This window comes from Ylistrum balloti, unplaced genomic scaffold (genome assembly GCF_031769215.1).
Source record: "Ylistrum balloti isolate Yb309-2 unplaced genomic scaffold, AGI_CSIRO_Ybal_v1 Utg369758, whole genome shotgun sequence".
NCBI lineage: Eukaryota > Metazoa > Mollusca > Bivalvia > Pectinida > Pectinidae > Ylistrum > Ylistrum balloti.
In genome coordinates this window covers 312,699-373,646 of record NW_026781958.1, presented here as the reverse complement: position 1 = coordinate 373,646, position 60,948 = coordinate 312,699, and the positions used below count along the sequence as shown (strand labels likewise).

The following is a 60,948-nucleotide window of genomic DNA, read 5'->3' as shown; positions in this document are numbered from 1 at the left end:
CAGTTCACCAAACATCCAAGGATTCTAACCGTGATCCAATGTGACAATGAAAATAATAGGTCACCTGTCCGATATTGCAAGTGAAATATATACACGTAGAGAAATAAGATTTTCAGTGGATGATATATCAGATGCTGTATATGGGATCAAAATCTAGGCTGCACGTATTATTATATATCATCAGTTGAGTGAGTGATTTGAGTTGAACAATGTACTCTTAGGTCATTACCCAGGTTTACATCGATCTTTATCATTCAGATAACAACACATATATTGAGTTCTACCGCCCTGTTGGACAGTATCACCGAATCAGTACTGCCGGACATTATTTCTAGAACAGAATGGCTGGAACCTACTTTCCTGCCATGATTCGCTCTGCAGGTTTTCTGGTTATCGTGTGTTTTACTATTGCAAGTAAGTCTACAACATGCCAAACAAATCATTAGCGTGTCATAGCGTGTCATAAATCGGTTCTATATTAAGTACCACTTTCATTCTTTGAAACATTTCTTGTTTCTAAGTCATTACCTTTCTAGTTGCAGTAATTCTGAAACAAGTATATTGAATTAGACAAAGCAATGATACCAATGATAGATTTATTATATTCTAACTGCACAAAGCTCTCTTCCACGTCATTCATCCGTCTGTCCTAAAGCGGCTATAATTACACCTGTTCTTTGTGTAATACACAAGGTAATGTACACTGAAGCTTTCTCAAATTTCATATCTACGTCAATTATGTAGCGATCTCATCAACGCGCTGTTGAAAGACAGCCATCTTTGATGTTTACAGTTGTAGTTTATCATCACTTAATGGACCACTCCCAATTCTATGTATAGTTTTCATCTGAGTACTTCACGTGCAGTGACCGTTTAAGAATGATTAGTAAAAACAAAATCTATGACAAGCAGCCATCTTAAATATTGTCATTTATAATTTGTTTTCTCTTTCCTGGAGAAAAATTAATAGATACTTTTAAAGATCAGGTTGCTCCTAGATAATTTTTGGTTCCATGAGTGAGTTTTCCTTTGACCCTAGTTGTGCATTGTCCAGAAACAAATGACAGAATGGCGACCATCTTGTACATTGGCAGGTATAGTAGATATCTCTTGGACTCTAGTTTAGTTGTGAGTTGTCTATTTTGAGAATGTTTGGAAGAACAATTGACCGACAGATGGTCATCTCGGAGTTTTACAGTTATATTTTCGCCGTTTCTTGTGACTTATTGATAATTCACAAATACGCTCAGCAAGATCAAACAGACTACAGGAGGAATAACAAAAAGTTCTCTATATGATCATACTAATGCCTCAGATCTTACATATCGTTTTCTGACAGTGTTTTGATAAAATATCTAACATCAGAAGACAGAATAATTATCGTGTCCGTTATCATTTTCTCTCTTTTATCTCTTCTTTCCTCTTAATTACGTGTTGTATTGAAGGCTGAGTCAACCCTATGGTATCATCAATAAACATCCATACAGTGCACAATTAAAGGGCAACCTTGGCTACATCTGAAGTTTGAGAATCCATTGAGTGCTTTACGACAAATAATTAATTCATTTTGCTCTGCTGGTCAGCCCCATTTTATTCGGGCAACGACCAGAGGGCCAAAGGCAATCTACGTATGAAATTTGGAAATTATCCATCAACAACTGCTCAAGAAATGGCTATAACAAACTTAAATAATTAGAAAGATGGCCACCATTTGGAATTCATTATCAGTCTCTCAAACTGAAAAGGCATCTCCAGTGACCAGATGAAATCTACGAATGACATTGGAGAAAAATTCATATGAAGTATTGTGTAAGAACGGATGATGAATGGACGACGGACCGACCATGGATTAAGGGTGATTTCAGCAGCCTGCCATATGACGATGGGGGGCTAAATATGTGTTGACAAAAATTCTTAGGCAATATGCAATATTGAAATTGTTATATGTGATGTAATATTTTCAAGCTTCCAATTATTAGATATTATCCATAGTGTAAAACTGTCATAATTTACTACTTGAACCTTTTTGTATTTCCAGGTGCCTGGCCGGAGTGGCCTGCAGAGTCCCATTACTCCGGTGTTTCCTATGGGCCAACACCATTCTGGTGCAAACCCAACGGTCTTGAATGTTTAAACGGTAGGACCTATGCAGACAACCCTCGTGGTCAAAATACCACCGCTGATCTCAGTACAACTAAATCGGTGCAGAGAATCAACCATGAGTTCTGCAACCTCACCAACTTTGGTGGTCCCGGTGCAAAGGTTCCATGCGTAGAGTATTGGCAGGAAGACGGACGAGTATTCATCGCTGCTGATAACTTCTGTTGCCAAGGTTACGGATCACCCGGATTATTTCCCTTGAAAGTACCACAGACAAACTGGATGACGAAGCAGATGAAACTACAGCGTGAACTTGGATACTACAAGGGTGAATTTTATGACGGGAAGGTGTACAACTATACAATGAACTTTAAACCTGGACCTCCCCCCTCATCAGAGATCGAACAGCCGCCCCCACCAGGTGGAGGCGTTATCCACTTCTGGTATTACGCTTCGTATCCAGATAAGAAACCGGTGGCTCAGGGAGAAGGGTGTGTAATTGATGTGGCTCTGGCCTCTAGATGTGTTGGCAACGCTCCAGTCTACTTGTTCACAGAGTATCGCTTGTTCTCCTCCACAACCTTCAATAACTACACAGAGTTTGAAATTCCAACTCAGTGTAAAGACAACAGAAAAACGGACTGTTACAACAAAGGTGGTGGACCTCCCCCATTGTTTTAAACATGCTACAGCTCAAGACACTGACGGTTTCAAACATCGATCAGATCCTGAATAATCACAATAGCGTTATATATATATGGTTACTGGAACTTTACAACAAGCGTATGAATACATGTATTTAAAACCCTAAATTGCACCTGAGAAAACATCGTAATTGAGTTGGTGATTATCACATTGGTTAATATTTAAATTAAAGATGAATTTGATTTTGAATGCGAGTAGACTGATCCCTGAGGGTATTACGAAGATCTACCTATCAGTTTTATTTGCAGTGGAGAACAATATTCAGAAAATAAGTATAGGCGATGGCTACATTTTATAAAGAACCAACATTCTGACGTGTTTTCTCATAAGAACCGCGCTGGAATATATGTAAAAACACTTAACTTTCTTTTCACTTCTGAAAAATAACTCACGAAAGTTACCAACAAAACTTAAGTTATAATTAGGTACATAGTCTCAACATTCTGTCACAAACACATTTATTTTCAACCTTGCGCAATATTTTTGTGTACTCCGCGGCTTAGAATTTAAGTTTAACTAGATGAAATAGTCTTTGCTGCTAGAAACGTCACTAAATTTGTGTATACCTGTCTGTATACAAATCGTGCAGAATTTCTTACTACATCGAAAGGTTGCAATTCTTACCAATGGCAAGATATAAAGAAAGGATTTCTCTACACACAGACTATTATCTGACCGAAGGATTAACTATCTTTCGCTTCATAGACGAGCCCCTCAATGTAAATCTAAGTCAGTCCAAGTCAGTAATCTTACGTTCTCGAATGAGTTCCAGGCTTGTAACAATAAAATACCAAGGAAACTAACGAGCAACGAACATATCTAACGTCATATCCAAAACAGGAAACAGAATATTTTCTTATGAGATCATGATGACGACCAAGCAACTTCTCCACAATCTTCATCAAGCTACGTCTCTCGAATATCCATCATATTTAGTGACGAAATTGCCTATCCGAAATTCTATTGTTCTCAGGATTGTATCATTATCTATGCATCGTATGTATTATATATCTACTATTCGTTACCTCTATAGTGAATAAAGTCTAAAATTCCAGATGCTTGCTCCAGAACAATGGTAACCGGTCAACACCTCGATGTTGACTGCTTTCGTCACAGCTTATTACTGTCCGGTACTTTCCGGTCGTCACTCAACAATTTCTGTCATTCATTTATATTTATCAATAATGATTCGTTTTCTTAGATATCAATGGTAGAATGTATAAAAAAAAAAACATTTGTAGACTGGATTTTAGATCAACATGTGTTATTTTGAAGGACTACACCCAAGGCCTAAAGTATTGTCCGACTCCGAAGGCGGCAGGCAACAGATTAGTCCGAGGGTCCATTATAACATATGTTGACCTCAAACCTAGTCAACAAATGTAAATGTTGGCTTTAGATTAGTAGTAAACTGCCATTAATCTGTCTTTGAAAGTGTTCTGAAATCAGAAAAAGAGGACTTTTCTTTAGTTAAGAATGGGTTTAGTTGTCTAGATCAGTAAAAAAATCAACAGTGTCTTTTGTGTAATTTACATTTAAACTATAGAACTGATCTGACAGTGCTAAAATGGAAATGAGAAGTCATGATAAATATTCAGTTGTATTACTAGATGAACCGGCAATAAAACATTCTTTATTATTGAAGTTTAGGAATCCAATATAAACGAGGGGGGTCTTTATCCTTTTCATAAATCGCTCATACGAAATATTTTAATACTAGAGCATGATTGGCTACTCTTATATGTAGGTATTATTTTCTTGGTTACAAAGGAAGCGTATTACATTTTATAAATAGGAAACATAACAATGCTTACAGAGATCAAATTATTAGATTTTTTTCATACAATTAAATGCCAGTTATGTTCATATTTCTCGTATTTTTTAGAATGTTCGACAATTCGATGTAGTTGAAAACAAAAAACAAATACCAGCATATAAACAGATCAATAAGCCAAACTCATATTCAATACAACTGTGGCAAAATATAAAGAGAAGAAAGACTTGCATAGAAACTTATAGAAATGTACAAAGATAATAAGAACAGGTGTTCCCGAAAAGTAAGCTTTTTCTGCTTCATCAACGACACCTGCCATGTAAATCTTGGTCAATGCAAGTAAGTAATGTCACGTTCTCTGATGCGAACAAAGTATAAAACAACGGAACGAACTGGTAAACTAAGGAGCAGCAAACCTGATCCAGGTTCATACACGCAAAGAAATTGAATATTTCTTAATGAGATCACTATGAGGACCGTAAAATCTTTTCATCATTCTCATCAACCTGCATCTTTCGAAATCCTATGCTGTTTGTCTGTCGTGATATTGGGAACATGCCCTTGAATTTCGAATTAAATGCGACATGTAAAGACCATACGTTAAGTGTTGCTATTTAGAAATGGTAAATTCACAACATGAAACTAACAGCCCTCGTGCTTACCATACAGTTTGATGGAAAGTTGTTGGGAAAATAGAGATAATGGAGATATGAGGCTGATATAGAAAATTCTGTCGTGTCCTTTATCTCCAATTATGGCGGGTGTATGCGAAGGACGTCGTCAATATATCTATATATAGAAATGAAACCAAAGGTCTTTGTAAAATTTGTGAAAAAGAATTCATTATAGCATGCTCTTTAGCATAGTTGTCAATGAAATCTTTGTTTATTGAAAATCACATCACAATTAATTCCTGGAGTCTCTCGACATTTTGCACTCTTCAGAAAACGCATTCTTAGCTTATCTCATTCACAGCTGGATTAAAATACTAACATAATTTTTAATGAAGTTAATGTTTGACAAATCACGTGCCAGGAAGTATAATTAGAAAGTTCCTTGAAATATCCATGACTTAGTATACACATGTTACTTACGTAGAATGACAAGATTCCGTATTCTCTACATGGAATATTAATATAAAACCTCGACATGAAATAGCATGTCTCAAACGCAGTAGGAAGGATATAGATGTTTCTCAATGCATTCTTCTAGTTGTAAGTTGTACTGTTAGGATGTCCCTTCTTCAGCTTTGTGGATGTATAGTTATTATAACCACTTGTGCGAGTGGACAACCCTACGACAAGTATGTAAATGCCCTTTTAGATGAATATGGTATCCATGGGGCATTATCAAAGGAAGGGTTTTATGAATTCGGAATAAATATAGGACTTGACCCTTCCTATGTCTCAATTGGCAGCAAGTGCAACACCTCTGCAGATAAAACGTGTTCAAGCCTGGTAAGTACTGATTGCCATTTCGAAAGAAGTCAGATGTTTAGGAAATATCTTAAAAAGTATCTAAATTACACTAAGAAATAAGTTAAGAACAAAATAAATAATATGAAATCAGATTACATTATGAAAATTATCTGAACAATAACAACAACAAAATACCAACATATCACAGGAATTTTAATGCAAAAGTACAAGAACAATAAGACCATGTGTTCCGGTGTAGTAAGCGTCTGCTGCCTCATTAATACCTGCCATGTAAATCTAGGTCAATCTAATTAAATATGATCATGCTCTCCAATGAGTACACAGTAAACAACAGCAACAGGTATCCTAACGAGCATCAAACACATGTCTAGCATATCCAACAAGGAAATACAACGCACAAAAAAGCGGGTTCTAACTTGTATTTCAAAAGAAAGGTCGTGTTCAAAACTTTCTACTGAACTGAGCAGCGTAATTCATGGTGATGATTTATTTTAGTGTCCTACTTTTGATTTAACTCTTTTTATATTTTGTGTATCACTTTATGACCCGTTTTTATTCTTTTCTGATCAAAGTGTATGGGGTATGAAGATATCTTCCAAAAATACTCCATCGCCTCCAGTCTGAACAGTACTGGCTTGAGTAACTCTTTGTCGGCTATCATCTACTCTGTCCAAGACCACCACTGTCATCGTGAAGCTGAGGAGGAGGGGGAGGCGGAGGAGGAGGAGGAGGAGGAGGAGGAGGAGGAAACAAAACACGGTGAAAAACCTAGTTCTGCTGAAGGTTAGATAAACGATTATCATGCATCCTAATTTTCTCGATTAACGATTTGTGAATTAGGCGACAGTTGAGAAAACTTTCAACAGAAAAAAAAGACAGAAAATGGAAACAGTATCGAAAAAAAACCCCACAAAACAAAAACAAAAACAACAATTTCAACAAAACAAGCAATCCATTATGTACATCTCGAACTGAAAACTGTTTTATTTTGAGTATGATTATTTGTATTTTTAATTTGTTACTACCAGAAGGTCTTTCAGATTTATAGCGCACGAGACTAAATGATCATGGCATGTGAGAAATAAGTCAGTAGATGTAAAGAAACGGTTTAATTATATTTCATCTTAAACAAAGACCTTTTCCTATATAAATCTCAGAGTATCAATCTAGTAAACGTGACATATACTTAATTTTTGATTGTTACAGCAAAATTTTATTTCTTCAGCCGTTCAAAATTTCGATCCGACACAGACTATAATGACTGAGGGGGCGGCCATATTGCCGTCTATGACGTCACGCTGATGACTACGTATTTGTTGGTCATTAGTTGACGTCAGCTATCCAATAAGATAGTTAGATTTTATTCCACTGAAAATAATGAGTGTTCAAGTGAATTACAACACTGTTGTATCCGGACAACATATCTCTCTTTGTTGTGTAAATAACACTGTTTACATAACAATATAATGCGGCCATGTCTTAATTAAAACAAAAACAAAAACAAAAAAAGAAGGAAAACGGTTAGATACGTTAGAAGGAGTGGAATTATAGTATTGTAGTGAAGGATGTATTGCAATAAAGGGTCAACGATTAATAATTTATAGTTATCAGGTCCTGCAGTTAAGATGATTTCTAATTTCATCAAATATACTTGAATTATTATAACGCAATTCTTTATTTTTCAGCTTGGGGATTTGGCATAGCATCAGCGTCCGTCATCGTCTTTATCTCTAACATCGGGGTATTTTTCAAGCCGTGTATGAAGACGAGGAGATTCCAGCGGATCCTGTATTTCTGTGTAGCCTTAGCAGTAGGGACATTAGGAGGAACAGGACTTCTGGTTCTTATTCCAGAGGTGACGTATTTCTCTATCTGTTTAAATCCTTAAGTAAAGCAACATAAATATCAACAAAGTTAAAAAGAGTCGAGAAGAGGAATTCTCTCACACATGAATATTTATCTCATCAACATCAAATGCAATTTCAATATCAATCACCATTTAATGAATATTACTTCAAACTTGTTCATTATCTGTAGTGACAATGCTAGTCTGAGGTTCTGACTATACCTGCACGATTTTTGTCTTGGTCGCGGATTTCCAGAATATTTACAATAGTCACCAATATGTGCAATCTCTCTATACCAGTGGTTGTTAACGTATCAAAAAATGAAATCTCGCGAGATTTGGTATTTTGGATTTTTTGAAACCTTTACCCTATTGTCTTGAGGTTTTCTAGGAATCACACTGATAATCGTTAAAGTAGATTTATTTCTAGGAAGCATGTGTTTGCATTTCATTATTTATCGCCTGAAGTACATTTACAAACAATTATGATAATGAGACCAATTTTTACAGTCTCTGGGTATCACGGGAGAGGACAGCCCCATTCCACAGTACAAAGTTAAGCTAATCACTGCCATCGCCGGTATCTACATTTTCTTCCTAGTGGAGCAATGCATTAACTGGAGGTCAAATATTAAGAAAAAAGTAAGTATATTCAATATCTCAAAATTTGTTATTGTTTTGTCATCAGCTAGGCATGGCGTTCCTCAATGTTCATCAATTTCCCCAGCAAATCCTACCGATGGTTTTTAACTTTAATTGAACTGGATACCCATTGTGTGTAATGAATTGAATTGTCTACGAACGGATGGTTTGTCCCACCCTCTCCTTCATCCTCTGACAAAGGGGTATTCATTAAAGGTAGAACATAAATACAATTTCTCGTTAAAAGCTAAATTCCTCAATTAATCTGGAGCATCCCTGAACTAAGGTCGAACAAGAAAGGTATAAGACTTAAACTTAAAAACATAAAAAAGAAGATATTTCAATCGGTTATAGCGTTAACCTATCTAACCTCAGGTGAAGATGCATTTCAGTCGGTTAAAGAGTTAACCTATCTAACCTCAGGTAAAGATGCATTTCAGTCGGTTGAAACGTTAACCTGTCTAACCTCAGGTGAAGATGCATTTCAGTCGGTTGAAGCGTTAACCTGTCTAACCTCAGGTAAAGATGCATTTCAGTCGGTTGAAGCGTTAACCTGTCTAACCTCAGGTAAAGATGCATTTCAGTCGGTTGAAGCGTTAACCTGTCTAACCTCAGGTGAAGATGTATTTCAGTCGGTTGAAACGTTAACCTGTCTAACCTCAGGTGAAGATGCATTTTAATCGGTTAAAGCGTTAAGCTATCATACCTCATGCGAAGATCCGAGGGGTGTGGTTCGCCGCTCTATACCCGTGGCAGTTTTTGTTTCTTAGGAAGCTGAGAAACGGACTGGTTTGTGCTAACGTGGCTGTGTTCTTTGGCAAAACACTTATTACTCCAGACAGCATGCGACGAGCATCCCGTATGTTGATCAAGTAGCCACCTGGTACTTCATAGAGACGTTGCCACAAAATGATAAAGCCAGCAAACAAGGTATTATGAAAGCTCATTCTGATTGTAAACTATAAGTATAAAACTTACACTGCACCATCTTATCTATTGCAGAGTAAAGAGGTTGAAGTACCAGAAGGGAAGCCATTGGAAATCGATACCAATGACGTCAACGTTCCCGGCCATTCACATCAGGGTGACGGGGAGGTAGCGACTGTAGCGTGGACCCTTCTCCTTGGTGACGCTCTACACAACATTTCTGACGGCCTCGCTATGGGTGCTGCCTACACGGAGGATATGGCTCTGGGGATCAGTGTGTCTCTCGCTATTCTCAGTGAAGAGCTGCCACACGAGCTAGGTAAGGTATCCATGAAGGTGCCTGAGAGGAAAGAAAAAAATCCACCCATGCATTAGGTTTATTCGCCATGTCATGCGCCCATGTATATATAGAGAGAAATGCATTATACTGACAAGGTCGCAATCGTGTAAAGACTAGAGTAAATTATAACTTTAGATATATTTGCCGTAACCTGCATGACCTGAACGTTTCAGAATATACACATTTATCCTCGTTCTTCTGAAATTATCAAATATAATAAAAATTACAAAATTTATTTGGGGTCAGTGTATCATCCCTTTTATAGATTTTGACATTTCTTTTGATCAGTTTTGTACATTCACTTCCTAGATATCAAAATGTTAAAGCCGTTTTCATCACTGATCTCTTGAAGGACGAAACAGCTGTATGATGCAACTGCTTGTAATTCTATATTTAGGAAAGGAATTAATATAAGATCTAAGCTAGTTTTCCCATCCCTTTAGTTATTCATGTAGGAGTTATATTGTTGAATATGGAATAAAATATTGCTTAAACTAAATTTGTATTGAAATAAGATATTCATTTTTCTAATACGGCCCCATCGGCTGTCAAGCTTATCGTCATACTGAAAGAGTGGAACAAAGTGCAATAACTCTTGGAGATAATATAATACAGTCTTCAGAATACTTTGAAGGAATATTTCCAAGGCACGTTAAACTATCTGTCGTTATATTTATCAGCGTGATGAATATTTCTGTCGTATTTTCCACAGGTGACATAGCCATTCTCTTGCACACTGGAATGACGATCAAACGAGCGTTGTTGCTAAACTTCCTCGCGGCTGTGGCGATCTACATCGGGCTGGTGATAGGGATTGTGGTAGGAGAGAATACAGACGCCAACACATACATTTTTGCCTTTGCTGGGGGTCTCTTTGTCTATATAGCTCTTGCTGATATGGTAAGTGACATTGTTTTTTTAACTATTCGTCGCTGTTCAAATCGAAAGATATTTCAATATTTATTTACGAACACAGTGAGTTCGTACAATCAATTTCTCGTATACATGTCTTAAGAATGCACGGTCATTGTCTTAAATGATAGATGACCTGTTTGAAGTCTGAAAGATGAAAATATTTGACACAGACTGAGCACACGTAACTCAAACTTTAGTACTTTTGTATCCTGTAGATCCCAGAGATGAGTCATCAGGCCAGAATAGCGGAGAGTACAGGACAGGACAGTACCCGTGCTGTGTTTTGGTTACAAAATGTTGGCCTCCTCGCCGGGTTTGGAATAGTAATTCTGGTAGCCACACAAAGTGGTAACATCAATGTGTAAAACAGGTACACAAATACAGGCTATATCTATATAATGTATTCAATTTCACTACGTTTCTGTGTCTATACGGGGGCTAATTGATAAGTTGTGAACCTCGCATTTAAGAGTTTGACTTTTGGTGTGGACATATTGCATACTTTTACAACACAACCCCCTTCAGTATCTATACACTTTTACCAACGAGTTTAAGGGCCTGAGTGCCACTTTTAAAACAGTTCTTTTCTTGACCGTACAGAAAGTCCTCCAATGCATGTATGACGTCATCATCTGACCAAAAGTTGTACCGGAAATTGCCTTTTTCAATTGTAGAAATAGATGAAAATCTGATGGAGCCAGATCAGGCGAATAAGACGGATATACCATCAGCATCCCAGAAAACCAATACCATAACCTTTCCAGCTTTCACAAACCTCTGCAGAAAGTTAACAGGATCTGTCTCTAAAAGGTTCAGATTAGCATGCGACAAAGTCCGCCTGGTGTGCTTCCCAACGGGTTGAGGGCTTTCTCATTGCAAGATCCGTAAGAATGGAATATACTCTTTCCAGGAAAATCCCAACTGTACTGGCTATATATCTCTCTGTAACTCGCCTGTCAGCCAAAACAATACCATATGGACTTCATTTATTATTTCCGGGGTTGCAACACTGACAGGTCTACCATGACGGGCGTCATCCCCAAGGCTCTGCCTGCCATGCTTACATTCCGCCACCCACCTTTCCACTGTGGCATATGAGAGACCATCATTCCCTTGTATTGCTACAATATCAGTATGGATATCCTTAGATGCTAGACTTTTCTTATGCTATTATTGAATCACTACTCTTTCAGCGTTTTTGTCTATTTTGCAAATGTCATTTGCTTTGTTTACTTTATAGTGCTACCTCTTCGACGTATACTGACCAAATGACTTCAGCCTTCGGGTACACAATCTTAATAAGGTAGGGGATAGTAGAGTTAAAAAGGGACATCCCTGCTTGATTTCTTTAATACAAGGCTCACAACTTATCAATCAGACCCCTAGTTTACTTTGGAACGAATTTGGCAGTCGTATTTGTTTGGTACTTTCGATGGCTATTGGACCATGTTATAACCAGAGATCTATATGATAATGATTAACTATAAGTGCAGGTCTCTGTATAACATACACCAACGGAAATATTACTTTGTATTCTAGTTCTATATATCGATTTACTTTTTTTTGTGAATCTGTCAAAATTGAATATGTTTCTTATTTTTTTTTTATGAAATAAAAAATGGCTTTTTAAGTAATTCAATAAACATACCGATGTCTACAGTTGTTGGAAAAAGTAACAGAAATCAATGATCCTAGTTGGTCGATTCATAAAATCAATTAAAATGAAATTAAATCCTAACGGACAAATATTCTAAACGCTATAGCGAGTTTGTTATGTTTTCATTTATTATATAATTCACGATAACTGACGCTATCTTATACACTATAGAAAATCCTGTTACCATGGTAACCGTCGAAGAAAACCGATTGGCCGCAGAGAACAGCTCGTCCCGGGTCCGAACCATAACAGAGGCATTGACATAAATAATGACCTCTGTTACAATAATGTCGAAGATTTATCGGGACATTTTCGCTTTTCGCCAGAGCCATGAAGTAGTTTTAGGCCCGGATGCTGCAATTCGGGCAGAGTAATATATTTTGAAATCACGTGAGACTGACTGTTTTTTTTTGTTTTTTTTTTTTAGCTAATTTTGTTTGTTTTTGTTTTGTTTTTGTTTCTGCTATTATATGTCACCAACAACTTACTGTCCTTGTATATATACCTAACACCAACAACTTACTGTCCTATATACATACCTAACACCAACAACTTACTGTCCTATATAACAACAACTTACTGTCCTATATAAATACCTAACACCAACAACTTACTGTCCGATATAACAACAACTTACTGTCCGATATAAATACCTAACACCAACAACTTACTGTCCTATATAAATACCTAACACCAACAACTTACTGTCCGATATAACAACAACTTACTGTCCGATATAAATACCTAACACCAACAACTTACTGTCCGATATAACAACAACTTACTGTCCTATATACATACCTAACACCAACAACTTACTGTCCGATATAAATACCTAACACCAACAACTTACTGTCCGATATAAATACCTAACACCAACAACTTACTGTCCTATATACATACCTAACACCAACAACTTACTGTCCTATATAAATACCTAACACCAACAACTTACTGTCCGATATAAATACCTAACACCAACAACTTACTGTCCGATATACATACCTAACACCAACAACTTACTGTCCTATATAACAACAACTTACTGTCCTATATAAATACCTAACACCAACAACTTACTGTCCGATATAACAACAACTTACTGTCCTATATAACAACAACTTACTGTCCTATATAACAACAACTTACTGTCCGATATAAATACCTAACACCAACAACTTACTGTCCGATATAACAACAACTTACTGTCCTATATACATACCTAACACCAACAACTTACTGTCCGATATAACAACAACTTACTGTCCGATATAACAACAACTTACTGTCCGATATAAATACCTAACACCAACAACTTACTGTCCTATATACATACCTAACACCAACAACTTACTGTCCTATATAACAACAACTTACTGTCCGATATACCTAACAACAACTTACTGTCCTAACACCTGTCCGATATAACAACAACTTACTGTCCGATATAAACACCAACAACTACCTAACACCACAACTTACTGTCCGATATAACAACAACTTACTGTCCTATATAACATACCTAACTGTCCTAACCTAACACCAACAACTTACTGTCCAACTTACTGATATAACCTAACACCAACAACTTACTGTCCTATATAACAACAACTTACTGTCCGATATAACAACAACTTACTGTCCGATATAACAACAACTTACTGTCCGATATAACAACAACTTACTGTCCGATATAACAACAACTTACTATCCTATATACATATCTAACACCAACAACTTACTGTCCTATATAACAACAACTTACTGTCCGATATAAATACCTAACAACAACAACTTACTGTCCGATATAACAACAACTTACTGTCCGATATAAATACCTAACACCAACAACTTACTGTCCGATATAAATACCTAACACCAACAACTTACTGTCCGATATAACAACAACTTACTGTCCGATATAACAACAACTTACTGTCCGATATAAATACCTAACACCAACAACTTACTGTCCTATATACATACCTAACACCAACAACTTACTGTCCGATATAACAACAACTTACTGTCCTATATAACAACAACTTACTGTCCGATATAAATACCTAACACCAACAACTTACTGTCCTATATAAATACCTAACACCAACAACTTACTGTCCGATATAAATACCTAACACCAACAACTTACTGTCCTATATAACAACAACTTACTGTCCGATATAACAACAACTTACTGTCCGATATAAATACCTAACACCAACAACTTACTGTCCTATATAAATACCTAACACCAACAACTTACTGTCCTATATAAATACCTAACACCAACAACTTACTGTCCGATATACATACCTAACACCAACAACTTACTGTCCGATATAAATACCTAACACCAACAACTTACTGTCCTATATACATACCTAACACCAACAACTTACTGTCCTATATACATACCTAACACCAACAACTTACTGTCCTATATACATACCTAACACCAACAACTTACTGTCCGATATACATACCTAACACCAACAACTTACTGTCCGATATAACAACAACTTACTGTCCGATATAAATACCTAACACCAACAACTTACTGTCCGATATACCTACCTAACACCAACAACTTACTGTCCGATATACAAATCCTATATAAATACCTAACACCAACAACTTACTGTCCGATATAACAACAACTTACTGTCCGATATAAATACCTAACACCAACAACTTACTGTCTTATATAAATACCTAACACCAACAACTTACTGTCCGATATACCTCACACAACAACTAACTGTCCTATATACATACCTAAAACGAACAACTTACAGAAATATAAACATACCTAACACCAACAACTTATTCCGATATACACCAACAACTTACTGTCCGATATAAATACCTAACACCAACAACTTACTGTCCGATATACATACCTAACACCAACAACTTACTGTCCTATATAAATACCTAACACCAACAACTTACTGTCCGATATAACAACAACTTACTGTCCTATATAAATACCTAACACCAACAACTTACTGTCCGATATAACAACAACTTACTGTCCGATATAACAACAACTTACTGTCCGATATAAATACCTCTGACCTATAACAACAACTTACTGTCCTATATACATACCTAACACCAACAACTTACTGTCCTATATACATACCTAACACCAACAACTTACTGTCCTATATAACAACAACTTACTGTCCTATATAAATACCTAACACCAACAACTTACTGTCCGATATATACCTAACAAACAACTTACTGTCCGATATAAATACCTAACAAACAACTTACTGTCCTATATAACACAACTTAACTTACTGTCCGATATATAAACAACTACTGTCCGATATACACCAACAACTTACTGTCCTATATAACAACAACTTACTGTCCTATATAAATACCTAACACCAACAACTTACTGTCCGATATAACAACAACTTACTGTCCTATATAACAACAACTTACTGTCCGATATAACAACAACTTACTGTCCGATACCAACAACTTACTGTCCTATATAAATACGTAACACCATCTAATTAGTGTGCTATATACCCAACAACTTACTGTCCGATATAAATACCTAACACCAACAACTTACTGTCCTATATACATACCTAACACCAACAACTTACTGTCCGATATAACAACAACTTACTGTCCGATATAACAACAACTTACTGTCCGATATAACAACAACTTACTGTCCGATATAACAACAACTTACTGTCCGATATAAATACCTAACACCAACAACTTACTGTCCGATATAACAACAACTTACTGTCCGATATAAATACCTAACACCAACAACTTACTGTCCGATATAAATACCTAACACCAACAACTTACTGTCCGATATACATACCTAACACCAACAACTTACTGTCCTATATAACAACAACTTACTGTCCGATATAAATACCTAACACCAACAACTTACTGTCCGATATAAATACCTAACACCAACAACTTACTGTCCGATATAACAACAACTTACTGTCCTATATACATACCTAACACCAACAACTTACTGTCCGATATAACAACAACTTACTGTCCTATATAAATACCTAACACCAACAACTTACTGTCCTATATTACTGTCCTATATAAATACCTAACACCAACAACTTACTGTCCGATATAACAACAACTTACTGTCCGATATAAATACCTAACACCAACAACTTACTGTCCTATATACATACCTAACACCAACAACTTACTGTCCGATATAAATACCTAACACCAACAACTTACTGTCCTATATAACAACAACTTACTGTCCGATATAAATACCTAACACCAACAACTTACTGTCCGATATACATACATAACACCAACAACTTACTGTCCTATATACAACAACTTACTGTCCGATATAACCTAACACCAACAACTTACTGTCCTATAAAACAACAACTTACTGTCCTATATAAATACATAACACAAACAACTTACTGTCCGATATCCCAACAACTTACTGTCAGATTTCAATACATTACAGCAACACCGTACTGTCCTATATAACATCAACTTACTGTCCGATATAACAACAAACAACTTACTGTCCTATATACATACCACCAACAACTTATATATACCTAACACCAACAACTTACTGTCCGATATAAATACCTAACACCAACAACTTACTGTCCGATATAACTGTCCTATATACAACAACTTACTGTCCTATATACTGTCTATAACAACAACTTACTGTCCTATATAAATACCTAACACCAACAACTTACTGTCCGATATAACAACAACTTACTGTCCGATATAAATACCTAACACCAACAACTTACTGTCCGATATACATACCTAACACCAACAACTTACTGTCCTATATAACAACAACTTACTGTCCTATATAAATACCTAACACCAACAACTTACTGTCCTATATAACAACAACTTACTGTCCGATATAAATACCTAACACCAACAACTTACTGTCCGATATAACAACACCAACAACTTACTGTCCGATATAAATACCTAACACCAACAACTTACTGTCCGATATAACAACAACTTACTGTCCTATATAAATACCTAACACCAACAACTTACTGTCCGATATAAATACCTAACACCAACAACTTACTGTCCGATATAACAACAACTTACTGTCCTATATACATACCTAACACCAACAACTTACTGTCCGATATAACAACAACTTACTGTCCGATATAAATACAACAACTTACTGTCCGATATAAATACCTAACACCAACAACTTACTGTCCGATATACATACCTAACACCAACAACTTACTGTCCGATATACATACCTAACACCAACAACTTACTGTCCTATATAACAACAACTTACTGTCCTATATAAATACCTAACACCAACAACTTACTGTCCTATATACATACCTAACACCAACAACTTACTGTCCGATATAAATACCTAACACCAACAACTTACTGTCCTATATACATACCTAACACCAACAACTTACTGTCCGATATAACAACAACTTACTGTCCGATATAACAACAACTACCCTATATAACATACCTATACACCAACAACTTACTGTCCGATATAACAACAACTTACTGTCCGATATAACAACAACTTACTGTCCGATATACATACCTAACACCAACAACTTACTGTCCGATATAACAACAACTTACTGTCCGATATAAATACCTAACACCAACAACTTACTGTCCTATATAAATACCTAACACCAACAACTTACTGTCCTATATAACAACAACTTACTGTCCTATATAAATACCTAACACCAACAACTTACTGTCCGATATAAATACCTAACACCAACAACTTACTGTCCTATATAAATACCTAACACCAACAACTTACTGTCCGATATAACAACAACTTACTGTCCGATATAAATACCTTAATAACCAACAACTTACTGTCCGATATAATACAACACCAACAACTTACTGTCCGTCCGATATAAATACCTAACAACAACTTACTGTCCTATATAAATACCTAACACCAACAACTTACTGTCCTATATAACAACAACTTACTGTCCGATATAACAACAACTTACTGTCCTATATACATACCTAACACCAACAACTTACTGTCCGATATAAATACCTAACACCAACAACTTACTGTCCGATATAACCTAACACCAACAACTTACTGTCCGATATATACATACCTAACAACAACTTACTGTCCGATATAACCTAACACCAACAACTTACTGTCCGATATAACAACAACTTACTGTCCGATACCTAACACCAACAACTTACTGTCCGATATAACCTAACAACTTACTGTCCGATATAACAACAACAACAACTTAACAACTTACTGTCCGATATAACAACACCAACAACTTACTATAACAACAACTTACTGTCCTATATAAATACCTAACACCAACAACTTACTGTCCGATATAACATTACTGTCCTATATAAATACAACACAACAACTTACTGTCCGATATAACAACACCAACAACTTACTGTCCGATATAAATACCTAACACCAACAACTTACTGTCCGATATAAATACCTAACACCAACAACTTACTGTCCGATATAAATACCTAACACCAACAACTTACTGTCCGATATACATACCTAACACCAACAACTTACTGTCCGATATAACAACAACTTACTGTCCGATATAAATACCTAACACCAACAACTTACTGTCCGATATAAATACCTAACACCAACAACTTACTGTCCGATATAAATACCTAACACCAACAACTTACTGTCCGATATAACCTAACACCAACAATATAAAACAACTTACTTATATAACAACAACTGTCCGATATAAATACCTAACACCAACAACTTACTGTCCGATATAACAACAACTTACTGTCCGATATAACAACAACTTACTGTCCGATATAAATACCTAACACCAACAACTTACTGTCCGATATAACAACAACTTACTGTCCGATATAAATACCTAACACCAACAACTTACTGTCCTATATAACAACAACTTACTGTCCTATATAACAACAACTTACTGTCCGATATACATATCTAACACCAACAACTTACTGTCCTATATAAATACCTAACACCAACAACTTACTGTCCTATATACATACCTAACACCAACAACTTACTGTCCGATATAACAACAACTTACTATCCTATATACATACCTAACACCATATAAATACCTAACACCAACAACTTACTGTCCTATATAACAACAACTTACTGTCCGATATAAATACCTAACACCAACAACTTACTGTCCTATATACATACCTAACACCAACAACTTACTGTCCTATATAACAACAACTTACTGTCCTATATAAATACCTACCAACAACTTACTGTCCGATATAACAACAACTTACTGTACAGTTGTCCCTGATGTCTATCTATGGAGTGTACAGTTGTCCCTGATGTCTATCTGTCCCTGATGTCTATGGATGTACAGTTGTCTATATCTATGGAGTGTACAGTTGTCCCTGATGTCTAATCTATGGAGTGTACAGTTGTCCCTGATGTCTATCTATGGAGTGTACAGTTGTCCCTGATGTCTCTATCTATGGAGTGTACAGTTGTCCCTGATGTCTATCTATGGAGTGTACAGTTGTCCCTGATGTCTCCCTGATGTCAATATCTATGGAGTGTACAGTTGTCCCTGATGTCTATCTATGGAGTGTACAGTTGTCCCTGATGTCTATCTATGGAGTGTACAGTTGTCCCTGATGACAATCTATGGAGTGTACAGTTGTCCCTGATGTCTATCTATGGAGTGTACAGTTGTCCCTGGTGTCTATCTATAGAATGTACAGTTGTCCCTGATGTATGTTAATGGAGTTTACATTTGTCCATGATGTCTATCTATGGAGTGTACAGTTGTTCCTGATGTCTATCTATGGAGTGTACAGTTGTCCCTGATGTCAATCTATGGAGTGTACAGTTGTCCCTGGTGTCAATCTATGGAGTGTACAGTTGTCCCTGATGTCTGTCTATGGAGTGTACAGTTGTCCCTGATGTCTATCTATGGAGTGTACAGTTGTCCCTGATGTCAATCTATGGAGTGTACAGTTGTCCCTGATGTCTATCTATGGAGTGTACAGTTGTCCCTGATGTCAATCTATGGAGTGTACAGTTGTCCCTGATGTCTATCTATGGAGTGTCTATCTATGTCCAGTTGTCCCTGATGTCTATCTATGGAGTGTACAGTTGTCCCTGATGTCTATCTATGGAGTGTACAGTTGTCCCTGATGTCAATGATGGAGTGTACAGTTGTCCCTGATTGTCCCTGATGTCTATCTATGGAGTGTACTGTTGTCCCTGGTGTCAATCTATGGAGTGTACAGTTGTCTCTGATGTCTATCTATGGAGTGTACAGTTGTCCCTGATGTCTATCTATGGAGTGTACAGTTGTCCCTGATGTCTATCTATGGAGTGTACAGTTGTCCCTGATGTCAATCTATGGAGTGTACAGTTGTCTCTGATGTCTATCTATGGAGTGTACAGTTGTCCCTGATGTCTATCTATGGAGTGTACAGTTGTCCCTGATGTCAATCTATGGAGTGTACAGTTGTCCCTGATGTCTATCTATGGAGTGTACAGTTGTCCCTGATGTCTATCTATGGAGTGTACAGTTGTCCCTGATGTCTATATATGGAGTGTACACTTGTCCCTGATGTCTATCTGTGGAGTGTACAGTTGTCCCTGATGTCTATCTATGGAGTGTACAGTTGTCCCTGATGTCTATCTATGGAGTGTACAGTTGTCCCTGATGTCAATCTATGGAGTGTACAGTTGTCCCTGATGTCTATCTATGGAGTGTACAGTTGTCCCTGGTGTCTATCTATGGAGTGTACAGTTGTCCCTGATGTCTATGTATGGAGTGTACAGTTGTCCCTGATGTCTATCTATGGAGTGTACAGTTGTCCCTGATGTCTGTCTATGGAGTGTACAGTTGTCCCTGATGTCTATCTATGGAGTGTACAGTTGTCCCTGATGTCTCTCTATGGAGTGTACAGTTGTCCCTGATGTCTATCTATGGAGTGTACAGTTGTCCCTGATGTCTATCTATGGAGTGTACAGTTGTCCCTGATGTCAATCTATGGAGTGTACAGTTGTCCCTGATGTCAATGGAGTGTACAGTTGTCCCTGATGTCAATCTATGGAGTGTACAGTTGTCCCTGATGTCTGTCTATGGAGTGCACAGTTGTCCCTGATGACTATCTATGGAGTGTGCAGTTGTCCCTGATGTCAATCTATGGAGTGTACAGTTGTCCCTGATGTCTATCTATGGAGTTTACAGCTGTCCCTGGTGTCTATCTGTGGAGTGTACAGTTGTCTCTGATGACTATCTATGGAGTGTACAGTTGTCTCTGATGTCAATCTATGGAGTGTGCAGTTGTCCCTGATGTCAATCTATTGAGTGTACAGTTGTCCCTGGTGTCAATCTATGGAGTGTACAGTTGTCCCTGATGTCTGTCTATGGAGTGTACAGTTGTCCCTGATGTCTATCTATGGAGTGTACAGTTGTCCCTGATGACTATCTATGGAGTGTACAGTTGTCCCTGATGTCTATCTGTGGAGTGTACAGTTGTCCCTGATGTCTATCTATGGAGTGTACAGTTGTCCCTGATGTCAATGTATGGAGTGTACAGTTGTCCCTGATGTCTATGTATGGAGTGTACAGTTGTCCCTGATGTCAATCTATGGAGTGTACAGTTGTCCCTGATGTCTATCTATGGAGTGTACAGTTGTCAGTTGTCTCTGATGTCTATCTATGGAGTGTACAGTTGTCCCTGATGTCTATCTATGGAGTGTACAGTTGTCCCTGATGTCTATCTATGGAGTGTACAGTTGTCCCTGATGTCTGTCTATGGAGTGTACAGTTGTCCCTGATGTCTATCTATGGAGTGTACAGTTGTCCCTGATGTCTGTCTATGGAGTGTACAGTTGTCCTTGATGTCAATCTATAGAGTTTACAGCTGTCCCTGATGTCTATCTATGGAGTGTACAGTTGTCCCTGGTGTCTATCTATGGAGTGTACAGTTGTCTCTGATGTCTATCTATGGAGTGTACAGTTGTCCCTGATGTCTATCTATGGAGTGTACAGTTGTCCCTGATGTCTGTCTATGGAGTGTACAGTTGTCCCTGATGTCTATCTATGGAGTGTACAGTTGTCCTTGATGTCAATCTATAGAGTTTACAGCTGTCCCTTGTGTCTATCTGTGGAGTGTACAGTTGTCCCTGATGTCTATCTATGGAGTGTACAGTTGTCCCTGATGTCAATCTATGGAGTGTACAGTTGTCCCTGATGTCAATCTATGGAGTGTACAGTTGTCCCTGATGTCAATCTATGGAGTGTACAGTTGTCCCTGATGTCTGTCTATGGAGTGTACAGTTGTCCCTGATGACTATCTATGGAGTGTACAGTTGTCCCTGATGTCTGTCTATGGAGTGTACAGTTGTCCCTGTTGTCTATCTATGGAGTGTACAGTTGTCCCTGATGTCAATCTATGGAGTGTACAGTTGTCCCTGATGTCTATATATGGAGTGTACAGTTGTCCCTGATGTCAATCTATGGAGTGTACAGTTGTCCCTGATGTCTATCTATAGAGTGTACAGTTGTCCCTGATGTGTACAGTTGTCCCTGATCTATCTATGGAGTGTACAGCTGTCCCTTGTGTCTATCTGTGGAGTGTACAGTTGTCCCTGATGTCTATCTATGGAGTGTACAGTTGACCCTGATGTCAATGTATGGAGTGTACAGTTGTCCCTGATGTCTATATATGGAGTGTACAGTTGTCCCTGATGTCTCTATGTCCCTGATGTCTGTCTATGGAGTGTACAGTTGTCCCTGATGACTATCTATGGAGTGTACAGTTGTCCCTGATGTCTATCTATGGAGTGTACAGTTGTCCCTGATGTCTATCTATGGAGTGTACAGTTGTCCCTGATGTCTATCTATGGAGTGTACAGTTGTCCCTGATGTCTATCTATAGAGTTTACAGCTGTCCCTGGTGTCTATCTGTTGAGTGTACAGTTGTCCCTGATGACTATCTATGGAGTGTACTGTTGTCCCTGATGTCAATGTATGGAGTGTACAGTTGTCCCTGATGTCTATCTATGGAGTTTACCGTTGTCCCTGATGTCAATCTATGGAGTGTACAGTTGTCCCTGATGTCTGTCTATGGAGTGTACAGTTGTCCCTGATGACTATGTATGGAGTGTACAGTTGTCCCTGATGTCAATCTATGGAGTGTACAGTTGTCCCTGATGTCAATCTATGGAGTGTACAGTTGTCTCTGATGTCTATCTATGGAGTTTACAGCTGTCCCTGGTGTCTATCTGTGGAGTGTACAGTTGTCTCTGATGAATATCTATGGAGTGTACAGTTGTCCCTGATGTCAATCTATGGTGTTTACAGCTGTCCCAGGCGTCTATCTGTGGAGTGTACAGTTGTCCCTGATGTCTATCTATGGAGTGTACAGTTGTCCCTGATGTCAATGTATGGAGTGTACAGTTGTCCCTGATGTCTATCTATGGAGTTTACCGTTGTCCCTGATGTCTATCTGTGGAGTGCACGGTTGTCCCTGATGACTATCTATGGAGTGTAGAGTTGTCCCTGATGTCAATCTATGGAGTGTACAGTTGTCCCTGATGACAATCTATGGATTGTACAGTTGTCCCTGATGTCTGTCTATGGAGTGCACAGTTGTCCCTGATGACTATCTATGGAGTGTGCAGTTGTCCCTGGTGTCTATCTGTGGAGTGTACAGTTGTCCCTGATGTCTATCTGTGGAGTGTACAGTTGTCTCTGATGTCTATCTATGGAGTGTACAGTTGTCCCTGATGTCTATCTATGGAGTGTACAGTTGTCCCTGATGTCTGTCTATGGAGTGTACAGTTGTCCCTGATGTCTATCTATGGAGTGTACCGTTGTCCCTGATGTCTATCTGTGGAGTGCACGGTTGTCCCTGATGACTATCTATGGAGTGAAGAGTTGTCCCTGATGTCAATCTATGGAGTGTACAGTTTTCCCTGATGACAATCTATGGAGTGTACAGTTGTCCCTGATGTCTGTCTATGGAGTGTACAGTTGTCCCTCATGACTATCTATGGAGTGTGCAGTTGTCCCTGGTGTCTATCTGTGGAGTGTACAGTTGTCCCTGATGTCTATCTGTGGAGTGTACAGTTGTCTCTGATGTCTATCTATGGAGTGTACAGTTGTCCCTGATGTCTATCTATGGAGTGTACAGTTGTCCCTGATGTCTGTCTATGGAGTGTACAGTTGTCCCTGATGTCTATCTATGGAGTGTACAGTTGTCCCTGATGTCTATCTATAGAGTTTACAGCTGTCCCTGATGTCTATCTATGGAGTGTACAGTTGTCCTTGATGTCAATCTATAGAGTTTACAGCTGTCCCTTGTGTCTATCTGTGGAGTGTACAGTTGTCCCTGATGTCTGTCTATGGAGTGTACAGTTCTCCCTGATGTCTGTCTATGGAGTGTACAGTTGTCCACCAAATATTGAAAATAAGAACAACGTTTCACATTGGCTTTAATTCATAACGCGTTGTATAATTAAATTGTTTCGGTTGAGATAGAGTAGTTTAGATTACTGAAACAATAATTTAGTAACCAATATTCGTCGGTGAAATCTGGATTACAGGAGTACAGTGGACCATAAACAATATTTATACGAATCATATCATATCTATGTCAACGGCTCTCCGTGATCTATATCCACCGCGGCAGAAGTAAGGAATTTTGTGGCCTGGTGCATTTCAATTAACTTGTTCTTTTAAGACTAGTCACGTTTTATTACAACTGGTAAAGAATTCTCGAGAATATTAACTGACGAGCTTGTTGGACAAGAAAGAGGACACAAATCCATACCAAAGCGAGTGTTCTGATCATGGATACTGTTGTTACATTAAGGAAGAACTTCTGGTAGATACCGAGGGAGGAGACCACTTATCATAGTTATTAGTATTGAAAATCATGATTACTAAGTAGTATTAAAAAAGTTCGTTACGAATTAATTTGAAGACGAAAATAAACTGCATGAACGCATTTGCTGTACATATTGGAAATGGCATATTTGGTTGAAATGATCACAAGCGACTGTTATTGACTTCATCAATCAATTTATTTGGAAACTCAAAATAAAATTACAATGATTATTGATACGAAAATGACAAAAAGTATATTGATAGTTCAAATGATAACGGTATATAATTTAGGTTTACTCATTCTCCCAATATCATGCTTCATGAGGATGTCATACTCTTCAATATTGTTTTATGCATACAGGTTGCATTGTCCGTCTCCAATTTGATGCAGGCATGTCTTCTGGAAATTTCAAGCTTCCGGTAAATGTTGAACTTCCGGTAAAACTTTTGCGCCTTTCCCAATTAACTTCCGAAACATTTTGCGAAGTCTGAATTTTTTTGGCTTACTCTTTCGCTGTCCTGACTGGTCAGATTTTCCGTTGGTCATCGTGGTCAATTTTGTTTAAGTACATATTGAGAAATGTAACAATCCGTCCCCAACTGAGGTATGTTTGTTCCAACTGTCCGCCATATTGGTAAAAAAACTAAGATTGCATTGATCCAGTCCCCGCTTTGCCTCGAAGAGTTCAACTGGACATCTACGTATATGTTTCACGTCTCCGCTACTGTCGTCCAGCAGATGTTCCGTCTTCACAGTCCGAACTCTCTGTGGTCCTTCCGTCATCATGATGCACATATATTCGCAAGCAAGAAGGAATGGCGTTATCACAAGCCGAGAGATTAGTATAAGTGATGCGTAACCAGGAAGTAATTACCTGTGACGTCATACCAATTATTTCGTCTGGCCAATTATGACGTCATCTGGAGGCTTAAATTTACGACGACTTTGAAGTTCGCCAGTTTTATTTTCTTTATCAGACAGGATGTAAAATCCCAGTGGTTTCATTTATCACACAGATTTTGAATGTAATTCATGAATTTTTGAATTGAAATATGATTCTTTTTTAATATTGATCACCTGACCAATCTTCGTATAACTGACGGCCGATGTGATATTAGGAATGGGGACATGAAAAAGTCGGGCCAAATATGATTTACTTATACCGTGATGATTACAGTTGTACATATGGGGAAAAAAAGATTATCAGGTTAGTGACAAAGTATCGCCACATTCTGTAGGATCATGACTATAACCGCCAGCTCCATCAGTTACACAATTATAGAATTGTAAAAGATTTATATTAAATTATTTTGTGAGGCAGTTGGAACACGTCCAAGAACGTCAGTCATTTAACGTGAATTAGAATTTAACAGGAGTTAAAAGCACCCGCCGTTCTGGTTTCAAATAACAGTATGACCGAAACTTGATAATACAGTTCTTGATAAGTTAAACTATTTTATCTAATTTATCTGAATGGCCTACAACCACGATGTTTAGCTTTTAGTTTTAAGAATACATATGAACTTTAAAATATTCAAAGTCACAAAAGTCGAATTTGTCCTCCACAATCCGATACACAAATAGTAAATAAACAAGGTTTAGCCATGGATATAATACACTGACTAGTTTATGAAGTGGCTTAAATTAACCGACTTTACAAACTTTGAATATGTGAAAAAAATTGAATACAAAGTGATCGAAGCAGGCCCATTTGATCTCTTGTTTACACTAATTGTAGACAGATGTGGATTACAGTTTGAAATTTTACTATGTATGTATTATAATCAACCAGAAATGCCTTGTTGACTTAAGAAGTTTTAGTCGATACCGAGTTTTCCAAAATGGTGAGCTTTCCATCTTTCGGGATTTATACACCACAAAAGAGGGTCAGTTTTGACTAAATGTTGACCTCGCTGTTTAGAAAAGTCAATTACACAGATCATGTAAAACAAAAGATCATGGGCTGCATACTCATACATGTAAAAACGTGTATATGTATACAGTCCAACCTTCATATCTCGAACTCATGATTAGAAAAAAAACCCGGTTAATTCCAACTACTTCGTCGATCCCCGCCAAAAAAAATCGATTAATTGGTTATCCCGAAGTTTTCCCATAGTTCCATCGACTTCGAGATAAGAAGGTTTGACTGTCCATGTAAATGAGCTAATAATAGACTATTTTTATCACTTTTCACTGCTGTTATCGATATTATTTAATCGTACTTATCGAAATTCAAAGCAAAACATAGATTTCCAGAACATTTATGATAAAACATTTTCCAAACCAGACTGTATTTTAGGCTACAGTGACTCTAGTTTTCATGTTATGTGTTCTCTGTTACTATGGAGGCCTAATGATGCCTTAGCTATACTTATTTACAGAAACGTTTCTCCTTAGGCGCTGCGATTTACAGGAATATAATGTCTCCTGGTATCTCTAGGTGTCAAAATTCATTCTGGAAAGAAACTTTCGCTTTATAGGCCTCAGTGTTTTATGATTCAGTCTACAGCCAGCTGGTTGAACCGACATGAAAAGTTCAAAGACAGGTGTTAAGGCCTTAAAGATTTATAGTAGAGGGACTCTAGACCTCAGAATTTTAAAGAAACATGGGCCTCATAGTGTTACAGAACTACCAAGGCTTTAGAATGTTACAAGAAAAATATCTCTATGCTAATGGATTCTCCAGGCCTGAAGATTTTACAGACATATTTCTAGGCCTCAAGGTTTTACAAAACATGTCTCATGGACTGATGGTTTCTCTTGTCCTGAAGATTGTACAAAACATGTCTCATGGACTGATGGTTTCTCTAGGCCTCAAGGTTGTACAAAAAACATATCTCATGGACTGATAGTTTCTCTTGGCCTCTTGGTTTTACAGAAACATGTCACTGTGTATCAGGATCTTCTGATATTTTTGTTTATTTCCCCCACCCCTTACCCCACCCCCAAAGAAAACTGTGAAAAAATACATAAAGACATTAAGGACATGAATATCTATAACTTTGATGGGAAAGACAATGTAGGTTTTCAGGATACATTAAAAATGTTTCTGTTTCCTATAAAAAACACTGAGCACTCTCAGATTTGGTTTTATTAATACCAATCTAGTAATCATACTTAGGCAACTAGTACCGCCAAACAGCAAACTCCTTCACATTACCAGTGATCAATCTGAAATCCATTTTCTCGGGTAAATTTCTCGGGTACTTTTCTCGGGTACTTTTCTCGGGTACTTTTTAATTTCATTACTGAAAAAACAATGAATCCCATAATGTAAAATGTAAATATTTTCAGAAATTTCTAGAAGTCCCATCAACTTTCTATGCATACAGGACTCAGGATGCCCATGTATAATTAACACTGCCTTACAGAAGGATCAATTAGGGGTTGACTGTTCCATGTGAAATTATCACTACAACTTTCCCACTACAATAAATATTTTGAATAACCAGTATAACAATTGTGAAGATTCACTTTCTATAAATATTTTCAAATCTCTGTTAAAATGTTTAGGTAGATTATCAGGGTAGATTATCAGTTATTTCAGAAAAATCTTCCTCTCTAACCCATTTTATCTGTGTCTGTGTATCCATTTGTGCTTGCCTCTCAGAAAAATCTCCCTCTCTAACCCATTTTATCTGTGTCTGTGTATCCATTTGTGCTTGCCTCTCAGAAAAATCTCCCTCTCTAACCCATTTTATCTGTGTCTGTGTATCCATTTGTGCTTGCCTTATAACTCAGCCAACACAGCATTTTGTTAAAAATTAAACTTTATTTAACACTATGAAGCAGATTTTTCAAACTTAAATTAATCGCTTTTGTTGGCAAAGATGGAATCCCACAAGGGATCTTAGTATAGGAAGAAACTGGAGTACCCAGAGTAAGCCCACATGGTCGGCAGGTGACCTCATACCTTTTCACTGCCATTCCCGAATCAAATGAACAGATTTTGTTTAAACACACACCAAAGCATCAACCCTCAAGATCGACACCTGATTAGATTCTGATAGTCGCTGGTCAAGGTTAAAGGTCACCCTTGACCATTTTTGAAATAAAAATCTTCTGTAAACAATATCTTATAAACGTTTTAATACATTAACCCCTCAATATGTTCAGATCAGAAAAAGAGTAGGAAAGGGTTATCTACATGAGTCCCTGCTCTATTTGTTTTTATATAAAAATCATTTTGATAATCTAGTTCAAAGGGCAGTATGTAATGATAATTTGTAGATGTAGATTTATAAATCTGAATACCATCATGTATTGTTACTATACTTTATATTTGTACGTTATACAGAAATCAAAGATTCTAGCTTGATTTTGGATCCCAAATATTAAGTATGTATACGTAATGTAGTTTAAATATTGAATACATATTGTTCAAACTGATCAATTTCTAAATAAAAAAAAACTTGATGACTTATCCTACTGCCATTCTATGTTAGTGGAACATGCTAACCCAGTAAACAAAACCAAACCGACCCCTGACTTTTATATATTATTTCATAGTCTGTTTGAAAAAAATAAAATGTTATTTTTAAAATTCAATTTTTAAATGAATTAGGTTCTATCTTTGCTTTCAAAATTCTTATTCTATATATCTCGCTGCAAACCTGAAATTGTTTTGTACTTATTTGTTTTACTTCAAGAAATGTATAAAGAAATAAAATGGATATTAATTTAAAACCCTTGCAGTATTTGAAATAAAACAAATATATGATCATAACTTGAGTAAAACCATACTGTTTAGTTTAAAGATTGGAAAAATTTATGAAGGTAAGATTTTTAATCACATTGATATATTTACTTATTTAGCAAGAGATTTTTATGGTGAATAGATAATATGACAACATTCAAGACTCCGCTGGAAACTCTCTGTCTGGCACAAGGACCTGACGTATGTTAAAATTGATTCGCGTCTGGCTGAGATACTTTGACATAAGGTTCCAATCATCACTGTGCAGTCTTTCTATAATTTGTCTGTGTGCTTTAGATTCACAACTGTCTGATGTACAGCTCTCCGAGTCTAATTTAGAAATATCTGATATGTCAAAACAGTTCCGATTCCTTTCTGGGTCTGTCTCCATTATTCTAGGAACAGCATGATACACAAGTCTGGCTGATGAACTCATGACACAGATGTCCCCACTCCGCAAGAACACAGCACTAGGTTCTGTCTCCTTTGTCTCTCCCCCAATTAGAAAGATGGCATCTTGACCAAAACTGATAACAGATAATCATGCTTGTACATTAGTTGTTCTTCATATAAAAATGCAATTTTTTTTATTGCAACTGCATGCAAGCATTTTAAAGCTCCAAAACTGTGAATAACCTCCTCTTAGACTGTTGACAAAAATACATACTTAAAAAGGTATTTATTTTTGTCAAAAGTCTAAGGGGAGATAATTTACAATTTTGGAGTGTTAAAATGCTTGCATGAAGTAGTCAGAAACATATTTTATTGAGATAAGTTTTTCATTACCATACATAATACATTGTATGGAAGATATACATATCAAAAGATAATCCTTCTGCTATTTTATCTAACAGGCATGCAACAAGAAAAAGAATCCTGTTCTCTTAAAACCACTAAGCCTTCAGTGTATATTTGACATAGAATTTGAAGTAATGCTACATGAGAAGACAGCATTTAGAGAGGCAAAATAATAAATCCAGATTTAGAGACAAAGAGATTGGAACTGAGCTTATCACAGGAAAATATTATATTTTTTGTCAACATTTCTACAGAAACAGTAAAATATGAGGGCATATCATCAGGCAGACTTATTGCTAAATTAATTTAGTAAAGCATACACTGTACAAGACACATTAAAATCCATTAAACAGAAGTATTGGTCAACTTTGTGTTACCTGAAAGATATAAGTGGAGCAGAATGGTCAAATTCTGAGTGGTCTGTATGGCCACTGAGAGATGAGTCAAGATGGTAGTAGTTTAGGACAGCTGCCTCTGGGGAGAACTTTGGGTAACCTATGGCACTAGCTACATGCCGGCCTAATCGTGACATGTCTTCTTGAAATGGAGCTTTGCTGTCTTTGTAGTATTTCTGAAGCCAAGAATGATTCAAATATATCCTGATAAATAAACAATGATAAACAATATATCCTGATAAATAAAGTGATAAACAATTTATCTTGATAAATAAACAATATATATATCCTGATAAATAAACAATGATAAACAATATATCCTGATAAATAAAGTGATAAACAATATATCCTGATAAATAAACAATGATAAACAATATATCCTGATAAATAAAGTGATAAACAATATATCCTAAAAAATAAACAATGATAAACAATATATCTTGATAAATAAACAATGATAAACAATATATCCTGATAAATAAACAGTGATAAACAATATATCCTGATAAATAAACACTGATAAACAATATATCCTCATAAATAAACAATGATAAACAATATATCCTGATAAATAAAGTGATAAACAATATATCCAAATAAATAAACAATGATAAATAATATATCCTGATAAATAAAGTGATAAACAATATATACTGATAAATAAACAATGATAAACAATATATCTTGATAAATAAACAATGATAAACAATATATCCTGATAAATAAACAATGATAAACAATATATCCTGATAAATAAACAGTGATAAACAATGTTGCACATACCAGTAAGCCACCTTGTGTAAAACAAGGTTGAAATACAAACTCAATTCACAAATACGAGTATATCTTATTCTAAGATCAAATACTCTCATCTCTCCACCTCAACATCTTATATTTTCTAACTTCATGACCTTTTTTAAATTCTGTTTTACATTTCTTTATATATTTTTTCTTTCTATTTTTTGTTTGTTTTCATATCTTTGATTGGTGTATAAGCAATTTTTCGACACTAAAAGAAAATAAATTTTGATTCTGAATACATTGGGATTCAAAGTATAGCTGTTTAGGTGAATATAAAAATAAAACCCTCAATCTGATGAGCAAGAATTAGTAAAGAGCAAGAATTATTTATAAAGAAAAAATTGCTTTAGTTCTCTTAAAGGGATATTCAGTAAAGATTTCATAAGAAGCTTTTAAAGAAAATTGTAGAAAATTGTCCACTTATGTCCTTGTGGAAATCTAATACCTCACTTTATCATTCAAATAAACATATGATATTTAATTTGCAGAAACTCTTTATAGATCTAGCTAGGTCTATTTACCAATGTTAGCATGACCCTGATTGCGTCATACCAGGTTTGTATTGTTATAAGCTGAACAGAATGAAAAATTTGTGTAAATTATGAATTCAACTTAAAATAAGCCTAACAAAGTCACAAAATTGGAACCCCAGGAGAAATTTTAGTGAACAGCATACACTGGTGTAATTACTCTGCATAAAATGTATGATCGAGTGATCCTTCAGTTCATTTCCTGATGTGCTATGTTTAGATGGTTTACTCTGTATTGACTGGGACTATTCCAACCAACAGAGCCTGTCCAAACTGCAGATATATTTTGATGCTAACAATAGGGTAAGAAGTCATTAGAATGAGGTCTTCAAAGGTAAATTTTACATACAGAACAGGAAGTTTGAAACTTGGGCAGAATATCCCTGTAAGATACTCAATACACAAAGAATTAGCAAGCAAAATGTTATGTTACTAAATTATCACTGAAGGGTCACAGAATTACTGACGTTTGTTTCCTGGAGATTGTCAACACAGATTAAAAACCTTTCTGATGGATAATTACTGGTAAAGTACACAACACAGACTACCATAGTTATATCCATACAAATATGAAAGATTTACATTTTTCTTATAAGTGGTTATCATACAAATTACTGAGTTATCTACCCCTGTTTCCAGGACCCAATGTTAAGTATTACAGAGATACAATTTTCAGATGGTTAATGATTTATTAACTGGTACCAACCTTTGTGCCCCAGTGGTAGTGGTATCCCATGGTTACCCAACGTAGCTTCATCATTAGACTCTCCTTGTTGGCAATGTCATCTCTGAGACAAAAATATTAAACCATACTGAGACTTAATTACTGACATGGTAAAATGATAGAAACACTGATCTTTTATCATAACATGGGTCTAAAATGAATTTAGATACAGTCCATCTCAATATTTCAGTCTGCTATAAAAATGAGAAGGTTAAAAAATGAATTATTCCAGTCCTGTCTTATCTTATTTCTCTGGCGTTAAATTTATGTCCTGTTATAAGCCCACCCCCTGAGTTTATGAGTTCCTGCTGTATAAATACAGTAGTGATATCAGCTGATTCTTAGATTTTTAAAATATTTTCAGTACGTTGGCATAATTCTTATCTCTGAAATTTGAGAAGAAAAATAGATTTGGATGACTAAGATAAGTCAGGTTGAAATGCCACCTATCACATTCACAAGCTCCTTTAGAAGTTGAGCAAGGAAATTTCTAAAATCCTTTCATGCCAAGAACCACAAGTGATAAAAAACCAGAATTGAGTAATACCAATTTAAGCTGTAGATGAACACGATACTCAAACATTTTTATCAGAAATCTTTGTTTTCGTTTTGTAGTACTTCAGATCCCAAAACCCATAATATCTTATCTCCATAAATTTATTCAGATAATTAATTGAAAATGCTAACTTATGTGTGTCTACAGATGAGTTCCAAATATTGACATCTCCTACATCCATGTAAGCATCTAGATTTCTGACATTGGGTCGGCATGGATAATCTTTAACACAGCGAGACACCCAGTACCTCTGGTATCCTTTCTCAAATGGGTTGACTATGAACAGGAAACCTAGAATAAAATTTCAAATTAAAAAACTGATATCAGGTATCTTATCATTGTTTTTTTTTTTTTGAGAATAAAAAATGACCTACTATATATATATATTTACTTACAGATATAAACAGTGCTATATGTGCAACCAATAACTGCCAATTTTTTGCTGTTTACATGTACAACTGGTAATACAGGGTTCGAAATTAACTATAGACAACTAGCAAAATTCCAGCTAAAATCTGGTAATTGCTAGCTGGAAAATAATGAACTAGCAAAAGTTTGCGAGTGGAAATGAACTATACCTAATCACTATTTTTGACGAAACATCTGCCACAAAATGCCTTTCTCCGTCTGCCTTTAAATGAGTAAATAGGTTACAAACGCTAAAGTGACATAGATTATCAATACATTCGGAATTGCTCCAGTTTTTCCATTGATAAATATGTGTAAACCGAATAAAAAGTTGTCTTGGAAAACTCTACGATTTCTGTCTGCTCATCATGTGAAACGCGACATATCAGCTATGATAACAAACTTTTTCAAAAGGAAAGCATCTGACAGTGCTTGCGATGACCAAGACAATAGTCAACAGCCACAGGCTGGCCCTTCTGAAAAAAAATCGTCGAAATCGGAGAGCGTTTATCCTGACGCTGCTGATATAAAATCACCGCCACAACAACGTGCATATACGGCCACGTTAAAAACCGGTACGGAAATGAGAAAAAGAATTGAATATTATTCTAGGATACAACAAATCATCTAGTAACGATGTTGTTAATACAGTATGGCGCAATGACTGCCGAGAACACGGAAGATAGTTGTCTTGATAATAATTTATTGAAATGATCGTTAATGTGAACAATTTTTAAATAATATAAATTTGGGTACAGTTACATTTATAAATGGATTTGATCATATGACAGTCAAATTAGATGTAGCTCATACATGAAAAAAAGAAAACTGATAAATTCAAAGTTATATAGATTTAAAATGTTGATACAAGTAGCAATCAGCCATTCTTATCCAATGTCTTGGATAACTTTTCCAATATCACTCAGTTCCTGAAAAACTCAATATAACAGTAAATAAAAGTCAAGCCTATTCACCAAAAAATTGCTAGTTTGTTCATCACTTTTGCTAGTGGAAATTTTAGGCACTAGCAATGGTTTGCTAGTGCCTAAAACAATTAATTTCGACCCCTGGTAATGTGATCCTCAAACATGATGAATGTATACCTACCTACTTTCTGTACTGAAGCTATATATAAGTCTGTCATTTTCTCATTACAAAATTAAGTACATTTATAAGTGACGCATATATCTTACAAGGAGCCTTCTTGTTGGAAAAGTACACAGGTATGTAATGGACATCATTAACTACACTTGTACTTTGTAAATCAATATACATGTACTTGGTATTTTGATATTCTAAAATGGGACCTGTGCATGACTACCTAACTATAATTACTGTGAAGATTGAAGAACCATAATTAACTTCTAATGCGTATGTATCACATTATCTGAAAGTTTTTACTTATTTCTTGCGTTTTGAAAATTTGCATTCAAGAAATTAAAACTAGGTAAATACATGTCCATGTGTACTGACACAATGAGGAACAAATCATTGTAGTTTCTTTTACCTGGGTTGGACTTAAGACAATATGCTTTCCATTTACAGACAGGCTTCAGACCTGTCAAGAGTGAATGATCTGGCTCTTTTAGTTTAAACTGTTCAACCTGAAAGAGAAATTCCAAATAAGTGAATAATGTATGATTATTACTATAAGTATGTTGTACATCTCCTACGCAGAAAACCATATCTACAGGGATTTTCTTTTAGATAATTTCATATTACAAACTGTGCTCATTAGAGTTATGTAGTCTGCGTTCCTTGTACACTGACCATTCTGATCTCCCACAGTCACTGCCTTTTCACTCTGTCTGTATAGCGATAAGCTTTAAAGCCGATGGGGGGGGGGGGGGGGGGGGGGGGGGGGGGCGTCGTCCAAGAATGATTTTCTAAGTTGGTTAACAAAAACTAAGTATAAAAATAAATATAATACAGGGAAACGTAACTGTCTCGTTCTTCATCAGGTTGGACACAAACTCGTCCACTGTACAAATATCTCTGCATATGATGGAATTATATCTACTGCTTTGTGTCATCAGTAAGTTACTCAAATGTAGGATCCTGTTAAAAAGGTGAAGTCTTTTCTATTTTTTGCAAATGTTTAAAAGGACACATATTTTTTTTATTTCAAATGACCCTGCATTATAGCACAGGAGTTTTAAAATGAATAATAGCAATAATAATGAATAAAATACAGTAAAGATCAATATATGATCTCAACTCTATTTTTTCAATGATTATCATTTGTTTTACAAACCCCTGTGTTTGGCCATCACCGATACTAGATAACATATATATATATGTGACCAGGGTAAGAGAACGGTAGTGGTAAACCACTGATAGTGACCAAGGTAAGAGAACAGTATGGGTAAACCACTGATAGTGACCAGGGTAAGAGAACGGTAGGGGTAAACAACTGATAGTGACAAGGGTAAGAGAACGGCAGGGGTAAACCACTGATAGTGACCACGGTAAGGGAACAGTAGGTGTAAACCACTGATAGTGACCAGGGTAAGAGAACGGCAGGGGTAAACCACTGATAGTGACCAGGGTAGGAGAACGGTAGAGGTAAACCACTGATAGTGACCAGGGTAGGAGAACGGTAGAGGTAAACCACTGATAGTGACCAGGGTAAGAGAACGGTAGGGGTAAACCACTGATAGTGACCAGGGTAGGAGAACGGAAGAGGTAAACCACTGATAGTGACAAGGGTAAGAGAACGGCAGGAGTAAACCACTGATAGTGACCAGGGTAAGAGAACGGCAGGGGTAAACCACTGATAGTGACCAGGGTAAGAGAACGGTAGGGGTAAACCACTGATAGTGACATGGGTAAGAGAACGGCAGGAGTAAACCACTGACAGTGACCAGGGTAAGAGAACGGCAGGGGTAAACCACTGATAGTGACCAGGGTAAAAGAACGGTAGTGGTAAACCACTGATAGTGACCAGGGTAAGTGAACGGTAGGTGTAAACCACTGATAGTGACAAGGGTAAGAGAACGGCAGGGGTTAACCACTGATAGTGACCAGGGTAAGAGAACGGTAGGTGTAAACCACTGATAGTGACCAGGGTAGGAGAACGGTAGGGGTAAACCACTGATAGTGACCAGGGTAAGAGAACGGTAGGGGTAAACCACTGATAGTGACCAGGGTAGGAGAACGGTAGAGGTAAACCACTGATAGTGACCAGGGTAAGAGTACGGTAGTGGTAAAACACTGACAGTGACCAGGGTAAGAGAACGGTAGGGGTAAACCACTGATAGTGACCAGGGTAAGAGAACAGTAGTGGTAAAACACTGATAGTGACCAGGGTAAGAGAACGGTAGGGGTAAACCACTGATAGTGACCTGGGTAGGAGAACAGTAGAGGTAAACCACTGATAGTGACCAGGGTAAGAGAACGGTAGTGGTAAAACACTGACAGTGACCAGGGTAAGAGAACGGTAGGGGTAAACCACTTACAGTGACCAGGGTAAGAGAACGGTAGGGGTAAACTACTGACAGTGAACAGGGTAAGAGAATGGTAGGGGTAAACCATGGACCAAAAAAGGAGTAGTAATGACGAAAAGGAGTTACCCCAACCCAACAGAATGATAATTCAGAACAGCTGATCACAACTTGCCATATGCAGATTATTTCCCTTGTCAAAATCAATAACGTCTGAAACATCCAGTGGGCGGTCTCTCCTTTTGTACTTCTTAAATATTGGTTTAAAATTGTCTATTTCATTTGGTCCAGTTTCCTCTTCGGTGTAAGTTGCCATAGTCTTAAACTTCTTTCAATATTTTCACAACGTTTAACAAGACTTTCTTAAACGTTGATGATCATGAAAAACGTTCACAAGATATAGCTATACACATAATAATATTTGAAACGGACAATTTACGGAATGCACACCTCCGGAATATTACCGCCAATACTGCGAATATGAAATCGAGATAATTGAAAATAAATTTTCCTCATTGGAATGTAGGACAATGGTAAGTAAACATAAATAAATAAATAATATTTATCATATTATAAGATATCTCATACTTAAGTCTATAATAGTTAAAACTACTTGCAGAAGATAATTTAATCAGTTTCCGATGAAAGATGAAAGGATGCTCGTTGATCGTGAGTAAGAACAGGAAGGTGTAATTATGCTTTACGTACCTGCTATGATAAATAATATATATATATATATATATATATATATATATATATATATATATATATATATAAACAATAACTCTTGTCTAACATAGCCAATAACCATTGCGACGTGAATAGATTATTGATTTGTAAATCATAATTTAACATAATGTAATGTTAATGATGAAGAGACCAATACATACATACATACAACATTGGTAAAAGTGTCTCTGTCTACTTGTATCTACGGGAGCAGTTTGACTGTCTGAAGGGTTGCTTGCCGTTCAGAAATGGTTATCATAAGAATTATGCTTGCTGTTCTTTTGGGTGAGTTTTTTATTGACTTTTTTTTTTTTTTTTGAGTTTTTTTTTTCAGTGAAATTCTTGTAATACTACATAAATCAAATTCTGATTTACAAATTTTTGTCTCAAAAGAAAATAATAGGAATATTTTTTCCTCCAAAACAGGTGATATATTAATTTCAGAAGTTGTCAGAATAAGATGAAACAAAAATGTTTTGTTAAAACCATTAAAAATTATATCTTAAATATTGACATGGCAGTGTCTTTAGAGGGTTCTCGGATTTGGTATGCATATACACAAAATGGAGACGACTGTGTCGGAGGTAAGAGGGGTTCCGAGTTACTTTTGATTCCGTTGTTGGTACAAGTATCACACAACCAAACGGGCGATATCATTATGGTGAAATGGTGACGTCAGTAATTCAATTTAGTTTCATAATAAAGATTGATGATGATAATGATTCATTGTGGTGATATAACTTATTTCCTTAATGTTACACTATAACGAATTTGTGATATCAATGATACCAATATAATGAATTTGTGATATCAACGTTACCACTATAATGAATTTTTGTTACCAATGATACCACTATAACAAATTTGTGATATCAACGTTACCACTATAACAAATTTGTGATATCAACGTTACCACTATAATGAATTTGTGATATCAACGTTACCACTATAACAAATTTGTGATATCAACGTTACCACTATAATGAATTTGTGATATCAACGTTACCACTATAATGAATTTGTGTTATCAATGTTATCACTATAATGAATTTGTGTTATCAATGTTATCACTATAATGAATTTGTGTTATCAATGTTATCACTATAGCAAATTGTAATAGAGTCTAATTGTTTAAATAACTTCGCATAAACTGAACACAAAGATAATTTGTGTCCCATAACTTAGCATTAAGTAAATCCATCACCGAGCTATCATCTTCACTAGTTTTTCTGTTATAGACAATATATACTCTGTCGGATTTTGAATGTCTGTTCTTTCAAATTAAGCCAATTATATTCTGCAATATTGCATGCACATTTCATTGAAATTCTAGCTAGTGAACAAAATACACGCGTTTTAAACACGGCAAACTGTTTCACGATGCGCTACACGTTTTGTAAAAAGTAAAAGTTTAAAAAAAGATCTATTCACTTATTCATTGCAATAAAAACAATGAGGACACATTGACAGAATGATTTTTGGGACAAGTCTTCTTTTTGATCAACCTGACACAAATACACGGTATAATGAAATGATATTGCCTGAACACTTCTCGTCCGAATGACACGTATATGTTTTTATACTGCTGTGAAATATGTTCGCTTGGTTTTCCAAAAGCTGGAGATTTTTTTCAATGACGTAGTTCTCTACAAATGATACATGTGGATCGATAAAAAAATGCACGTGTTGTGATAGCTGCGGCAGTTATGAAACATTAAGTTTCAATAGTAGACAACGAAACTGATATCACATCTTTTGTTTGACATCTGCCAGGTAGTCAATCTTTGTGTTTCTATGCAAAATTGTATTTAATCACAGACGAGTGAGTTTTTTCGTTTATAGTTCAGTTTATTGCCATTGCCATCGTTATGAACCTCTATACCGGTCTCGGTGATACCACCATGCTAATATTTATAAATATTCTCATTTGAGACATAGAGTTCGACTTGTAAATGAAATCAATTTATTTTCTGTCATACCCAAGTAACAATATGTATGTGCTAGGTGCTTTGTTAAATTAATGACTGATTTCCGGTTCGGTCGATCTAAAAGCTGGCCACATGAATCGGAGTCACCAGGGTTTTGATAAGGACCAGCTATATTAAGATAAAACCTGGAAAATGTACAAGAAAATGCAGAACACAAGATTAATTCAATGACTGGATTACTCCTTAATATGTGACCTTTTATAATCCTTAAGTTACACTGAACATCGAGATGATAATTTACCAAGTCAACACTATCAAGATGGTCTCATCGGATGTATTATTCATCTGAAATAATAGGTCGGGTGTTGGCGAGTAGTGATTTTTCTCGCAGCTTCTGCAGTTTATGTCTGTGTGCATTGGTTTTCTAAATTTGTATTCTTTGGCATGACGTGAAACTCTTCTCCCTCCTCCTCAACCTCCTCATTCCTAATTAGCCATATTTTTGCTGAGTCTAGATTGTTTACACCATGTCTCGTCAAATTTAATGAATTGATATCTTGAAGCGGATAAATATAATGTTTCAACACTTGTTTCCGTATCTGATTCTTTTGATATAATGAATGAATTAAATAAAGTTTATATCAAATATGTTCAATTGAATCCAACGATCTCGCTATACAAGAATTAATTTATTACAAAAATGTTTTGAGTCAAATGATAGTGACAACATCACGGTATCAGTATCTGGGGTCGAACGCGCGACCGGGGAACCCCATGTTTTAATGTATATCGCTAAAAAGGTAGCAACTTTTACGATCTGTAAATAAACAACATAGGACATATACCCAAGATTTTTTTTCTGGTTATTAGCATTTAAATATAACAGTCAGACAATTACATCTAAATAAAATAGAAGTAAATCCAATGTCCAACAGAGCTAGACAATAACAAACCATTAAAAAGGAAATATTCCAATCACAATTAGACAATTACAAACCATTAAAATGAAACATTTTAATCACATTTAGACAATTACAAATCATTAAAAAGGAAATATTCCAATCACATTTAGACAATTAACAACCATTAAAAAGGAAATATTCCAATCGCATTTAGACAATTACAAACCATTAAAAAGGAAATATTCCAATCACATTTAGACAATTACAAACCATTAAAAAGGAAATATTCCAATCACATTTAGACAATTAACAACCATTAAAAAGGAAACATTTTAATCACATTTAGACAATTAACAACCATTAAAAAGGAAATATTCCAATCACATTTAGACAATTACAAAGCATTGAAATGAAACATTTTAATCACATTTAGACAATTAACAAACCATTAAAAAGGAAATATTCCAATCACATTTAGACAATTAACAACCATTAAAAAGGAAACATTTTAATCACATTTAGACAATTACAAACCATTGAAATGAAACATTTTAATCACATTTAGACAATTACAAACCATTAAAAAGGAAATATTCCAATCACATTTAGACAATTAACAACCATTAAAAAGGAAATATTCCAATCACATTTAGACAATTACAAACCATTAAAAAGGAAATATTCCAATCACATTTAGACAATTACAAACCATTGAAATGAAACATTTTAATCACATTTAGACAATTACAAACCATTAAAAAGGAAATATTCTAATCACATTTAGACAATTACAAACAATTAAAAAGGAAATATTCCAATCACATTTAGACAATTAACAACCATTAAAAAGGAAATATTCCAATCACATTTAGACAATTAACAACCATTGAAATGAAACATTTTAATCACATTTAGACAATTACAAACCATTGAAATGAAACATTTTAATCACATTTAGACAATTACAAACCATTAAAAAGGAAATATTCCAATCACATTTAGAAAATTACAAACCATTGAAATGAAACATTTTAATCACATTTATTAAAAAGGAAATATTCCAATCACATTTAGACAATTAACAACCATTAAAAAGGAAATATTCCAATCACATTTAGACAATTACAAACCATTGAAATGAAACATTTTAATCACATTTACAATTACAAACCATTAAAAAGGAAATATTCCAATCACATTTAGACAATTACAAACCATTAAAAAGGAAATATTCCAATCACATTTAGACAATTAACAACCATTAAAAAGGAAATATTCCAATCACAATTAGACAATTACAAACCATTAAAATGAAACATTTTAATCACATTTAGACAATTACAAACCATTGAAATGAAACATTTTAAACACATTTAGACAATTACAAACAATTAAAAAGGAAATATTCCAATCACAATTAGACAATTACAAACCATTAAAAAGGAAATATTCTAATCACATTTAGACAATTAACAACCATTAAAAAGGAAATATTCCAATCACATTTAGACAATTACAAACCATTAAAAAGGAAATATTGTTGATCATGAGATTAAGTGGTGTTTTGGTCTCCCCTACATATTGCAAATGACACTTGGCACACGTATTCAAGTATATCACATTGGCTGATGCACAGGTTACTGACTTGATGATGTGGTAGTTCTGGCCGTTGGCTCCATATACAGACCAAGCTTGCACCTCTTACTGTAACATGTTTTGAAGCAGTCAGTTGTAGTAGTGTAGAAGGTTGTTGGTAGCTTAACGCTCAGATCTTTAATATGTTTTGGTCTGCGATAAGCTAATATTCCAGAAAATGTTCTGAAGTTGACAGGACGTCAGTAGGATTTGCCAGTGTTTCTGGAATATCGTTGACAATGGTGACATGCTGGGTTGAAAGATCACCACACAAGGTACTCTCCCTGGGAGAACTTGGTGTCCATGTGTACTGGCTCTGTTTAGTTCTTTAACTCTATCGATTTTGCTGCCTTTTCCTTGTTTAGTAGACCAAATGAGTGGTTTCGAGGGGGCTGCTGCAAGAAGCCTACACCCAAGGTGGCCCAAATATAGTTTCATGTGATCTTGTTAACCATGGCAGTTCCACTGATATAGATAGGTAATACGCCCTATTTATCATATCGCACACCATTTAGGTAACTGTATATTTCGAATTCAACAAATTTCATTAACGTTTCATGATTAATAGGAGGTGTTCAACATACACTTGACATAGATCTGAATTCCTTCATGTTCAACTTACACCTGGCATACATCTGAATTCCTTCATGTTCACTTTACACCTGACATACAGCTGAATTTCTTCATGTTCACTTTACACCTGACATACAGCTGAATTCCGTCATGTTCAACTTACACCTGACATACATCTGAATTCCTTCATGTTCAACTTACACCTGGCATACAGCTGAATTCCTTCATGTTCACTTTACACCTGACATACAGCTGAATTCCGTCATGTTCAACTTACACCTGACATACATCTGAATTCCTTCATGTTCAACTTACACCTGGCATACAGCTGAATTCCTTCATGTTCAACTTACACCTGGCATACAGCTGAATTCCTTCATGTTCAACTTACACCTGACATACATCTTAATTCCTTCATGTTCAACTTACACCTGACATACATCTGAATTCCTTCATGTTCAACTTGCACCTGGCATACATCTTAATTCCTTCATTTTCAACTTACACCTGACATACAGCTGAATTCCTTCATGTTCAACTTGCACCAGCATAGATCTGAATTCCTTCATTTTCAACTTACACCTGACATACAGCTGAATTCCTTCATATTCATCTTGCACCAGCATACATCTGAATTCCTTCATGTTCAACTTGCACCTGACATACAGCTGAATTCCTTCATGTTCAACTTGCACCAGCATAGATCTGAATTCCTTCATTTTCAACTTACACCTGACATACAGCTGAATTCCTTCATATTCATCTTGCACCAGCATACATCTGAATTCCTTCATGTTCAACTTGCACCTGACATACAGCTGAATTCCTTCATGTTCAATTTACACCTGATATACATCTGAATTCGGTCATGTTTATCTTGCTTATCAATGCTGTTGCTAATACAGTCGATTCGTATATATTTTTGGTAGAGTCCTAACATTTCCTTTATGAATTCGAATGAATTAGAGAACGTCTTGAACGTCAAGATGTTCCCTGTTAGACAAGACGTTCTTTGTTAGACAAGGCGTTCTCTGTTAGACAAGGCGTTCTGTATTAGCCAAGACGTTATCTGTAAACAAAAGTTCTCTGTTAGACAAGACGTTTTCTGTTAGACAAGGTGTTCTCTATTAGACAAGGCTCTCTTTGTTAGACAAGGCGTTCTCTGTAAGGCGTTCTCTGTTAGACAAGATGTTCTCTGTTAGACAAGACGTTTTCTGTTAGACAAGATGTTCTCTGTTAGACAAGGTGTTTTCTATTAGACAAGGCTCTCTGTGGTAGACAAGGCGTTCTCTGTTAGACAAGGCGTTCTCTGTTAGACAAGATGTTCTCTGTTAGACAAGACGTTCTCTGTTAAAAAAGACGTTTTCTGTTAGACAAGACGTTTTCTGTTAGACAAGATGTTCTCCGTTAGACAAGGCTCTCTGTGTTAGACAAGGCGGTCTCTGTTAGACAAGGTGTTCTCTGTTAGACAAGACGTTTTCTGTTAGACAAGGCATTCTTTGTTAGACAAAACGTTCTCTGTCAGAGAACTTCTTGTCTTGTCTAACAGATACCGTCCTGTCTAACAGAGACCGTCTTGTCTAACAGAGAACGTCTTGTCTAACAGAGACCGTCTTGTCTAAAAGAGACCGTCCTGTCTAACAGAAAACGTCTTTTTTTTAACAGAGAACGTCTTGTCTAACAGAGAACGTCTTGTCTAACAGAGACCGTCCTGTCTAACAGAAAACGTCTTTTTTTAACAGAGAACGTCTTGTCTAACAGAGAACGTCTTGTCTAACAGAGAACGTCTTGTCTAACAGAGAACGTCTTGTCTAACAGAGAACATCTTGAACCAAGAAAGAATCGATCGTAAAAAAGAAAGGTTATTGTTATAGATATTTTCTTTGGTCGTTATAGTCTCACGATCACTACATCGATACTGTAAGTATCTAGGATAGCTGTTATTAGCACTAGTATGGAAACTGGTTTACTGTCAATATAATTATCAAAGGTATCCTGTTAATAAAAAAATAAACTTCACCAATAAAGAACCAACTTATTAACAAATAGATTTCACCAATTAAGAGTCGACTTTTTAAAATCGACAAGGTGCTGACTGTATAACAGAAAGGCCTTCACCAACAAAGAACTGACTATATAGCAAAAAGGCTTTCACCATCAAGGGACTGACTGTATAACAAAGAGTTCATAAGTTGCTAGAACTTGTCTCTGATCCATTTATCTAATACTGATAATATAAAATATGTTTAAATCAACAAAGAGGCTTTCACCAACAAGGAGCTGACTGTATAACAAAGAGGATTTCACCAACAAGGTACTGACTGTATAACAAAGAGGCTTTCACCAACAAGGTACTTACTGTATAACAAAGAGGCTTTCACCAACAAGGTACTGACTATATAACAAAGAGGCCTTCACCAACAAGGTACTAACTGTATAACAAAGAGGCTTTCACCAACAAGGAGCTGACTGTATAACAAAGAGGCTTTCACGAACAAGGTACTTACTGTATAACAAAGAGGCTTTCACCAACAAGGTACTCACTGTATAACAGAGATGCTTTCACCAACAAGGAGCTGACTGTATAACAAAGAGGCTTTCACCCAACAAGGTACAGACTGCATAACAAAGAGGCCTTCACCTACAAGGTACTGACTGTATAACAAAGAGGCTTTCACCAACAAGGTACTTTTTGTGTAAGAAAGAGGCCTTCACCAACAAGGAGCTGAATGTATATCGGATGTTTATTTAATTTCTGCCTAGTTTGGAAATCAAAACCAAAATGAAGGAACGTCTGCGATCCACAGAACTGTCGATAAAACATACAGCTTATAGTATATGCCCTAAACGTCGCATGTTACTTGTCAGTTTATCAGATAATTCATTCACACGTACGAATGATATGTTTCATAAGAACACATATTCATTTAGTGACATAAGTCCGATATATACATGTTTTTGTATATCGATACATAGTGTAACTTTAAATATTTCATCACTTTTCAGAGGCTATTGATTTTGTCCAATAAGGATAGAATATATTGTCACTGGTTGGACTAATCTAACGATTTAATTATTAAACTAAAGGGAAATATTCTACTTGAGCGGCTGGTTATTCTAATGCCTCGTTGTTATCTCCGCTCTGAACCATTGAGAGAGAACAAGATTCGCTTTATTGATACTGTGGTTCAGCAAGTGTTTGCTACTTTGTTACTATCCCTGTTATTGTAAGAACTAAGAATGTTTGATTGTTAATTGATGTGACATCGATCGTCCATCAGAAGACACTTATTCATTTATGTTTTAGTCTAGTCCTTCATGAATGTAAATTAATGATTTTCGTTATGTTTTTGATAAATGAATTTTGTGCTGTATTTACGTTGTTTTTTTTTTGGTTGTTTCTTATTAGGTTTTTTGTTGGGGTTTTTTTTGTCGTTTTTTTTTCTGTTTCTTTCATGCATTGTCTTTTACACCGAAACTGAAGTAAACACAAAACGTAAGATAAAGTAAAACGTTTGAATCCTTGATTCAAATTGGTGTTGTTTGCTTTGTTGTAGGTGGATGTACACTTGTGTACACATCCCGTGAACCCGCCCTAGTGACTACATCAGGTAGGTGAAACCAAGAAGCATGAAAATAAACTACATTTATATTTCAATCTTATTGATCTGTGTTAAAAAAATATCTCCATGTTACAGCGTTCCACTTCCGGATGCCGTTTTACTTAATTCTAATTATGCATTTAGGAATAGTATACAACATTTATACTTTTTTTACTTTGGAAATTTTTGCTTTTGTGTTATTTAAGACTGGACTCTGGTCATGAAATTTGCCACAGGACAAGATCTTGGAGGAGCAAACAGCGTGTACGATCTTTGGACAGGTACATTCACAGTTAACGAAGGAGATGAGCTGGCCATGTCTATAGAAACAGGAAGTAAGACTTACAAGTCGTCAATAGTTGACAAATGGGCTGACTACAACATCAGTGCAGTAAGCTTTTTACAGTACTATATACGGATAATAATTCTCATACGGTCATTTTTTGTCCCTCCATAAAATATTTGTCTTCAGCCACACAACTTCACTATAAATGCATATATTCGGTGAAATATGTATTATAATAATATCATATTTATTTTTAACACCATACTTCAAGCGCTGTTATATGTTTGCTTTACTGACAAGTGGTCAATATGAGAGAAATTACTGGTGGGAAATGTATCACGTCTGCTAGTAGATATACATTCAGCCAGTTATCTAAGATTTCACATTAAAAAACTTACTAACGAAAAATAAAAGATAAGTAATGATACAATACACTTGTCAAAATTTCCACGATTTGTTCAAACTTGTTCTAAAAATAGCCCTATATCAACAAAAGATTTAAACGAAAACATGTTCCTTCAACATATCAAATCAACCAATGACTTTGATCTCCGCCTTGCGTACTTTATTTTCAATTAAGAGTTATTCATCCTGAGCTTCATCCTGGTATTCACTTACTGGTCTCAAGATATTTCAAATTCTGCCAAAGTTAGTATACCACTGAGCGTAACTTCCAAAATATTGCACAAACAGAGATCTACCACGAAAGTGATGATCATCCTTTCATACCAATTCTATAAATAAATTATTGCTTGTTTTTGTTTTTGTTTCTGTTTTGTTATTAGTCCCAAAAATCAAAAGGACACAACTAAGGACTGACTGAAATTCGAACAAGTACTACAGAAAAAACGATGACAAATTTCCATTGTTAAAATCCAAGATGGTCGTCTGTTGGCCATTTTCCCTCACATCATACGAGAAATTGAGATGCACAACAAGGGAGTTAATATACATTTACGTGATATATTCAAAATCATTAGAAATTGAAAATTGTAAAATATTAAACTTTTTTGAGTCTCCATAAATTGATATCATATACATGTTTCGCTTCAACACCACTTACGATCTAAATTGTGCTCATTTACCCATTACAACATCGTTGGTATCCCATGATCCTTCACCGATAAGCGATAGTGAGATAGTACAATCGAACGTCACTTTTCAAAGGAACATATCTCGTCAATAAAATCAGCCCATCCCCCTATATGAACATCGACTTTAGGAAAAAACATCATATTTCATGGTAATTGTAGGCAATTGTCAAGTGGCAACAGAATAAATAGTTAAACTTAAAATATTTAGTATGATTTTTAGAACCACCAATTACACTCCAGGCTTGTTATAAGAAACATGAAAATGGACAGCACGAGTTTTTATTTGTTTACTTACAACCCTGTTATATGACTGACGCAGGCATGCTTTCTTCCTATTTTAGATTTAAAAAATGATTGTGCAAAGACTTTTTTAAAATTCATAATTAACAGAACGTTAAACTTTAGGCAACTTTTTCAAGTGATAACACTTATTCGTGAAAATCTAACCATTGAGACCCTTTTAAAATTCTGTTCTATAGGTTCGCGTCTCGTTTGTGAATGATGGCCAGGAGAAAGCATATGTCGTATTTGATGGTCGCGATTCTGATAAGAAAAGCTGGTTCTCTAAATCCAGGATTCTGTCTTCATCATGGGAGGACCTTAATACACACTCGATCACAAACTATGATTCCATTGATGGGTAGGTATCGACTAATTACTGTAAATAACTTATATTTCGCGTGGGATTTATTTGCGTGTTAAAATGCAAGGAGCGTCAATCGAGAATTCAAACTTTTCGCAAAAATAACTGTGGGTGGCATCCTTGATGAGTTGGCTACCAATAATTTGGTCTTGAAGAGTCCATGCCTCTAAACAGATCATCATTCGCGAATTTAAATTTATACATAGATCAGTATTGGCGAAATTATATAATCGCGAAGATGTCTGAAGAGGTAAGTTCGCGAAAAAAGAATTCGCGAAAACTAAGTGATTTACAGTAATCTTATGTAACATATGCTAGATTACACCGCTGCATGAGATAATGACTTATCTTTAATACTTTCAATGAAAGACATTACACACACACAGAAATTACGTTATTCCTTCAATAATATCTCCTGTGAAATAATTTCAATTAACTACGTCACATTGCTGTACTGCTTATTCTAAACAATAATTTCCGAAGTGTTCCGATTTAAAATAGAAAAGTTTTAAAGTAATTAACTTAAGCTATGAATTAGCTTAATCAAAATATATTGTGTATATCAGATCAATAATTTGTATGTATCACATCAATATATTGTATGTATCACATCAATATATTGTATATATTACATCAATATATTGTATGTATCACATCAATATAATATCTTGTATATATTACATCAATATATTGTATGTATCACATCAATATATTGTATGTATCACATTAATATATTGTATGTATCATATCAATATATTGTATGTATCACATCAATATCAATATATTGTATGTATCACATCAATATATTGTATGTATCACACCAATATATTGTATGTATCACACCAATATATTATATGTATCACATCAATATCAATATATTGTTTCACATTCAGTGTCCCTTCTGTGCGACGTCACTTCTACATGCATCATCGGTTTGCAAAATGTAAGCATGACATTGGTTGGTTTGTGTTGACGGAGTGGACGGATGTGCTAGCTACTAGTTGTAGTTATGATGAGTCATTTAAAATTCTGTACAGCGATGAAACTGGGAAGGAAAAAACAATAGGTAATGAAGGATACAGAGTGAAACTTTTTAACATTAGTTTTGTACCTGTATTTCTTAACAATAAAGCTAACCCACGATCCGGCCATTATCTAGTGCATTATCCCGACGGTGTAATGTTGTTACATTTAATATGCAGAACGTTATCAGATTAATATTTGATATCTAAATGTTGCTATTTAGCATATATCGGGATATTTTTGCACTGTGTTTTTTTTCCGAAAAAACCCCAAAATGTACATTTTGCAATTTCTGCTTGTTTGATATTTTGTGGTTTCTTTGTCTCGGAAATTTGGAATTTCTAAATGGAAGACTTTAAATATTTTAGAATGGACATTAGTGTACACTCTAACATCAACTGACCAATCGAACTAGATATAAGATATGTATACCGGGTAGTATTTATTTATCACAAAAGTGTTCACAACTAGAAAGTTTTCTGTACATGTAGGTTCATCAGCTCTTTATATAAATTACTCGTGCATTTACAATAAAACGAAGAAAACAAGCAATATTTTTACGATTTTGAAAGGTTCGTTAAATTCGCAAAAAGTATACCCCGAAGATCATCAACAAACAAGACAATTTCCAATTATTAACACTTGCTTTTAGTTAGCTCTGAAAAACGTCGAAAAATTACTATCTTTAAGAAAAAAGAAAACTACAAACACGACATTCCTTGCTATATACATATACGTCTCTGATGCATGTCACAAATGTAATATAACCTTGTTACATACATGTAGGTCTCTGATACATGTCACAAATGTAATATAACCTTGTTATATACATGTACGTCTCTGATGCATGTCACAAATGTAATATAACCTTGTTACATACATGTACGTCTCTGATGCATGTCACAAATGTAATATAACCTTGTTACATACATGTACGTCTCTGATACATGTCACAAATGTAATATAACCTTGTTACATACATGTACGTCTCTGATGCATGTCACAAATGTAATATAACCTTGTTACATACATGTACGTCTCTGATACATGTCACAAATGTAATATAACCTTGTTACATACATGTAGGTCTCTGATACGTGTCACAAATGTAATATAACCTTGTTACACACATGTACGTCTCTGATACGTGTCACAAATGTAATATAACCTTGTTATATACATGTACGTCTCTGATGCATGTCACAAATGTAATATAACCTTGTTATATACATGTAGGTCTCTGATACATGTCACAAATGTAATATAACCTTGTTACACACATGTAGGTCTCTGATGCATGTCACAAATGTAATATAACCTTGTTATATACATGTACGTCTCTGATACATGTCACAAATGTAATATAACCTTGTTACATGTACATGTACATGTACGTCTCTGGTCAAATGTAATATAACCTTGTTACATGTAGGTCTCTGATACGTGTCACAAATGTAATATAACCTTGTTACACACATGTACGTCTCTGATACGTGTCACAAATGTAATATAACCTTGTTATATACATGTACGTCTCTGATACGTGTCACAAATGTAATATAACCTTGAGTATCTTTTATTGGCTGTGAAAGTCAGAAATCGATTGTGATGTCATAATATGTCGATATGAAAATATTTAATGTTTCACCCTCTTTTTCTCATTAAGTAACGTTATCAGTACATTGTCGGTCAAAGACCAATGGTTTAATTCCTACAATGATTTTTATATCACACACACACACGAGTACATATAAATGTTTAATGAATAAGATTATTAGTAAACGTTAAATCACCCAAAGTATTTATAAGAAATATTTTGTAACACTTCTTTTACCACTACAAGTCAGAAAATGTTTGTCCAGACAAAGTGCATTTGGCAACACATATAGGAAAAGAGGCAACTCTGCTTATTGTATCATTTTTCCAGGCATTGAAGAGCTACTCTCGGGAACATTCCGCGAGCGTTGCAGTTATAAACAAGTATGTATTCTAAATATGATTTACTGCGTTGATATAATTTCTATTACAGATCAAGCGACAGCGGATGTTTTTGCGATCTGGGTTTGTAAGTCAATTTACATCTATATATGTAGCTGTGTGCCTAATCTTTGTGGTGTGGTATGAATATATATATATATATCCGAAATCTGTCTCTTTCCGATTTTGAACTTGGCGTTGACTAGCATAAGTTGGAGATTTCTTGCTCTAACTATGTTTTGGGAATTTGGATTCGATTTTGCTTTGATCTAAATTAATATGGCTGATGTCGTTGATCAAGCAAAAGACGCTTACCCTGGCGGATCATTTGGTCCAATTATATTTTACATATACACTCCCAAAGCTCTTGTAAGTTTTTCCCTTTTATCAGTTGCCCCTAACACTAAAACTTTTCAGCATTGCTAAGTCCTACCAGAAAGAAACAGCTTTCATTTATTTTTGATCAAAACTGTATCATATTCCAAATTTATATTGAAAGGTGATATTCACTTATGTGTGATTTTCAAATAGTTCCTCGAGTATAAAGAATGATTGTATTGGCATATCGTTTCCCAGATACGAACTCCTGCCTGCCATCTGATTGTAAAAATGGGGCTATCTGCAAATATAAGTGTATATGCAAAGGAGACTACTTTGGAACTCACTGCGAAAATTGTAAGTATTGCAAAATCAGATAAACTTAGTACGGTGAATGTTTTATTACGTTGTATGAAACTGCTTTTTCATAATCTGCTTTAACTTCATGCTTTTATGATGATGATGATGATGTTTGCATCTTTTGAAGTAAATGGTGGATTTTCCGAATGGGGTTCATATGGAAGTTGTTCAAGAACATGCGGAACCGGAAGTAAGACCAGAACGAGGGCATGTGATGACCCGACACCTGTTGGGACCGGATCTGATTGTTCTGGAAACACATCAGAGACCATTCCATGTAGTACTGACCCTTGTCCAAGTATGTTGATTTTTTTTGCATCCATTACTACTCTCTTTCAATAAAAGGGACTCCTGGCCGGTCGTTACCAGTCTCCATGGCGTGCTTGGTTACGGCGGAAGTGTCTTTTTCTTTGTGTCTCTGCCATGCTCTTTAATGTGTGTGATCTCGCAGATTTTTTAAAGTACTACCTGAGAAAGGTGTCATACGGATTCTTGTATAATACTTTAAAAAATTGTCCTTTTTCTATGTTTGTCTATGGGGAAAACAGGAAAATACCAACATGGTAACACAATCATTATCCAAACTCAAACTCAACAAAACCAGGGCGTAATATGAACAAAATAAAGATGTTTACGGGATTCCTGAAAAAGTGCAAGGATAATAAAACCAGGTTTCCCGGAAGAGTAAGCGATTTCAGCTTCATTGATGACACCCGCCATGTAAATCTTAATCAAGTAAATATCAGGAAAAAGATGAATAATAGATAAATGTCAGGAAATAGATAAATGTCAGGAAATAGATAAATGTCAAGAAATCAATAAATGTCAGGAAATAGATAAATGTCAGGAAATAGATAAATGTCAGGAAATCAATACATGTCAGGAAATAGATAAATGTCAGGAAATCAATTAATGTCAGGAAATAGATAAATGTCAAGAAATCAATAAATGTCAGGAAATAGATAAATGTCAGGAAATAGATAAATGTCAAGAAATCAATGAATGTCAGGAAATAGATAAATGTCAAGAAATCAATTAATGTCAGGAAATAGATAAATGTCAAGAAATCAATAAATGTCAGGAAATAGATAAATGTCAAGAAATCAATAAATGTCAGGAAATAGATAAATATCAGGAAATCAATAAATGTCAGGAAATAGATAAATGTCAAGAAATCAATAAATGTCAGGAAATAGATAAATGTCAGGAAATCAGTTAATGTCAGGAAATAGATAAATGTCAGGAAATAGATAAATGTCAGGAAATCAATAAATGTCAGGAAATAGATAAATGTCAAGAAATCAATAAATGTCAGGAAATAGATAAATGTCAGGAAATAGATAAATGTCAAGAAATCAATAAATGTCAGGAAATAGAAAAATGTCAGGAAAAGATAAATGTCAGGAAATCAATTAATGTCAGGAAAAGATAAATGTCAGGAAATCAATAAATGTCAGGAAATCAATTAATGTCAGGAAAAGATAAATGTCAGGAAATCAATAAATGTCAGGAAATCAATTAATGTCAGGAAATCAATTAATGTCAGGAAAAGATAAATGTCAGGAAATCAATAAATGTCAGGAAATCAATTAATGTCAGGAAATAGATAAATGTCAGGAAATAGATAAATGTCAGGAAATCAATTAATATCAGGAAATAGATAAATGTCAGGAAATAGATAAATGTCAGGAAATCAAAAAATGTCAGCAAGTAGATAAATGTCAGGAAATCAAAAAATGTCAGGAAATAGATAAATGTCAGGAAATCAATTAATGTCAGGAAATCAAAAAATGTCAGGAAATCAATAAATGTCAGCAAGTAGATAAATGTCAGGAAATAGATGAATGTCAGGAAATAGATAAATATCAGGAAATAGATAAATGTCAGGAAATCATAAAATGTCAGCAAGTAGATAAATGTCAGGAAATCAAAAAATGTCAGGAAATCAATAAATGTCAGGAAATAGATAAATGTCAGGAAATAGATAAATGTCAGGAAATAGATAAATGTCAGGAAATAGATAAATGTCAGGAAATAGATAAATGTCAGGAAATCAATTAATGTCAGGAAATAGATAAATGTCAGGAAATCAATAAAGGTAAGGAAATAAATAAATATCAGGAAATAGATAAATATCAGGAAATCAATTAATGTCAGGAAATCAATAAATGTCAGGAAATCAATTAATATCAGGAAATAGATAAATATCAGGAAATAGATAAATATCAGGAAATAGATAAATGTCAGGAAATCAAAAAATGTCAGCAAGTAGATAAATGTCAGGAAATAGATGAATGTCAGGAAATAGATAAATATCAGGAAATAGATAAATGTCAGGAAATCAAAAAATGTCAGCAAGTAGATAAATGTCAGGAAATCAAAAAATGTCAGGGAATCAATAAATGTCAGGAAATAGATAAATGTCAGGAAATTGATAAATGTCAGGAAATCAATAAATGTCAGGAAATAGATAAATGTCAGGAAATTGATAAATGTCAGGAAATAGATAAATGTCAGGAAATCAATTAATGTCAGGAAATAGATAAATGTCAGGAAATAGATAAATGTCAGGAAATCAATTAATGTCAGGAAATAGATAAATGTCAGGAAATAGATAAATGTCACGAAATCAATTAAATTCAGGAAATAGATAAATGTCAGGAAATAGATAAATGTCAAGAAATCAATTAATGTCAGGAAATAGATAAAATGTCAGGAAATCAATTAATGTCAGGAAATAGATAAATGTCAGGAAATCAATAAAGGTAAGGAAATAAATAAATATCAGGAAATAGATAAATATCAGGAAATAGATAAATGTCAGGAAATCAATTAATGTCAGGAAATAATAAATGTCATAATTAATGTCAGGAAATAGATAAATATCAGGAAATAGATAAATATCAGGAAATAGATAAATGTCAGGAAATAGATAAATGTCAGGAAATCAAAAAATGTCAGTAAATCAATAAATGTCAGGAAATCAATTAATGTCAGGAAATAGATAAATGTCAGGAAATAGATAAATATCAGGAAATAGGTAAATGTCAGGAAATCAATTAATGTCAGGAAATAGATAAATGTCAGGAAATCAATTAATGTCAGGAAATAGATAAATGTCAGGAAATAGATAAATGTCAGGAAATAGATAAATCTCAGGAAATAGATAAATGTCAGGAAATCAATTAATGTCAGGAAATAGATAAATGTCAGGAAATAGATAAATATCAGGAAATAGATAAATGTCAGGAAATCAATTAATGTCAGAAAATAGATAAATGTCAGGAAATCAATTAATGTCAGGAAATAGATAAATGTCAGGAAATAGATAAATATCAGGAAATAGATAAATGTCAGGAAATAGATAAATGTCAGGAAATCAATTAATGTCAGGAAATAGATAAATGTCAGGAAATCAATTAATGTCAGGAAATAGATAAATGTCAGGAAATCAATAAAGGTAAGGAAATAAATAAATATCAGGAAATAGATAAATATCAGGAAATAGATAAATGTCTGAAAATGAATTAATGTCAGGAAATCAATAAATGTCAGGAAATAAATAACTGTCAGGGAATATATAATTGTCAGGAAACATTATCTAAATGGATTGTGTGTTGTTATTTCAGTTCTCTGTCCAAACGCTTCTACGTCCTTCCGAAATAACATGACCAACATGACGTCAGAGGAACTTATGAAAGTCATCGATATGCTCAAAGCAGAACTGAAAGTTGACAAAACAAAAACAAGCCGTAAGTACAGGAATTCATATTTTTAAAAAATATCGCGTATATATATAAACAAAACAAAACAAAAAACAAAACAAAAACAACATTAGATACCAATATGTCACCGGAACCTTACTTCAAATTCCGACAAAACTGGTCAACTCATGAACAACAGAAACATTTACACAGAGACCCATAAAAACTATATTCGAGTAGTGTTTATATGTCAGCGCATAACAGCTCATTTAAGCCTCATTTTCATGCTTGTGTTAAATCATCTACAACGCACGTGACAGTATCAGTAGCCTATACTTTATGTTTTGTTTGAACAGTGAGTGTACGTCGGAAGACGAGTGCCAAAGACTCGCGGACATCGGCAAAGACGATTGGGGCTGTGGGAGCTGTGATGTTGGCTGTTCCATTCGTCTTAATCATCCTGTTAGATTTGAATAGTTTATATCAATATCGAAGTCAGAAATCTGCAAAGAGACAAATATCACCTCAAATATAAAAAGGACACCCTGCAAGCACCCCGTCTCTCTCTCACACAAGGCATAAAACTTTCGGCGTGTACATACTGTCCACACACAATAATCATGTCACAATCAGGCTGGAATTCTGATTTTAAAAGATAATAGCAAATAAAGAAATACTGTTAAAAATATTTTTGTGGGGCTAAATTTTCCTTTTTTGAATTTCTGTTTCGTGGACACTTGAATTTGTAGATAAGTATAGCTAAGAATATGCTCACACTGATAACAACAGGTCGTAGAAATGTGAATTCGGTCTTTAAGATTGCCCACGAAATGAACGAAAATAATACATCAGCAAAAATTAATGATTTCACAGAAACAACATAACAAGGAAGACAACGTTCAGTCCATGGAAATATTTCCGTTATGACTTTCTTGGCCCATTTTCATGAATCTACCGTAAATTAGGATTTTTTCTTGACTTAAATTTCCTCGTAAGAAAGCATTACATAAGATAAGGACATTTCCTTAAATATAAGTTTGTTCTGAAATTATGTGACGCTTTTCAATTGAAGTTAAGATTCGTGAAACTGGGGTAGCCAGAAACAGTTGATTTGCATTTTTCCTGAAATGGTTGGTCATGTGAGATATACAGGTATAGCAGTTTGGTTAGGAAAAATACATCATTACATGTATACATATTTAAAAACTACATAACAATTACATTAAAAGTAGAGAGATAAAATTTGCGTAAATCAAAAATTTCTGCTGATTTATGACATGTGATTGCCATGGTTACCTAATGAAAAAATGCTAAAAATGCAAAAATACTGCTAATTCCAACCTAACACTACAGCTATTTATTTCCAAACACCTATCTTAAAATCAACAACACTGTCATGGTAACAAAATACTTACATTTCAGCAAATTCCAACTTGGAAATCCTTCATAACATGACCACATGTAAACACTATGAAAATTTTACTTGCTGTAAAGCTGGTTTTTGGCGCGAAGACACAGATTCGAGACTGCCCAAATAGTAATCTCCAACACAAAGCTAAAATATTATTCTGATACAAATGAAACCCCACATTGTCCACGTTAACTTGACAAGACCAATTTCAGCAAGAATTTATATTTTGAAATTTTGATTAAAACCTTTATAATGGGGTAATCTAACGAACAAAAAGATCAGCTATGGCCATACCGAGAAACTGTTTATTTCTACCTGGGGCCAGCTTCTTTAACTCTCTAACGAAGTTCTTTCATGAAAAGGCAGTCGATTGTAGAGCTGATATGCAAGAATTCGCCCATTGATTGAATGTATGTGAGAAAGATAAGAGAGGTATTCTATTGGTGTGTATTATGTACAATGAAGTAAGAAAACGTTAAGTCCAATTATCTCCCTTAGTTACTTCCGCTTTGTTTCATTGCGATAAACTTGACGTTCGATGGTGACCTATCCTCGATACCCCAGGGGTCACGCTAACTATCGCTCTCTGTGTAACCTCTGGAGTATCGAAGATGATGGAGCTGAGATTAAATGAAAGTCGAGAGCTCCTATACAACTGTTACGTTTTTGTATTGGCAGAACTACGTGCGATCCCTGTCTGAGAGTAAATGTTCATTTTTTCATCTTCATTCTCCTCTGTGTTCCGAAGCCACTTACAGTGTATGTTAACAGCATATCTAAATAAACGTTTACATTAACTGGTGTTATTAGTATACCTGTACTCGTTTGACTTTCGATGTCACGACTTGATGTCACGATGCTGTGTATATTTTAACATGAATCAATGGCAGGACAGGCGCTTCTGAATTAACCGCTTCCTGCAATCATTTGTCATAGAGCATCTCTAGTGAACGTTCCATGTCTAGACAGCTATATTACAGCTAGGGAGGAATTCAGACTATTTTTCGGAACTAAGACGAAAATAAAATCGAGCATAGATAATCGGAACCCTCCGGAATAAATCCCTGCTTACCCATCCTGTAGTATTTATTTACATGTCACGGGGGATTCGACAATCAAGGAGCTTATAATTACTTCCATTATCACGATTTTCTTGATAGATGTCAACAACTGACAGGAAAACTTTCGAGATATGCAGATTTACAATGATTATAGGGAAGTCGCCATCAAGCTCTCATCGAGAGAGGCTTGATTTCCTTAGACAACAGAAGTTAATAGGATTTATGTCTGGTTTTTTCGTTGTAATAAACCTAAAATTCTGACATTTCTTGGCTTGACCAACAGAATGACGAATCTGTTGATATATCGATATGACTTTCTTTTTTTGACAGTTGAGTGTAGAATTACCTGTAAGCCAATAGCGCACGAGGCTCAAAAAGTATGAAACGTGTAAATAAACCACGTGATTGTGTGCAGTAATTTTTAAAATGTAAATAAACCACGTGATTTTGTTCTGGAATTTATAGAATGTCAATAAATCACGTGATTGTATCCTGGAATTTATAGAATGTCAATAAATCACGTGATTATGTCCTTGAATTAATAAAATGTAAATAAACCACGTGATTATGTTCTGGAATTAATAGAAATGTAAATAAACCCTGTGATTGTGTCCTTGAATTAATAAAATGTAAATAAACCACGTGATTATGTCCTGGAATTAATATAATGTAAATAAACCACGTGATTTTGTTCTGGAATTAATAAAATGTAAACAAACCACGTAATTTAGTTCAAGGAATTAATAAAATGTAAATAAAACACGTGATTTTGTCCTGGAATTAATAAAATGTAAATTAAATATGTGATTTTGTCCTGGAATAATTAAAATGTAAATAAACCACGTGATTGTGTCCTGGAATTTATAGAATTTAAACAAATCACGTGATTTATTTTATTCGTGACTTTTTATGTGTACTTGGTAAATGATGTATATCACCGTATAGTATGCTTTCTTTGGTTACATTCTGATTGAACATTGGGGTCCTAATTACTCAATGTAGCAAACTTTATGAAAGTCCTGAAAAGATAATTGAATTAGTGACATATTTCGCTTGGCTATCAGATATTTAAAATATATTAAAAGACATAACAAAGAGACAAAAACAAGACCTGAAATTAATGTGTTAGTCTTAATGAGAACTCTTCGATCTGTTTCTAGGTCTTTTTTGTGATAAGTAAGTTTGATAAATTACTGTTTGCTGTCTATATTTTGCCACCTTAAGTACACTGTATATTGTAACTAATGTTGGATATCGTTCGATGAGGAAGCAAAATAAAGTTGTACATGTCTGAGATGGCGGTTGTTTTATGGTTTAACATTTTACAAACGACACACAAATGAATAGCACCTTGCAAGACTAATTAGAAAAACAGTAGAGAGCCAAATAAGGAATATCTTCACGGGCCTCCTTAATCTTCTGGAACATATGTAAGTGATTGTAATCCATGCGGAACATCGAAGATGAATAATAAACAACAACATACATCTGTTCCGTCCTTCTAGGACTCGTCGGTGATAAGGACCAACATTGGAGGCGACCAAAGAATATCCTAATTGGTCATCAATGTCAGAAACCTATTCATTTAATTTCATGATTTTCAAAATTCAAAGATTTCAAAAGAATGTCAAGTACATGTCTATATTCTGAAAGAAAACAAACTGGATGATTTTATTTAAAGTTTATATATCTTATTTATAAACTAATAATTATTAGTTTATCTAATTACCTCAAATAGTATGAGTCAGTTTTGTGTTTACCAAGCCAAAACAGCAACAATAAAACACACACATATTCCAAAATTTGTCGTGATATTTTTCAAAACATCACGAATAATAAGAAAACCTCGATTCCTTTAGCTAGTGAATCAGCTGTAATCAACCAGTCGAACTGGTGCCGAGACCCTGCACACCTTCCCTCGGAATCTAACAGTTTTTTTTCAGGTTATGTTAAGCGCATTTTTGATAGGTTTGATATTTTCGTGTCATGGACCTATGGAACCTACATCATACCTATTTAATTGAAACATTTAACAGTGGAATCATACAT

At 35.2% G+C, this 60,948-nt stretch overlaps 5 protein-coding genes across 7 annotated transcripts; 4 read left to right on the top strand and 1 right to left on the bottom strand.

Annotated features, from left to right (window-relative positions):
* Positions 1-341: 341 nt before the first annotated feature.
* LOC132543563 (uncharacterized) lies at positions 342-2,781 on the top strand. The gene is made up of 2 exons (XM_060207078.1): positions 342-414; positions 2,039-2,781. The coding sequence occupies exons 1-2, from the start codon at positions 342-344 to the stop codon at positions 2,779-2,781; spliced, it is 816 nt and encodes a 271-aa protein (XP_060063061.1).
* A 3,030-nt stretch (positions 2,782-5,811) lies between these two features.
* Positions 5,812-11,053, top strand: LOC132543562 (metal cation symporter ZIP14-like). Its single transcript, XM_060207076.1, has 7 exons — positions 5,812-6,036; positions 6,591-6,801; positions 7,704-7,873; positions 8,375-8,506; positions 9,509-9,752; positions 10,486-10,673; positions 10,904-11,053. The coding sequence occupies exons 1-7, from the start codon at positions 5,812-5,814 to the stop codon at positions 11,051-11,053; spliced, it is 1,320 nt and encodes a 439-aa protein (XP_060063059.1).
* An 18,001-nt stretch (positions 11,054-29,054) lies between these two features.
* On the bottom strand, positions 29,055-38,025 carry LOC132543528 (nucleic acid dioxygenase ALKBH1-like). 3 transcript variants are annotated; one of them, XR_009553973.1, is made up of 7 exons: positions 37,829-38,025; positions 35,718-35,814; positions 33,934-34,093; positions 33,229-33,310; positions 31,174-31,367; positions 29,781-30,525; positions 29,055-29,727 (listed from the first exon to the last, which is right to left on the bottom strand). XR_009553973.1 is itself a non-coding variant. In XM_060207041.1 (6 exons), the coding sequence occupies exons 1-6, from the start codon at positions 37,967-37,969 to the stop codon at positions 30,156-30,158; spliced, it is 1,044 nt and encodes a 347-aa protein (XP_060063024.1). In that variant the 5' UTR covers positions 37,970-38,025; the 3' UTR covers positions 29,055-30,155. The 3 variants fall into 3 exon arrangements, 2 of the variants coding, with proteins under 2 accessions (XP_060063024.1, XP_060063025.1); XM_060207041.1 differs by having other exon boundaries at positions 29,055-30,525; XM_060207042.1 differs by lacking the exon at positions 37,829-38,025 and adding an exon at positions 35,981-36,005 and having other exon boundaries at positions 29,055-30,525.
* Positions 38,026-38,896: 871 nt separating this feature from the next.
* LOC132543561 (uncharacterized) lies at positions 38,897-49,046 on the top strand. The gene is made up of 4 exons (XM_060207075.1): positions 38,897-38,966; positions 46,978-47,031; positions 47,229-47,413; positions 48,882-49,046. Exons 1-4 carry the CDS (start codon positions 38,897-38,899, stop codon positions 49,044-49,046), a joined length of 474 nt encoding a protein of 157 aa, XP_060063058.1.
* Positions 49,047-52,593: 3,547 nt separating this feature from the next.
* On the top strand, positions 52,594-56,962 carry LOC132543560 (coadhesin-like). The gene is made up of 4 exons (XM_060207074.1): positions 52,594-52,720; positions 52,851-53,021; positions 56,353-56,475; positions 56,784-56,962. Exons 1-4 carry the CDS (start codon positions 52,594-52,596, stop codon positions 56,960-56,962), a joined length of 600 nt encoding a protein of 199 aa, XP_060063057.1.
* Positions 56,963-60,948: the final 3,986 nt, after the last annotated feature.

Coding starts and splice junctions, on each gene's coding strand:
- LOC132543563 (XM_060207078.1), top strand. CDS start 342: ATGGCTGGAACCTACTTTCCTGCCATGATTCGCTCTGCAGGTTTTCTG. Junction 415..2,038: donor CGTGTGTTTTACTATTGCAA/GTAAGTCTACAA, acceptor TTGTATTTCCAG/GTGCCTGGCCGGAGTGGCCT.
- LOC132543562 (XM_060207076.1), top strand. CDS start 5,812: ATGTCCCTTCTTCAGCTTTGTGGATGTATAGTTATTATAACCACTTGT. Junction 6,802..7,703: donor AAAACCTAGTTCTGCTGAAG/GTTAGATAAACG, acceptor TTTATTTTTCAG/CTTGGGGATTTGGCATAGCA. Junction 8,507..9,508: donor GGTCAAATATTAAGAAAAAA/GTAAGTATATTC, acceptor TATCTATTGCAG/AGTAAAGAGGTTGAAGTACC.
- LOC132543528 (XM_060207041.1), bottom strand. CDS start 37,969: ATGGCAACTTACACCGAAGAGGAAACTGGACCAAATGAAATAGACAAT. Junction 35,815..37,828: donor AGGGAAATAATCTGCATATG/GCAAGTTGTGAT, acceptor TTTCTCTTTCAG/GTTGAACAGTTTAAACTAAA. Junction 33,311..33,933: donor TCATCTGTAGACACACATAA/GTTAGCATTTTC, acceptor TTTTTGTCTCAG/AGATGACATTGCCAACAAGG.
- LOC132543561 (XM_060207075.1), top strand. CDS start 38,897: ATGGCAGTGTCTTTAGAGGGTTCTCGGATTTGGTATGCATATACACAA. Junction 38,967..46,977: donor TGGAGACGACTGTGTCGGAG/GTAAGAGGGGTT, acceptor GCTTTGTTGTAG/GTGGATGTACACTTGTGTAC. Junction 47,032..47,228: donor CGCCCTAGTGACTACATCAG/GTAGGTGAAACC, acceptor GTGTTATTTAAG/ACTGGACTCTGGTCATGAAA.
- LOC132543560 (XM_060207074.1), top strand. CDS start 52,594: ATGATTGTATTGGCATATCGTTTCCCAGATACGAACTCCTGCCTGCCA. Junction 52,721..52,850: donor TGGAACTCACTGCGAAAATT/GTAAGTATTGCA, acceptor CATCTTTTGAAG/TAAATGGTGGATTTTCCGAA. Junction 56,476..56,783: donor TGACAAAACAAAAACAAGCC/GTAAGTACAGGA, acceptor TTGTTTGAACAG/TGAGTGTACGTCGGAAGACG.